This window comes from Panthera pardus, unplaced genomic scaffold (assembly GCF_024362965.1).
Source record: "Panthera pardus isolate Hobbes unplaced genomic scaffold, ASM2436296v1 HiC_scaffold_10, whole genome shotgun sequence".
NCBI lineage: Eukaryota > Metazoa > Chordata > Mammalia > Carnivora > Felidae > Panthera > Panthera pardus.
This window is the reverse complement of record NW_026526655.1, coordinates 10,318,295-10,390,383: the sequence shown is the minus strand read 5'-3', so window position 1 is coordinate 10,390,383 and position 72,089 is coordinate 10,318,295.

The following is a 72,089-nucleotide window of genomic DNA, read 5'->3' as shown; positions in this document are numbered from 1 at the left end:
TGAGAACAGGCCTCTTGCTTTTATACTTGAAGAAGGACAGCTTTGCTGGGTATAAAGTTCTGGGTTATATTCTCCTGGCTCCCCTCTAACCATCAGAGTTGTGTTTTTTTAATAAATATCAACTCATTCTTTTCCAGCAGTGAGTGTAGCTGTGGAGAATTCTGAAATCAAGCCAATATTTTTCTTGTTTTAAAATTTTTGTAGGTGACTGTTTTTTTCAACCTGCATGCCTGTATTATTCTTTCCTTTATTCTTGAATTTCAGGATATGCCTCCTTGTTGATCATTCCGTTTCAATTATTTGTCTCCCAGACAACTGTGCACTTTCAATCTGAATTTTAACAAATTTATTTTAGGAAAGTTTTCTCCTATTACATCTTTCAGCCTCTTTTTTTCAGGTTCATTGTGCTGTTTATATGTTGGATCCCTGGGTCATCTGTCCATACATTCTCCATAATGATTTGTATGTCTTTGTTCTTTTACTCATTTTGAAGCTTCATTGAGAGGCTGAGAGGAGAGGGTTTAGTCATTCTCGTTCTATTTTCTGTTGCTTCTAGTGAGCTTTTTCATCTCCCTAATATTTTTTTTTTGCTTTGTGCCTCTTGGCTCTTCTGTGCACAGCCAGCTTGTTTTTTGTCTCCTGGTGTTGTCCTGTAATCTCTTTTTTGAATCCTTGAATCTCTTCTTTGAGCTTTCCTTTAAAAAGAAAATAGAATAATAAATCATGTTGCCTGTGATTAGTTTGAGACTATGAAATGCCATTTGAAAATTTTTCTTTGGGTTTTTAAATGAGTAAGCCTCCTTTTTTATGTATATTCCAGCTTTTATTCTACTTTCTTATGTTTCTTTCATTTCTATTTTTACTCACACTATTTGTGCATATGTTGATTCCTTCCATACTATGGAGATGGGGATTAAACAGGAAGTCTGTATTCTTCCTGGACTTGGTTGTCCGAGACATCTCCAATCAGACAGTTTTATTATTTATTTATTTATTTATTTATTATTTATTTATGTATTCCCTCAGTTTTATTTCTTTGCTCTACTAGCACACGTTCCCTTAGCTTGGGGCATCTAAGTGCTAGCAACACCTTTGAAGTGACAGGCTCTTCCTTCTCTCTACTCTTGCCGTCTTCCCTGTCATTCTCCCTATGCTGTGTGGTTGGGTCATTGTCAAGTAGAAATAGCATCACTGGTGTTGCTCTTTCCTGCAATGTTGTGTTTTCTAGAAGGATACTTCTCAACTCTTCCAAAGGGTGACAATGCTCTAGAGTTCAGAGACCTAATCCAAGTCTCTGAGATAGGGCAATAATGACTGCTACACTTAAATCTGTTTCCTGCTCAAGACGGAGGATATTATCTATAGCCCCAAGTTTCTTTACCTGTTTTAGTGTAGAATTCTCATTATTTAGAAGGTAAGCTTCAAAGAGGGTAGGACTGGGTTACGGCCATTTCCTTATTTCATTGAGGATGGTGTTCTTCTACTTTCTATTATGTGTTATTTGGGATGTCTTAAAGGAGTGAATAAGCCTGCATTTACACCACCATCTTTCATTAGATATTGCTTTGATTTCTTGAGCAAGTTGATCATCAAGGCCCAAATGTGTGCAAATGGGTGTAAATGTGTGCAGAAGCCTTCATGCTAATTGCCAATTTTCTTTTGTTTTTCCTTCTAATCATATTTTTCCAGCTGTGCTTCCTATTCATCTATTTCCAGGACCACACCCCTACACACCCCAATACAGTCCTGACCCAAATAAGCCAAGAAACAAACAAACTAATACTATTCTCAGAAAGTCTTTCATCAGTAAGCCCTACTTTAATGTTACTAATTCAATATGATCCTGCCCCTGACATATTTATACTTGGAACTATTGTTCTAGTTCTATATGAAAGAGAGTTGTCATGTAGGAAAAAAAATCCTAGACATCAGGCAAAAGTAGACGATAATGCTGAACACAAGAGGAATTGTCTGGAAACCTAAAAATCACCCTCTGGCCTATATACAAAAACAGCATGACCTTTATTCTTCAGTTACAATATGTGCAAAATCAGCAAACAATCTGTAACATTTCCTGAGTCACAAGCACTGTATGAGAAAAATTAGTTGGGTTAGTGTTTTGGCAGAGTCTTCAGTATGTAAAATAAATGTATGGTAAACAATTGTATGCAAATGAGGATTATTCAGGATTTCAACAAGCTGAATATACTCCTCAAGAGCATCTTTATGAGTATGTTAACGTCTTCTGATAAGCTTGGGAATCCTATCATATTGCTCAGAAAATCCTTCTTTTATTAAAAATAAGACAAAAATAATCTTCTTGCTAATGTGAAAATAATTGGACTCTGAATTAATAAGATTGTATTATATCATAATTATTATTGTATTAGCAATATAACTTATTATGATTAAATTGAAAATTTCACAGTATGTCTCACTGCAAATATGCTAAATAGTAAATGTTTAATAAAACAAATTTTTGTTGTGATTTGCTTTATTATTTGTGGAACTAGCATCATTTTTCCAATTATTCAAGTAATGTGTGTCCCAGGTGAAAAAAAACATTATATTAAAAAAATGGTTTTTTTTAAATTTTTTTTTAACGTTTATTTATTTTTGAGACAGAGAGAGACAGAGTGTGAACAGGGGAGGGGTAGAGAGAGAGGGAGACACAGAATCTGAAACAGGCTCCAGGCTCTGAGCCATCAACCCAGATCCCGATGCGGGGCTCGAACTCACCGACCGTGAAATCATGACCTGAGCCGAAGTCGGACGCTTAACCGACTGAGCCACCCAGGCGCCCCTAAAAAAAATGTTTTTAATGTTCATTTATTTTTGAGAGAGAGACAGAGCACGAAGTGGGGAGAGGCAGAGAGAGAGGGAGACACAGAATCCGAAGCAGACTCCAGGCTCTGAGCTGTCAGCACAGAGCCTGACGCAGGGCTTGAACCCACGAACCACTAGATCATGACCTGAGCTGAAGTCAGACGCTTAACCGGCTGAGCCACCCAGGTGCTCCACAGGGTGAAAAAATATTAATGTCACATAAGAAAAGAGTTATAAGAAATGAAGTTAAAATAATTCTTAACCATGTAACCTACATTCAGTCTCCAACAAGATGTTGAAATACATAACCTTTGAGAATTTTCTCTATATTTTTGTTTTATCATTATTAAGAACATGAAAAAAAATGGAAAACATCAGGCCAGCTTCCTAAGAGTCGAATTATCATCAAACATGTATATTTGCTGATACTGACAACCAAATTCAAATTTTCAGAACATGTAGTCTTCCAGCCACAAGAAATGTGGTGAAATCCAGTTTCCAACAGTTTGGAGAGAAATCCACGGCATGACAATAGGAGGATTAAGATGTCACTGGCAAACTGTAAAAAATGTTTAAATATCATATAAAAGTGTGAACTTTGACTTGTTTTCAGGATTCAGATTATTGATTTATGCCTACAGTTAATCTTGCAACCTGTTGTTAAAAACATAGATAGCTTTCTCGTTTAGCATTTTACATAGATCTCTCACTCACTGACCAGTAAGATAGGTCCCTATGCAATTGTCACAGACTTGTGGCTCACGCGTCTTCCACAAAGTCACACGAAACCCTACGCTATATTACCTTGGACCACTTCACTCATCGCGATTCCACTCAGCTATCTCCTTGTTCAATTCCCCAATTATACATGTAAAAATTATAAATTGCAATGTTTGCTAAAATTGGAAACGTAAGCTGCTTCTACGAAACGCTAGAGCAGTTGTCCTGAGAACACTAATAAGGAACACTGGGAGGTCACTTGGAATCTTTCACACCAGACGTGTAGAATACATTAAAATCGACGTGAGAGAATACACCCCCTAATATCTGTGACCCATTAACTCATTCGTAACACATAGAATCAAACTCCACTGGGTCCTTCAGTCCTTGCTTCAGGAAGGGTAGGCACGTAGGAGGAACCTGGGTGCTCCGGGGACTTGAAGTCACAGTCTGGTCATCAGACGCCATCTGCTCATTCCAACCGCCTCTGGTTCCCCGCCTCCAATCTAAAGTGAACGCATGTTGGAGGCAGCAGGTTCATTACAGGACAGCGTGGTTTCTCCCGTTTTATAGAAGCTAATCATCATTAAATTGGTTATGAAACGTTCACCAAGCAGGTCTCTCTGTTTCTCAGCAAAAATGACTCAGTCAAGAGAGCTTTCCAGTAATCTAAGTATACCGTAAAGCTTCCTTTTGCTTTTTTTTTTGAATAAGCTTTTTTAATTTTCGAATAGTTTTAGATCTACAGGAAAAATTTGCAGAGTTTGTACAGAAAGTTCCTACATTTCACATACAAATGTGTTTGAACATCTTACACGCGCCACAGTTAATGAACCAATACGGATAGGTCGTTATTAGCTTCTTCAGCTTGCCGTAGTTTTTACTTTACATTCTTGTTCTGTTTCAGGATCCCGTTCAGAATGTCACATTACATTTAGTTGTCACGGATCCTTAGATTCCTCGTGACTGTGACAGTTTCTCACAGTCCTTGCATTTGATGACAGTACCTTTGTTTTGACAGTTTTGAGGAGTATACTATGTGTCGTGTGGAATGTCCTTCAACTGGGGTTTGTGTGATGTTGATTTCATGGCCAGAGCAAGGTTGCAGGTTTGGGGGAAGGGAGACCACAGAGGTAAAGTGACATCCTAATGCATCATGTCAAGAGTACATACTGTCGACATGACTTATCATTGTTGACATTGACCTTGATCACCTGGCTGAGGTAGTGTGAGTCAGGTTTCTCCACTGTAAAGTTACTTTTTTTTTCCTGCCCTTTCCATACTGTCCTCTTTGGAAAAAAGTCATTACGTGCAGCCCACACACGTGTGGGGAGATAGGGCCTCATATTCCCGAAGATGGGGTGTCCACACAGCTTGTTTGTGATTCATCTCCTAGGGAGACTGACTTTTGTTTTAATCTGGATCTCTCAAGGAATATTTAATATTTTTTAATGTTTATTTATTTATTTTGAGAGAGAGAGAAAGCAGGAGGGGCAGGTTGGGAGGGAGAGAGAGATTCCCAGGCAGGCTCCATGTGCTGTCAGTGTAGAACCCGACGCAGGGCTTGATCTCACAAAACCGTCAGACCATGACGTGAGCCAAAATCTAGAGTCAGACACTCAAGCAGCTGAGCCACTCAGGCATCCCTCTCAATTAATGTTTGAAATGGAAGTTGCTAATAACTTTAAAATGGAGTCACGGTACGTCTTTAACTACCATTTATTATCATTTGTGGTCCGGAATTGTTTAATTCCTTACATTCCTGGAATACTGAGGCCACAGCAATGTTCCTATGGATCCGAGTTGACTGTGACCTCATTGAACACCTTGGAGGAACGTGTTCTCTTTATGTAATCCTCTTTCCATTTGCTCTTCCTCGGGTGGTGAGTCAGTGAGGAGCTTGTCTTTGTTACAGTTTGCTTTCTATTTACAGAGCTTTTAATTTTCTACCGTTGAATGCAAAATGTGTTATCAGCCCATAGCCTGATTCAGATTGAAAAATGCACTTTTCATAGTTAGGCTATATATTTACTAAAGAAAGTCTATTAAGAAACTTTTTTTTTCCTCCCGTCTAAGTGGATGGAGAAAAGATTCTTGAGCTCTCTTGGCCTCAGTTTCTTCATTTTGAAATAGACTTAATAATAATAAATTATTATAGTATATTACATATATCTATACATACAGTGTTCTATGTATAGCAGTATGGGTGATTTATTTAAAGTGCTTGATTCTTACCAATAAATAGTACATATTACTATAAAACAATTTTTTATTGAAATACAGTTGACATACAATCTGATATGTGTTTCAGGGGTACAACACAGTAATTTGACAAGTCTATGTGTTACACAACGTTCACCACCATAGTGCAGTTACCGTCTGTCACCAAACAGTTATTACAGTATTACTGACTATACACCCTATGCTGTACTTTTCATTCCTGTGACTTATTTATTTTAAAACTGGAAATGTGTACCTCTTAACCCCCTTCACCTGTTTCACCCTTCCCCTCCTCCCCGCTCCCTCTGACAACCACCGATTTGCTCTCTGTAGTAATGAGTCTGCTTCTGGTGTTCGTTCGTTTGTTGGTTTTTCTATCCATTTGTTTCGTTTTGTAAATTCCACATATAAATGAAATCATACGGTATTTGTCTTTGCCTGACTTAATTCACTTCTCATGACACCCTCTAGGTCCATCCACGTTGCCACAAATGGCGAGATTTCCTTTTTTTTACGGCTGAGTAATATTCAATTGTATAGATACGCCACATATTCGTCATCTATTCTTCCGTCAGTAAACACAGGTTGCTTTCACGTCTTGGCCATTGCAAATAATGCTGCAATAAACATAGGGGCGCATATATCTTTCCCAATTAGTATTTTCATTTTCTTTGGGTAAATACTCAGAAGTGGAATTTAAAAAATTTCTTAAATGTATTTTTGGGGGGAATTAGGCAAAAATTAAATATCATGCTTTCAAGAAATATCGAGTGTTTCTGTGTGCCAAGTCTTGTGTTACAGTGGAGACATAAGGAGGAATAAACACAGCCTGTTCCCAAGGAACAGGCCTTATGGGAACCCGTTCAGGTGGTAGATGCTCCATCGACATAAATCCAACGCAATAATCTAGAAATGCTAACTAATTACACTTGCTTAAGCCCAGCAGTTCTGCACAATCATTTCTCTAAAGACAAAGAATGTAGAGGTAGAAATGAGTGTGTGTGCATAAAGCTTCTTTAAAAAAAAAAACAAAAACAAAAAGCAAGAACAAAAATTTCAACTCACAAGTAAATAGAACTTAATTTAGGGATAAAGAAAATCCTTTTTTTTTTTTTTTTTTGGTTTGTTTTTTGTTTGTTTCCTAGCAAAGGAAGCTTCCAGAGAATTTATGATGATGTTTAAGTGCTTCGAAATGTGAGCCGGCGGTGTAAGTGCTGAAGGAGGCTCCATTTCTGTGGCCTTTTCGGTATGAATTCAAACCAGCCTTTCCTCAGGCCTTTCATCAGTGTTTCAAAGTCCCCCAAGTCAGCCTCACGGCCCAATAATTCTTGCTAGAAGGTCTAAATGGTCAGCCTCAGAGGCAGACAGAGAAGCCCTGCGGCCCCATAAAATAAACACAGGCAGCCTGTGGACGAGAGGCTTTGAAGATCCTCCAGTCCCTCCTCCCTCCCTCCTTCCCTCCCACCTCCCTCCCTCCCTCCCTCCCCTCAGACCCGACCTGGATCTGGTGACATTTCAGCCCTGCTGCCTTCCTTCTCTCAGAGACACCTGATTGCCAACTCCCTGTTCATACACATCAGCCTCCCGGGATGCCACGCGGGCAGAGCCAGCGATATAATTTGCCGGGCACAGTGAAAAATGAAAATGCAGAATTCTTCCTGTGCCATTTTTAAGAACCTCGAGATGGTCTAGGGGCACCTGGGCGGCTCAGTTGCTTAAGTGCCCAGTGCAGTGCCCGACCCTTTCTTCCGGCTCAGGTCCTGATCTCGCGGTGCCGTGAGTTCAAGCTCTGCCTCAGGTTCTGTGCTGTCAGCGTGAAACCCACTTCAGGTCCCCTGTCTCCCTCTTTCTGTCTTTCTCCCACTGGCACGTGCACACACACCCTCTCTCTCTCTCTCTCAAAAATAAATAAATATTAAGAAAAACAAAAGGAATTTCAAGATGACGACGACAGAGTCTTAAGCCAGGTGCGAGGCCCTTCTGAGTGCCCGGCCCTGTGCACTTATGCATTTGCACCATCGCACATTCCTGAAGCCGCCCAGATGCACAAAGCATTACGTGGGAAAAGTTTATTCTAGAATTTCAAATGGGATTTCTTTTCTGAAACATCGTTGGAACCATGGAAGAACTACAATTGCCTGGTCGTGGTACCCACTGGGAAAGGCCATGAGCCCCATACTGAGAAGGAGAATGGGGAGCAGTGTGATGGGAGAGAGTCTGCATGGAAAAGCAAAGGAAGAAACCTCATGGCCCAGAGGTAGAGGTCTGGGGAAGCCCAGGGAAAGGATGACAGTGGAGAGAGTGGTTGTTGCTATTCTGGTTTCATCCAAGAGCCTGGGAAAGTTGAGACAGAAAGGAGATGGGGGAAAAGTTTATTATGCCCAAAGAATCAACTTTTTTGGCAACCCCCCGCCCCGAAATCATAAAGATTTGCATTGCTACAACTATAGGTATTATGCCACATTCTAGTTTCAATGAAAAAGTTTCTATAACAACACAGGGACACGCAGAGAGCCCTGGGTTTCATGTGAGTTATGTAATAAAAATGGTTAAATTCCTAATTCATTGCCATAAATTTATTTCCCTTAATCAAAGTTCATTTAATGGACTTAGAAATGCAAGTCACAAATTTAGTCTCATTAAGTCAAAGATTCACTCGAAAGGAGAGGATCCTCAGAACGTATCGGATTGCCAAATTCCCAGGATGCCATTCAGAACTTTATTCTTTTTTTTTTTTTACAAAAATATTTTTAATGCTTATTTATTTGAGAGAGAGAGAGAGAGAGGGAGAGCACAAGCAGGCAATGCCCCTGATAAAACTATTTTAACACAACAACGCTTGTCATTTACCAGGTATTATTTGTCATCTAATTTGGGTTATCATATCAGTAAGAGCACGAGGGGCCTGAGTTGTATCCCATGAGTTGTATCTGCACCAACAAGAATAAAGTTTTGGGGGCGCCTGGGTGGCTCAGTCGGTTAAGCGACCAACTTCAGTTCAGGTCATGATCTCGTGGTTCGTGGGATCGAGCCCCGCATCGGGCTCTGTGCTGACAGCTCAGAGCCTGGAGCCTGCTTTGGATTCTGTGTCCCCATCTCTCTCTGCCCCTCCCCTGCTCATGCTCTGTCTCTTTCTGTCTCTCAACGATAAATAAACGTTAAAATTTTTTTTTAGGTTTTATCAGCATCCTGATCTAACAGCAGGCTCTCTGTTGATGTTACTGAATCAGAGATTGATTTTCAGGAATCAAGAGAAAAAAGACGAAAACATATCCTTCAGAAAGTTTTTCTCAAATAAGATTCCTAGAACTGAGCTTTGAGAGTCAGGTCTCTGGGGTCTTAGACCAGGGCAAACTTTTGGAAAATCACAGGGCTAAGCCGTGGTTGGACTGCCTCTTATGGAAGCTGAGAAGCCGGACCGGAATATATACCTGAATAGGAGGCCGTGTGACCTTCACACAAAGCATCCCTACTTCATAAATGCCAAGAAAAAGACTGAAAGCTACCCCCACTGCCCCACGGTTTCACTTTTGTTGCTGAAATAAACCTTTCACAAAGAGGGAAACAGACAAAAGAATAGTCATCTCAGAAATTCTCTAATTCTTTCCTCTGTAGAACTGCTTTCACTAAATTGCCCTTTGGCCTTAGAGTACTGACATCATACACTGAGAACCAATAAAAATGACCCTTTGTACACTCTAAGAAAATTGTTGAAGACACCGCTGTTGAGAAAAGTTGTATCTCTGACATAGGCCCTCAGGTAAAATGTCCTTTTGTAACATATTCCTGAGCAACAGATAAGTAAGGGGCGCCTCGTTCTGCCTGAGATGAGATTCTCGAGAGGGCATCTCTTTTCCTATCGGGACTCTCTCTTTGATGGAGATAATGTTTCTTTCCTGCAGGTCTGGAAAGAGTGGCAACATTTAGAATTCAGAGAACAGATTCCTCTTTTCGGTTTCCTGTCGCTTGGATAGGGATCGTGGCAGTCAACCGCTGAAAGTGTTAGGGATCCCAAAAAAGAGAGTCCAGCCAGAAAACAAAAATCGCTTTGCGACACCATTAGCCCCCAACTCCTCAGCATCTTTCTAGTGGGGAAATATTTTTAAGGGTGAATGATCAAGACAACCTTGAAGAGGAAGTTAAGAAACAAACGTGCATTCTGGAAAATACAAGAAGAAAGGGAGAAAATTGCCACCCAATCAAAGATGAACGTATGTGAAAGTGTACAAATGAGTTGATTGTGTATGTGAGCTGGGTCCGTGTATACGTGCACAGAATTGCGCATTTTGTGTGTGGTGTGTATACACAGTTATATGCGCGTGTACACACATACATGTGACACACACACAATCAACCCATGAGCATACTTCCATGCACACTTGTATATGTATGATTGCTTATGTGCATACACACATATCATTGTATCCGCAGATATGTATGATCATGTATATGTTATATATAATTATATATGATTAAATGATTTTGTATGTGTTTACATTTTATATGTGATCGTATGTGTATACATATACGTGTTTATGTGCCACATGTTGGCACATACCTCTGATGGCACAAGTTCATACATGATTATATGCATGTGCATATATACTTTTTATGTTGCAGGGGTTTGCATATATAACAATTTTATGTTTCAATGCATGCACCAGCAGTCTCCCACCCTATTCCTGTACTTGGCTACTGCCTTGAGTTATCAACCAGTGTAGCAAAATGTAACCTTGTATCCAATGTAACCTTGAATCCCAGTATGAGCTCAGAGGGCCCCATGAGTCTCTGTGAGCTTTGAGACTTATCTGACCAGGGTCATGGGAAACTGGGTAAATGTTAACCCTGCTGGCTCCTGCCTCCTGCAGTACAGAACGTTACAGAAAGGAAAACAGTGCGGCGGGACGGGTCAAGGTGTCATGCATACTACTTGGAACAGTTTTCACTGCCTCTCCCGCTTCAGGATAAGGGTTCATTTGTTTCATATCACCTCAAGTCCAAGACAGAAAGAGTTTGGTGTCCTCCGTGGCTGGGGTTCATGGACAGTTTGTATCAGCCTCAGTGAGGATCTGTTGGGAATTCAGAGTCTCTGACCTCATGCCAGTCCTACTAAAGCAGAATTTGGGGGGACAGAACCCAGTAAACATGGTCTCCCGGTGATACACACCAGAAGTGGGGAAGCAAAGAGGCCTGAGAGGTACAAAGCTGGCGTGTTATTCTCCTGCGACTCTTCTGTCTTCCAAATTAGAGCAGGCTGTCAGAAAAATAATGCCATCTCCAAGGGAATAAAAGGAGGGGCTGATTTACCTTTGTTCTGGGAATTTGCGAATTAATAAATATGTATAGCCGAGGAAGAGAAACACTTTGCATCAGGAAATATGGTATTAAGATTCAGTAATTGCCAGAACATCTCAGGAAGTGATATGCTGCCAGAGGCAGGGCTTTTAGAGTGAAATGTTCTTAATATAGTTATTATTCCTGCTAGACACATTCGAAAACATGTCTGCTTTGGCTGGTTTTTAAGACAAGACTGATAAAAATTTGGCACTTGTGAGTCCGAAGAGGCCAAGCCTGAAGTTATTCATTAAGAAATGTTCAAAAGTGTCAACTCCTCCCTTTTGAGATCGTATTTTACCTGTGTTGCGTTTTCCCCAAACTCAACAGCCTTGTGTCATAAGCAGCTGAGCACACTTATCCTGAAATCGTAGGAAAGGACTGCCAAAGAGAGCCTCCCGCGGTGTTTTTTATCCTTGTTGTCATTGGTCACTTATGAATGACAACAAAAGACTACAAATTATTCTGAACACAGGTTTGGGAATCCATCTGGCCAATGCGCTCGAGCGCAAACGAATCACATGAGATACAAACTTGAAGAGGGATGGTGTGGGGGAGAAAGCGAGTCATGAGAAGCCACCAGCTTTGCTGTGCAGACAACCTAAAACGTTTGACCCATCACCCGTGTTTTCTCAACTCGTTTGCCATTGTCTTTAGAGGCTTAAACTTCTCTCCTAGTCCTCATCCTGTTAGCATTTCTGTAGCCCTTCTAAGCTATTAGGCCTTCCTTACCACGTTTCAGTGTGATGGTAAAAAGAATGGACAATCCTATTTTCCTGGTAAAGAATCCGAGTCCAGTGATGTGTTTCTGAAACAGACAGCCAGTGCCCAACAGTGTTGATTTGGGAGCTCTTAACTTCTTCGTGTCCCGTCTCCACTCCTGAAGCACAACACAGTTTGCACATAAAATCCTCGCCATCGATTCAGTCATGAAAAGAAAAAGTCTACATGCATCTTTAAAAAGCGAACCGTCGCTCATCTGCTTAGGTTACTTCAGAAGGCTTGAGATCAAAAAGCCAATTTCAGGTTGAACGCTTGAAACCAAAGGGGTAAGGTTGTCCCTTGCTATTTTTCCCATTGCCTATAGACCCCAATTCTCTCTCTGTAGGAATATTCATGAGAACTGCACGTAGCCAAGCCCACTCACGGCGAGTCAATTTCCCTTTGGTCTGGGTTTGGATAAGGGACCAAGTTCTGGCAAAGATGTAAGAGAAAGTGTGCTTGAGATTGCTAGGAAATGTTTTCCTCCTGATACAAAGGAAAACAAGAAGAGAAAAGGCCCCTCTTATTGCCACCCTCCTATCTGGCCTGGGACACTGTCCAAGAGAAGGTAATACTTGCCATCCTGAAGCCCTGAAGTTGATAAACCACTGAAGGTGCCAGAACAGGACGACAGGAGCCTGGTCACAGATGCCGCTGCCCAACCCTGGGAGGGCTGGCCTCCCAACAACCTGTTATGTGACACTAAATACCTGCTATTAAGCCACACTTGTCAGGTACTCTGCTACCCGCGGCCGAATGTATTTCATTGATGTTATAAATAAAGAATAATATTCACCGGCCATTACCAAAACTCCATGTGATAAATAAGAGAGAAAAAAATCTAAAGTTGTATAGATTTTACTATGAAAGATAGAATACATGGAAATTAAAGTTTCAGGTGGTTCATTTTAGCCCTCCCAAATCCCTGTTGGAGGTCAGATTAAGTACACAGTGAGACCGTGTGGCTGGGATGCTCACTTAGCGGAAAGAATAACGTCCTACACCACCATAATGGCACTGCCCACTGACTTAGGGAGCTGTGGGAAATAACGTCGACAAACGAAAAGCAGAGAAACAGGAGGGAATGTGATACGGATGACAAACACAGTCTAACTGAGTGCCAGATTCAGAGTCAAAATGTTGAAGAGCAAATAACAAAAGTATTTCTTCCTCTGAAGCAAAAATGGCAGCAGCTAAGACAGAGACTTCTTTTTCCACTTCTGGAGTAAATCGTGACTAATAATGCTTTTTTTTTTTCCTGCAAAAGGCACTAATACAATTCATTGTTTTTGTGGTCTTTATGAAAGAAGGTAGGAAATCACGAAGTATAATGAGTAACAGCATATCAAAGCTTCCAGAAGTACGTGCTGCCTGTAGGGATTCAGAGAAGGTAAAAAACATAATATTATTGGAGGTGGTTTTGCTGCTATTATCACAAAATGACAGCTACAGGAATCCTGGAGTGAGAGGGAAATAGTTCTTTGCAGAGACTCAAGATTGCCTTCAGTTGGTTTGTGCCCACATATAGGTCAAGATAATGTCCTATAGAAGGTAGATGGGATCAGTGACTGCGCACAGAACAGCCTGGAGAGGAGGGGTGTCTGAGGAATCAAGGATAAATGGAGAGATGTTTAGCTCTGCTGAAAAACCTTTCAGGCCCATGGGCTTTTGTTATAGGAATAATCATTCAACTCTTTGAACTTTTTTGAAAATTACTTTTTTATTTTTAATTCAGAGAGAGAGAGAGAGAGAGAGAGAGAATCCTAAGCAGACTCAGTGCAGAGCTCAGGACTCGACCCCACGACCATGAGATCATGACCTGAGCCGAAATCAAGAGTCAGACGCTCAACCAACTGAGCCACCCAGGCGGCCCAACTCTTTGACGTTTTATATGAGGACAGAACAGCTTGGAATCAAGACAATACTCGCCAGAGGGTGGGAAAACCGAGGCTCAGTCACTACATTGGCCGAATGACTTTGAGAAATTCATTTAACTTCCTGAGCCTCAGTTTCTTTGTAGAATAAGATGCTTAGAACAGAGGGACTGTGATGAGTCCAGATCTGACAGATCTAAGAGATGGAGGGAGCCTCGAAGGGAGCACAGGATCTCAGAACTGGCAGTGGATCTGGAGACCGGCTTTTCAAAGTTGCCCAATCAGCAGATGAAGGGGGGAGGCCCTGACAGACTGTGGCCCAGCCAGGAGGACCCACCCTCCCACTTTCCCAGGGATTGTGAGATTTCCCAGGACACGGGATTTTTAATGCTGGAGCCAAGAAAGTTCCAGGCAAGCCGGGATGCACTGGATACCTTAGGAGTCGGTCGCCTGGAGCTGCTTTTATGAGCCCTAAAAAACATGCTTCCAGGGTCACAACACTCTGGTGGCATACGGGCACTCCATAAATGACTGACTGAGTCCCATTCCGTTGTTGGTGACCTTTAGCGTTAGATCTTGCCCTTGAGTTCCCATTGACTACCTTCAGCTCAGTTCACTCAGAAGGAACACAGATTTTAGAGCAGAGATTCCTTCACAGCAAAGGTGTGGAGCGATACGACTTTGTGTCCGCTCAGAGCTGGTCGCTGCCTGTGAGATACAGTCTGAGGGGCACTGAGGAGCTCAGCGACCCCGTCAAAGCGTCAACTCCCTCGACCCCCCGGCTGTTAACTGTAGTGGGGCAGCAATAAAAGAAATGCGCATTTTTAAAAATGAAATCCGACTCTGCCCATAAAAATGGGGATAACAGTAAATAAATGCTGCCTACTAACTACCCAAAGTACAACCAACTTCTCCACAATTTACTGTTGGAATTGTAACTGCTGTCAAATTTGCAATTTGGCAAAACGTATCGAGATTTTCAAAAATGTTTGTACTTCTTGACTCAGTAATTGAAGTTCTGGGAATCTATCCTAAGGAAAGAAGTCCAACTTTAAAAAGCCATACGCCTGGCTATATCTAGTACACTGTTTTTCATAATAGCCAGAAAGTATAAACAACAAAAATGTTCAGCTATAAACAAATAGGTTAAATAAAATATTGATAAAAGACACCAACTCAAATAAATAGCCATTCTAATTGTAGTTATAAACATTAGTAATAACGTTAATATTTACCTTATCAGAGGAAATACAAACTATTAGATCAAACTTAAACACAGAATATAATTACAGCTATATAAAATGCCTACAGATATAAATTTGCAAGACAAAAGACTAAGAAGAAATATAGGATTTCTTCTCCATTTTTACAATTTTTCAAATTTTCTGAAATATGGAGATGCTACTTTTAGGACATAATTCTTTTCCTTGTAGTTAAATATTTTCATCATGAAATGATATATGCTTATTATGAGAAAAACATACAATCACAACATGTGCACCGATCAGCTCAGGCTCCATAATAAAATACCTCAGACGGGGTGACTTAAACAGCAGGAACTTTATTTTTTCACAGCTCTGTGGAATAGATGTCTCATCAAGGTCCAGCAGAGTCCATCTCTGGTGAGAGCTCTCTCCCTGGCTCACCGACAGCCACCTTTTCACTGTATCCTGATATGGTGGAGAGAAAATTCTGGCGTCTCTTCCTCTCCTTATAAGGCACCAACTCTATTGGGTTAAGTCTTCATCTTTATGATCTCATACAACCATTATCACCTCCTCACAGGACCTGTCTTCAAATACAGTCACACATGGGGGTTAAGAATTCAAAGTACGAATTTGGGAGAATTTCAATTCAGTCCTTACCAACATGCGTATAATAGAGTCAAAGTATGGTCTCCCGATCCCCCTCCCTACAGAACATCACCTGTAACAGTCTGGAGTGCATCCCTAGGGATGATTTTTCCTTGTTTGTGAAAATATTTGAAAAATAATTTAACTAATATATGAAAATACCTGTACAAATGTCAATAGATTGTAAGATTTCCATTGCAAAAGAGTAAAACTCTGCTTCTAATTTTCTTAAGCAACAGGAGGATCTTTAAAGTTTTAGTTATATCTCCTGCCATTTAACTATTTTTCCACACCATCCATTTACACGAATATTTTTTATTTAGTCAATTTAGATACTGTCTACCAACTTCCCATTATTATAAATGAACACCTACTTCCCTCATACAATTCCCTTCCCAAACTTTTTCTTCCTTAGCTAAGTAACTTAGCTAAGTAACCAGTTTACTTTGATATGATTTCTGAAATTTGTTCTCCCTTGCAGATTCCCATCATATGGAAGAGAGATCCAATAATGTTGTGTACTATTAATTTCTATAACCATAGGAAAATGCTATTGCTCCAAAATATGCAAGGATTTTTGGAATATTCTTGCCTACTAAGGCAAAGAAAACTCAAAGCCTGAATGCTATCCAATCAGTGTTGCTGGAATAAGTAAATATCCACATGAAAAAACAAATGAGCCTCGGTATCTACAACACAGCATATACAACATTAAAGTTAATTTAAATTCAAAATTTTGAGATAGCTCATAGACCTAACCATACAACTAAAGCTTCCAGAAGAAAGCATAGGCTAATATCTTTGCCACTTTAACTCGGACAGACTTCCTAAATGGGAAGAAAGAGAATATGATAGACCAGGCTGTGACAAGAGAGACAGTGAACGAAAAAATGGCTCTTAATGATAAATGTGACTTCCACGCACATTTTATTGATGCAAGCAAATCATATGGCCTTTTCTGAATTCAACAGGGTAGGAATGTTTAAACCTCCTGCAGAAAGGGTACTGCAAGGAGAGAAAAGGCAATATTTTGCCAAGAGAAATACAATCTTCTGCAGAGAAATCTGGAGTGACAAGACATAAGAATGTTTCTTTTTCTTAGCTTCTGCAAGCTATGGGCTCTGAAACAGGGTTAGTTGGGAAGCAGAGCAAAGGAGATTGGAAATAAAAATGGAAGCCCAAAAGGCACCATACTAATGAGACCGTCTTCATTAACAGTCTTAGCGATATTGAGAACTTAGAGAAAGTCAGCAGAGAGAAATCTCCAGAAAAAAAAAAAAACAACTATTATTAACTATTTTCTAAACAAGCAAACATTTTAACACCAAAAATGTAGGAAAGATGTAATATGAAAATAAAGGACAATTCTTTAAGTTGATTACATTTACTACTTTGAAAAACAAAACAAACCACGTTGGCTTTAACCCATTTCTCCCCAGAACACTGAAGGTGTCATTAGCACAAAGGTAGGATATGAGTACATTTGGAGACCGTGTCTTGAGAGATAATGAATAAATGCCACCTCTTGACAGAAGACAAAGACTTCTTTCATAAAAATTAATAGACTATGGAGTGAATGCCTGTCTGATTCCTAACTGCTTAGTGTAATAATTTGGTTAATCTAGTCAGAGCTGTTTTAGCGGAGGAATGCACTTACATTTTATAATCCTTTTCTTAGAATGATACCGTCTAAACTGTATTCAAGAAAAAAGCAACAACAACCAGATATCAGACATCATTGTAACTTGCTATAAACTGTTATAATACACACATGAAAAAGTGCAATACGCTTACTTATATATCTCTTATTTCTTCCGACATAATTAAGAAAATCATCTTTTCTTTTTCTTTCCTTTTATGTCAACCCACAGATTTCTCCAGATTCTCCTTGCTTTATGTAACAAAAATTTGTGTCATTGACAATGCGTGAGCAACAGCAACAACCTTCATGTTTCATGATAAGTTAGTGCTATCTGGCCCAATGGTAGCCCCATCCCACCATTCCATCTACCTCGTGGGCCTCGAGTGGCAGAATTATGTCTGATCACAGAAGTTTGTTTTGTTAGTCTGCCTTTTTAACTTCTCCCTTTAGAAATATGTCGAGAGGTGAATATTACAAGGGCATCATGATGATGAATACCAAAAGTGCGCAGCAAACTGGAAGGCATGGTTTTGTTCCAGAACATGGTCAAGATCAACAGGTTGTTGCAGGTAATAGTCCCCTGTATTTCTTTACAATAATATGTAAGCGATGCATTATTAAGTTAAATAGTTACGTCTTTACATTTGAATCAATATATAATATTAACATCAAAATGTTAATCATCCACTTATTTTTAATTAAACATTGAACATCTGACAAATCACATTTAAATAACGAAGTTTCACGATAATGGAAACTTACTAATTGTTACTGCAGGATGCATTTTTTTAACAAGGAAAACAGTGACCAAATATCAGCATTGATGACCTACAAGCGAAGACACTTAGCATTGATGAGCTGTGACTCCACAAACATTTCTATTAACACACAACTCTTACATTTCTCTGTTTTGAAGTGCTTCAGAAATACCATATTATAATACCATATGCTCCTAAGTCATAACATCGCTTTGTACAAAGATTACCTTTGGTACTATATCATTCCTCTGCTTTGGAGGCTCCCACACTTTCTTTCCCACTTGGTGTATTACAGTGACTTGGGCCCCAATTTTCTGTTCAGTCTCATCACCTGGTATTCTTCCCTCCCATCCTCTCTCCCACCACTCAGTTGCACTGGCTTCCACACTGTTCTTTGAATGCACTTGGTACACTCCTCCAGCTTCAAGGCCTTTGAACCTATCTCTCTTCTCCTTGGAATGCTCTTCCTCCAGATATAGCCATGTGGTTCACTACCTCTTCTTTCTGCCCTCTGATCAAACGCCACTGTACCTGAAAGTCACCCTCGATGCGTGTGTGTTTGCGTAGATGTTATAGACTGAAAGTTTGTGTGACTCCAGAATTCATAGGTTGAAGACCTAACCCCTACTATGATGGTATTTGGACATGGGGCTTTTGAAGTTAGATGAAGTCATGAAGATGGGGCTTTGGTCTGATGGGATTCATGTTCATTTAAGAAGGGATATCACAGAGCTCACTTGCTGTCTGTTCACCATGGGAGATCACAGCAAGACAGCGTCCATCTGCAAGCCCAGAAGAGAACTCGCAACAGGACGCAACCATGTTGGCACCTGATTTTGGACATACAACCTCCAGAACCCCAAGCCACCCAGTCTATGGTATTTTGTTATGCCGCGGCCCAAGCTGACTGATATAGTACACATACATACATATGTATATATATAAATATCACCCTTGCTTATATTGTTCTTTCACTCTGTCATTCTCTATCCATGTTACCCTTCAATTTTTTTTCATTCATAGTGATATCCCCACTATATATACCAGCTACTCCGTAATTTATGATCTCTTCTCCCCAACTAGAATGTAAACTCCATTAGAGTTCTGGTTCAAAATGGTGAACAAGGCAAGGTATTTAACTGACTACCTCCCAAATTCCCTGTAAATCTCTCATGCAGTGTATGCATGCATACACACACACACACACACACACACACGCATCCACACACATATTCATTCACACACAGATGCAGAAGTTTTACGTTATGGCTGGAAACTAGCAAAGAATGACTATCATAAACCTAAAATATGGACATTCTGGAACAGTTAGCTGCAAATAAGAAAAGAGTTCTAGTCGGCCAGATAGCCATGGTTTTTAGGAATCCAGTTAAAAATAAGTATCATGAGGGGCGCCTGGGTGGCTCAGTCAGTTAAGTGTCCGACTTCGGCTCGATCTCATGGTCTGAGAGTTTGAGCCCCACGTCGGGCTCTGTGCTGACAGCTCAGAGCCTGGAGCCTGCTTCGGATTCTGTGTCTCTCTCTCTCTGCTCCTCCCCCATTCATGCTTTGTCTCTCTCTGTCTCAAAAATAAAGAAACATTAAAAAAAAATAAGTATCATGAGCAAATTTTAAGAAAAATAAATGGAGATGAAGACTCTCCTTAACAAATTCTATGGCTTCGACGATAATCAGTTGGGCTCAACCAAAGTTTAGATAAAAATGACAATTTTCTAGGGAAATAGTGTGTTAAAATTGACCTCAGAGAAAACAGAAAAATCTACAGACACTAATTGCTAGGGTTAAAGTTGTGCAAAATAACTCCGATTCCTCTCCCAAAGAAAATACCAAGATGAGTCAGTTTCCCAGGTGAATTCCACCGAAACTTCAATGACATCAACACAATGCTGTTTAAGACCTCCCAGTTGTTGTGAGAAGTAGTTAAAATAGTCACACCAATACCTCACGACAGTATCAACAAAGAAAAATAGTCACGGACTGTTTCAATACACGAGACAGACTTGGTCACGTGCGGCAATAGTTAAAGTAAATGACGCTTCTTTTTTTCTCTCCCCTCTCTGTTCAAAACCATCTCCTTATAGCTCTACACCTCACACTCTTCTAGCTAGCTACAATTTCGGCTTACGACTATGGACAAGATGGTGAAGAGTGTCGTAAAACTGGAAGAATGCACTTGGAATCTAGCACAGATGCCTTAAGACTTCGAAGACAGAGAAAGAAAAAGGAAGGTGTCTTTCCTGGTGTTTATTGGAGCTTCTTAGATACCCTGCCTTGGGTGATCTAATGTCTCTCCTTACCCTGGCTGTCTCCCTCAACCTCTGTGTAATGTCAGTCACCTCTTTACCAGGTCACTTTGCATGTCCAGGCATCTCTCTCTTGAGAGGAATCGCTTCTAGGCTGGCTTCTTTGCTTCCTCCCATTGGAGGGATTCCACATCCTTGACCTACGGCCGGTGCCGCGTGCCGTCTGCTCACCTGCTGGCTTTATAATTTAGTCACATGCATGTGACTTCACTTCCAAGCCTTCATATTCATGCTTCAGGAGGCAGGGATCAAGTATGTTTCTCTTCCACTTACGAAGACTATATAACAAATTACCTAACACTTACAAGTGCAACATAACCATTGATTATGCTCAAGGATTCTATGAGTGGAAAGTTCAGACAGAGCATAATGATGTCTGGGGACTCAGCTCCAAGATTCAAATGCTAGGGGCAAGAATCTAAATGTAGCTCACTTGTGTGTCAGTGGCTAATGCGGACTGTTGGCTGGGGTCTCAGGTCCTCTCCAGGTAGCCCATCTATGTGGACTAAGTGGGGTTTCCTCACAGCTGCAGGGGCGGTGGGGGGTGGGCAGCTTTGCCCAGAATGGGAAACCCAAGGAAAAGGAGTCAGGAGGCAGTTCTACCATTTTATGATCTAGCCTTGGAAGTCACACGGCGATATTCTGTGCTCTGTTAGGGCAGTGACTTCCCACTCAGATTCAATGGAAGGCAGAGAGACTCCCTTTCCTGCAACCAGTCATGTTCTGCAAGAGCATATCACTCTGGCCTTTCTAAGAAAAGTCTTTCTCCCATCCCCAAATGCTAGGGACTGATGCCACAATACCCAAGCCCTTACTCAGCTTGAGGTAAAGAAAGGCACCTCCACCTTCTCCTCCATGTGGGGAGTAGAGAGAGCAAAACAAAACAAAACAAAACAAAACAAACAAACCTCCCACAAATCCCACCAACACTCTCTAAAGAAATCTCTTCTCTTTCACTTCCGATTTAGCCCTCTTCTACCTACAAGGTGGTGTTGGGCTAAGGAGGCAAAACAGGTCTCTGCTTTTTTTGCAAATGTTGTATAAGTGGCCTGGCACCTGGAAATTTGAGGATGCATCATTTTTCCACCCTTTTCCTGGGGGCAGACTGCAGAAATGGAAGACAGTCTCATATAAACATCTCATTCATTAGAAAGTAGAATCTCACATCACAAAGGAGGAATTCAACCATGTTCAAGGTAGTTTATTTTAGAAATGCAAGGATGGGTCGATATTTATAAATCTATTGACATAATATTTGTCACTTATAAAATATAGAGAGATTTTACAAAACAATAAAAAAAATACACAGAATCTCGGGAGAAACAGGCTAAGGACATAAAGCGACACACACATGCACAATTACCAATGACCAAATGGTAAATGTACAATCTCATTCGACAAATAAAGATTATGCAAATTAAAACAAGGACTATTTTTAACTTTTAAAAATAGTAGATGAGATAGAATATTACTACATAGGTTTTGTGGGTTTTTTAATGCTCTGTCAACATTCAACTAAATAATGCCATCACTTTATTAAAGCCTTCAATGATTCCTCCAAAGGGAAGGAATCCTAACCCCTCTCCCAAGCTCCCAAGCCAAATTTCCCCAACTGATACCATTGCGGTAGCATTTTCTACTATTTATCCTAGCTATATGCAGGTAGGTCTCACCTTTATTATTTTATTGTCTTGGAAGGCAAGAACCATGTTTTATTAATTTTTTGTATCCTTAACAGCACTTAGCTCAATACCTTGTACAGCATTTATTGAGTAACAAAGACAAAAATAATGCTAGTAATAAGCCTGATATTTATTGAATTTACTATGCAGGCTGCATTGTGGAAAACACTTGATAGAATCATTCAAGCCTCTCAACTCCTTGAGATAGAGACTATATTATTCGTCTAATTACAGACTAGGAATCAAAGGCATAAAGAAGATAAGTAATTTGCCTCTGCAAAAACAAAGCACTGCATTTGAACTGTGTTCTTTTCTCTAATGGACATATCAATGAATCCTGGAGGTTTCATAGTATCCTTTTGGCACATAATGATAGAGAAAGGGGGGCGCGGATGAGAAAAATCCCCAAAGAATAAAAATAGAGGCAATAAATTGTATATGCATGCAAAGGAGGAACGTTGGATTGCGTTGGAAAGTGATCTGACAGTAAGAATGAGAGACACAGAAGAATGTGAGGGTAGTAAATGCCTAATTGCTATGTAAAGATTATCATCTTAAGAAAGAAAACAATTGGTTATATGACTTGTAACACATATTCATTAAAATAATGGAAAAAAAGAAAAACACTAATTCACACATAGATGAAATGAATGCTAGAAAATTTTTTGTTTTCTGATTCTGTTTGCATGAGTGTTTAAGTGGAATTTATTGTTATTGATTACAGCTTGTTGTACCCCATACACATCCTCTTTTAAAAGCAATGTTAGTCTGATAAAAACTAGAATGTTGTGTAGTTTCCTAATTCACTTGGCATTTATTCAAACTCCACAGCCCTCGGACTTTGAGGATATTGAATTTGAGTCATTCAAAGGGCAAAGGGACATGTTTAAAGAGGTTAGTTGTGGCCTCCCAAACTTACTGGATACAGTGCTTCTGTTCCAGAACAACGGAAAAACTTGACTGTTTCTGCTTCGAAGTTCATGGACTCCGATAGCGCCAAACAATGTTAAGTATTCACCAGGCTCAAAGTGTGCTAAATCAAAGTGAAACGTTGGGTCACAATTGAATGCAAACCTAATCCTCTCTGAATATAAGCATCTAGGAGTGTATAATTCATGGCAGAAACTTGAATTTGCAAAAGAGGAATGTTAGAAGTAATGAAAACAAGAAGAAATGAAGTGAGAATCCCGGAGCCTTCCTTGCATGCCAGGATAAAGCAGACGTGTGTTACATTCTTTCCTTTTGTGGGTCCCTTCCACACCTGTTGTTGCTTTCCTGGGGAATTAGCCAAAAGTGCTCCAATTTCTAAGCCTTAGTGGGAGAAATTATTCTGTCCCAGGAACAGGAAGCCAAGGTTCATATTTTCCATCATCCTTTTTCTTTTTTCAAAATATCTTTGATAGAAGAATACTGATTTAGTATAGAGGCTCAGGGAAAGCAAAAGGCCACTATCATATGCAGGCAACAGAGGAAAGTTACTTAATATGTTAATAGATTGAATTAATGACGCATCACTTCTGACTCAGCGCTCGGTTTGGTGTTCGTTGGTTGGTCGGTTGGTTATTGGTTGACCGGTTCGTTGGACATTTTGTGTTGGAAAAGTGACCCCTGAGAGGTGAGTGAGCTTCTCCTTTGACGATTTCACACGTAGTTGAAAATGGCTTCTCCGCTGGACACGTGGTCCCCAGTCAAAGTGCAGGCTCATATTTTAATTAAAGTCAAAAATTCTCCTGCAGAAATCATAGCTTATTTGTTACAGGTCCACTGGGAGAATGTTTTATGCATATACTCCGTCAGTTCGGCTTTGAGCACTCATGTGGCCAACGCTGAGGTTTACTAAAAGATCGAAAAGACAATAATTATCCACAGGAAATCTCAAGGGCAGCATGGAAGACAAAACAATGATGGCAGTTATAGGTGGTCTGCTTGAGATCACCGTCACACGTTCTTGATAAAATATTGTATTACCAACAGAATCAGTATCACATATACATGTGTTTGTATTCAAGCAGAGTAGATGAATGATTTTTTTTCCCTTCTGCTGCAGTGATATTTGAAACCACGATCGTTCATTCATTCCCAGCATCCCGCTCAATACTACCACCTGCATCAAGTCACTTAACCACACCAAGCCCCAGTTTTCTGCGTGTCTAATACTACTACTTACTTCCTGGAGCTGGGGTGAGAAGCACCTGCCATAAAACATATCTCTCAAGAAATCATAATAGCACACGCAGTTTCTTTCAACTATGCAAGTAGATCTCTATTACTAAATCATACACATTGGCACAATACAAAATGCAATTCTAGCAGTCAGGGGTTTCCAAGATAGAATGAATGACACTGGGCAGTGGTGATTGCTGTCACTTCAGGATTTTAAGCTTATGATCGTTTGGATGGAATGTTGCGGAACAGAGCCAAGTGTCAGATGGGTGTTTGGACCAACTGACTTTCAAGATCTCTTTTTAAATTCTATTATTTTGGCCTGTTATTCATGTCTCCGACCCGCTCCCTGGATGAAGATTTTATTTCATCCCCCCCCCCCCCGGAATGAATAAAACATGGAAACAACAGCAACTTGTACTCTTTGCCCAAGTGCCTTAAAATGGTCATGAGCCAACCTTTTTGATAGGAACAGGCTTTGAATTTGGATGATCCAAAAGGATGCCGCTCTGGTCTCCTGCCAACCTAACTAAATTCATCAGAGATGGTCAGTTTTATGTGGCTGTCTTACTCTTGACAAGAAAATGCAAGTGCAAACCCCAAGTCTCTCCGACGCTGCCCCACTTTCCAGATGTATTTGTCCACTGCCATGCAAGACTGGCTAAGGTTCAGCAATGCAAATAAGATTTCTCAGCCTGTCAACTTAACTCTGAAAGTACATTCCAAGCAACATTTACCACAAACCTTGAGATCTCTACCTTTAAGAGGGAGCCAAGAAATGAAGTTAGAAGGGTTAGGAAGGAGGGGAAACTGACACCATAGGAAGTTTGATCCGCCTTGAAGAAATTTAATTCAGCTGGAGAAATTTCCTGGTCGAGAACTAGACATTTACTATAATTTATTTTTCTCAAGCCATGCTTTCAGTGGGCAATTCTAGATTTCCTTGGTATCTTGTCCAGTTCTATTTCTAGTTAAATAAAATATTACTGCTAAACTATCTCTGCCCCTTGCCTTCAATAGTTAGGTAAGGTCACGAAGCTAGCTTTGGACAATGAACTATGAGTAGAAGCCACATGTCGCTCGTTCAGGAACGCTTTGTATAATTGACAGAACTTGACTTCCCAACCTGTCTCTCCTATCACAAGGAATCTTTATTCTGTACGTGAGACTATGGTGCCATGAAATGGTGCGCAAGAAATAAATAGAGGAGAGCCTCCCACCTACCTGTGATGGATAGACACAGAACACAGACACAAAGCATAAGGGAAAAATAAGCATTTGTCATCTTAAGTGACTGAAATTTGGAGGTTGTGTGTTATCACGGCCAACCCGGTCTATCCTGACGGATACAATGCTCACATCCATCCCCTGGTTTAAGTACAACAGATCTGGTCAAAGCATTATAACAGACTGCAACAAACTTGTAATTTTATATCTATTTCTTTCTCCAAACCTGTAGCACAGGGTTGTGTTTTTCTATGAAATTTCTCAAGTTGCAAAATACAAGTAGAGAAAGCGAGACCAATTTATAACGTGCTCACGTGTTTCATGCCACAATGTAGCTATCTCTGTTAAAGCACTTTGTACTTAAATATGCATCAACCTATGAGTTTTTGCAAGACACAGAATGAGATTTCTTCTTTACAGGTGTCCAGGTGCCCATTAGAGAACTTTTAAAAAAATGTTTACTGAATAATTGCTATTAAAATTACTGTCCTAGGCTACTACTCCATGTGCAACATTCCTTCCATCAATGTTATCTTTACCTTAACTTTCTTTTTTTTTAATTTTTTTTAACATTTATTTATCTTTGAGACAGAGAGAGAGCGTGAACAGGGGAGGGTCAGAGAAAGAGGGAGACACAGAATCTGAAACAGGCTCCAGGCTCTGATCTGTCAGCACAGAGCCCGACGCGGGGCTCGAGTCCCCGGACCGTGAGATCATGAGAGTCCACGGACCGTGAGATCATGACACGAGCCGAAGTCAGACGCTTAACCGACTGAGCCACCCAGGCGCCCCTTAACTTTCTAATTTGATCTGATTTCAACCTAGAGTGTTCTGCGGATGCTGTTCTCCCCATTTGAATGGACTCTTTACTTTCCTCCGATGAATTTAAGACCACCTCCTTTAGAATCACTTCTTGGCATAATCTGGCCCAAGTGGTTCTCAAACTTTGTGGTCTCGGGACCACTTTCCACTCTTAAAAATCACTGAGAATCCGAAGAGCTTTCATTTCCATGGGTTATAGTTATTTACATTTATGGCTGAAGAAATTAAAAATGGAGAAAATTTTAAAATATGTATTTCTTTAAAATAGCAATAACAAATCCACTACATGTGAGTGTAAATAATATAATTTTTTTATTAAAGAAGACCTGTATTTTTCAAATCAGAAACATTTTTACTGAGAATGGCATTGTTTTACATTTTCACAAATCTCTTTCAAGTCTGGCTTAATAGAAGACAGCTGGATTTTCTTATCTGATTCTGCATTCAATTTGTTGCAATATCCCACATCGTATATCTCCAAAGATCTCCACTCTATACTTGTGAGGCTATAAGAGTAAAAACAGAAAGTGCCATCTTAGTGTTATTATGGAAATTGTTTTGAAGTTGTGCAGGCCTCAGGTTCACGAGGATTCTAGGGGTCCCTCTCTTTCTTCTCTGCAATGCTTTGGTGTAAGGAAATTCTACGGCAGAGTTTAACTTTTGATTATTCCCCAATTGTTTAATGCATATTAGATGTGGTTTCCAACCTAACTGCTAGGAGGGCAGAGACAACGAATGCTTGTAAAATACGGAAGAGTGCAAATCCTGCTATAAACACAACTATAGAACTATGACACCAGATTATCAAGTATTAAAGTTCCATTATTTTTTAAATCAATAAGGCATTCCAAAATAATCTAAACTTTTACATTTTAGGTCATTCAACTTCTTCCCTCAGAGACAACCCTTGGAGACAACCAGAAGAGTGACTGTAGACGTTTTTATAGTAAGTTTTTATACTTTTACACAAATACATATTCAGTATTGATTTGTCTGAGTTTTCTTTACATAAATATCGTTTTATGCATCTTACCCCTTAACTCAGAATCCTGCTTTTGAGATTTATCCACTTTGTTACTTATAATCCTAATAATGCCATTTTTTTTCATTTGTCCTTTTTATTTTCATTTCCTACTAGTAGATATTTAAATTGTCCCCAAATGGGGGCACCTGGGTGGCTCAGTCAGTTAACAGCGTTCGACTCTTGATTTTGGCTCAGGTCATGATCTCCTGGTCTGTGAGTTCTGACCCTGCATCGGGCTCTGTACTGGCAGCACAGAGCCTGCTTGGGATTCTCTCTCTCTGTCTCTCTCTCTCTCTCTCTCTCTCAAAATAAAGAAATAAACTAAAAAATAAATAAATAAACTGTTCCCAAATGGACACACATTCCAATGTGCCAAAACGAGTATCGTTGTCCATGTTTCCTCAGTTATTCGTATAATAAGTAATCTAGATTACACTCTTCAAAAATGGAATATTTGGGGGCGCCTGGGTGGCGCAGTCGGTTAAGCGTCCGACTTCAGCCAGGTCACGATCTCGCGGTCCGTGAGTTCGAGCCCCGCGTCAGGCTCTGGGCTGATGGCTCGGAGCCTGGAGCCTGTTTCCGATTCTGTGTCTCCCTCTCTCTCTGCCCCTCCCCCGTTCATGCTCTGTCTCTCTCTGTCCCAAAAATAAATAAAAAACGTTGAAAAAAAAAAAAAAAGGAATATTTGGCCTTTTCTACGTCGGCACATTTTTGTTGTGCCGGTTGTAGTCACTCTAAACGGTATATACTGGTATATCTTTATAACACCAGTGCATGGGAGTGTCATTTGCTTCATACTTTATATTGTCAAGTTTTATTTATATTTTATGGCATCCTTCTGAGCCTAGCACTGTGTTAGGGTGTAGTGGGTCTTAGCAAACACTTGTTACCTGAAGCAGCGCTAGCCTGAGGCCTGGGGATTTGGATGTGGACGTATTTTACAGGCATAGCACACTGCCTTTTTCTTTGCCCTACGAGATCCATGCAATGGACTAGTAGGCTATTTCTCAAATAGACTCAGCGGGGTATAAAACAAGCCCGGAAGCCTCTCTTTTTTTTTTTAACTGTATTTATTTATTTTGAGAGAGACAGAGACAGCACAAGCTGGGGAGGCAGAGAGAGAGAGGGAGAGTCCCAAGCAGGCTCTGCATTGCCAGCGCAGAGCCCGACATGGGGGGGCTCAGACTCACAAAATTGTGAGATCATGAGCTGAGCGGAAGCTGAGAGTCAGACACTTAAGTGACTGAGCCACCCAAGGCCCCAGCTTCTTTTGTGTTCCTCCGTTCCAAGAAGCACTTTGTGTTCTACATTCTTTAAGTACAGTAGTCGGTCTGTACTCTTTGCCCACATCCTTAGTCAAGCAGCCCTCCTGACTTTGAGGTCACCATTACTAAAGCATTGAGACAGTACAGCTGAAATGCTTCATCCTGGACAGAAGCTGCCAGAATCCTCTTCTGCAAAGGCAACTGCAGTAAGATGCATGGTTATGCAGTGAGAGGCCACTGTCTGCATTCAATTATACTGCCGCGGGGCTAATGTGATTGCTTCAAGATTCTACAAATTACCAGATGTCGACAACCAGCTCAGATGTGTTTCCCTGTCCCTATAAGCTGAGGGAAAATGTAAAAACTGAGGGGGAGGTTGGTATCTCCTCGACTGTGGTTATTTCCACTATGTATCTTCTCATTTGAGGGGTGCAGTGGATATGTGTCTGAGAAAGTCTGATGATAACATTGGTGGAGCCCAGCTTGGCTTAAATACCTGTGACAGACGAAGCTTGCAACCATGTGCACATTTTATGCACAAGAAGTACCTGCTGGAGATATCAGTGGGTCGTGCAGAGTGGCATTCACTAGCTATTCCTATGAATTAGGTAAAACCCTGAGTCCAAATACCCTGTGATTCTCTTGTAAAACAAAAGTAAAATCTGCAATGAGAAATCAAGCTACACAGCATGTAAGGCATTTGAAAATACGATTACAATCATTTAAAACATCATTAATGGTCATATTTGACATAACAGCTGAGATACGCAGCCTGGGAGTCACTTAACAAGGCAGCTCGCGGGGCGCCTGGGTGGCTCGGTCGGTTAAGCGTCCGACTTTGGCTCAGGTCATGATCTCATGGTCCGTGAGTTCGAGCCCCGCGTTGGGCTCTGTGCTGACAGCTCAGAGCCTGGAGCCTGTTTCAGATTCTGTGTCTCCCTCTCTCTGACCCTCCCCGTTCATGCTCTGTCTCTCTCTGTCTCAAAAATAAATAAACGTTAAAAAAAAAATTAAAAAAAAAAAAACAAGGCAGCTCACAACGAAGACCAGAAATGATTGGGTTGCCCCCGCCCAAGCGTAATCCTTGATGACTCCCCTACTTCCGTGTTTATGGACAGAAAGTTCTGGTGCGTCTTGCCACTGAACTTCCAGTCCCTTGACAATTTCCAAGAAAATTCAAAGTTCGCAGAATTTGTGATTTGACCTAATGACTTGCATACTGTGAGGAGCTTCTGCTATTATTAAATATTCATAGCTGTTTCCCCAGGATATTTAGTGAATGAAACAATCTCTGGACTTTTGGAATTTCTAAATTAGGTCATGATTTTTTTCAAATTGCATATTCTCTCTCCCCCATGCCAGAAATGAATATGTTTATTCAGATCCCCTTTTCAACAAACCTTGGGAGATGTCTACTAGGTTTTAAATACCAAGAATGTCCCTTTGAGCCCTGTCTACAATGACTTCCAAAGCTAAGGACTAATAACATGTGGTCTCATTATTATCTTAGAATGTCTACAAATAATTTACCATTCTTTCCCAAGAGAAAACAGCATCTTGCCAGGAATAAGCAAATCTGAGGTGACTCCCAATTTGAATTTCTTACTGTTATTACCTAAAAGCATTTTTGTGTTCTAAATATATAATTAATAAAATATTAAGAATGTTAGCTCACTGTTTAAAAATATACGTATCCTTTTGTAGCAACAATAAGAGAAAGTGTGAAGTTTGGGTTTATAACCTTCATGATTATTTTTTAATTTTGCAGTAGGCCTTGGTAAGAACACACCTTTTCTGGGGGCGCCGGGGTGGCTCAGTCAGCTAAGCGTCCGACTTCGACTCAGGTCATGATTTTGCGGTTTGTGAGTTCAAGCCCCATGTCGGGCTCTGTGCTGACAGCTCAGAGCCTGGAACCTGTTTCGGATTCTGTGTCTCCCTCTCTCTCTACCCCTCCCCTGCTCATGCTCTGTCTCCTTCTGTCGCAAAAACAGATAAAACATTAAAAAAAAAAAAAAGAACACACCTTTTCTCAAACATTTATCTCAAACCCAGATAATCTGGCTACATAGCATAAGAAAAATGCCAGAAATGGTAAACTTTTAGAATACAATAAATACATTTATTTAACAAAAGTAAGCAAGAAATGAAAAAGAGTCAATATATCCTCAAGCTGGGAAAAATCATTTTAAACTCTCAAATATTTATTTGATATTATCTTTCCAAGAACAATGGGGCAAAAATAATCACATTCCTTTTCCTTTACATACTTTTGTTCAGAGAAACCAGATGCAGAATGAAGCTTTGCTTCCCTGCCAAACTGTCAACTTTGTTTAATATTTAAGTTCCGTATAACATCAACAAAAGAAGCAAAATTCTTTCTAGTGCTGGGGGTTCTGAATTTGAATCATTTTTAGCTGATCACTAGATGTTCTGAAAATAGACATAAATCTCCATATTTCCCAGATCTTTTGAGTGTTCCTCACTGTCATTCCAGGGGTGATGAAAAGTGGATGGTTTTGTAAGTGTGGGTATGCATACATGCTTTATATATATTTCAAGTGGTATAGCTTTCCGCCACTGAAATTTATTCATGTTCTCTGACAGAATATGTCTTACAAACAAATATTTAAAGCTGCCCCCCACCCCCGAAGACTTTCTGGTTCATGGCAATCACGGTCACAGTCAAAATCATGAACACTGACACTTATTAATTGCTTCCTATGCACTCGGCACTGAACTAAGCATTTTACCTACATTATCGGATTGCTCTTCACAAGCACCCTTTAAAGTAAAGGCTCTTTTCATCCTCAATCTACATATGAAGAAACTGAGGCACAGAGAGATATGTTCACATATAATACGTTCACAATTGTTTATCCCTGCCCCATGATGGCCCTGCTTCCCTCTAGATGGTGTATGTTTAACCGCCCCGTTGACTTTGGGCTTGGCCACTTAATTGCCTTTGGCCAATGGAACATGAGTAAAAGTTTTAATGCCACATTCCAAACAGAGACTTTAAATGAGCTTATGTAGTTTGACAATGTCTCTCTTGTGTTTCTCTTCTCTGCTATAAGAACATGTCCCAGGTACAAGTTCCTCCTTCACCTTGGGTGCCACAATGAGAAGACATGGGAGCCTAAATGAACCTTCACTGTCAAGTAGAATATTGGCTGACTCAGAGCACTCACACAACCTAAGTGGGAAATAAATCTATGCTGCAAGCCACTGAGTTGATGTGGCTGGTGGTTACAGCAACAAAAGCTGACCAAAAAATCACAGTGGAGGAGGAAAGAAAACTATAAACCCCAAACAGAAAAAAGCACTAGAGAGAGGCCATCTGAAGATAAAAAAGACTCAAAACTTTCTGGAAGGTAGAAAGTTGTTGAGTGTTGCCTTGCACAGTTTCGGTGAAACGATACCTTACAAAAACATGCACGGATGCTCTAACCATGTTGGTAAGCAACCTGCCTTACAGAACCTGGCAGAAAAGTTGGACCCTGAGATGTTGAAGGTTGTCAAAGTCTATGAGCTACTAATCTCCCTTTCAGTACTCACACTAAGCTTAAGCTCAATTGGTTAAGCAGCCCCCTTTAGTACACAATGCGCAAAGTTAGCTATTGGCCATTCTGGGCTACCAAGAGGTACTACCAATTTTAGTAAAACCTGCAAAAGAAGCAAGAAAAAGACCAATGTTTTCATGGATAAGGCATAGCCGTGGAAGAAAGAGAGATTGGTCACATGCAGAAGAGAAATGTTCTCTAGTGTTCTCAGAGATATTTGAGGGAAGACTACATTTATGAAAAATAAAAGTAAATAAATAAAACAAAAAACAATGTCAAGAAAAAAGAAAAATCAGACAATAATAAAAAGATTTGGAAATCCAAAATATTGTTCCCAATATTGGTGATGCTAAGTTTATTTGATGAAGGTGGTGAACACTGGATATGTCTTCCCTGATGTAGTTAAGAAATAATCCATGGGGTGGTATTTTGGTATTATAAGCATCCTGTTTCACAATCACCTTCCATCCAGTGAGTGGTTTAGCATCCATTGACAATCCTTGACTGAGTCCATCATCATAGTGAGAGTAGCAAAATGCTTCCCTCAAGTTCTATCATTCCTTTTATGTTTATTGTCTGGCATTCTCTCTCTCTCTCTCTCTCTCTCTCTCTCTCTCTCTCTCTCTCTCCCTTTCTAGGTATCATTAAGGATTCATGGATGTTTATTACTTTTTAGTCAATACATTGTTATCCACTATTATTTTCTTTACTTAGATACTCATTAATTTGACCTCTAGGAGCCCTTACAAGCTGGCTCCTGTGAATCAGGTGCCTTTAGGTTAATAGAACATATGAAATGGCCAGAAAAATAAATGAAAAATACAGAAATCTACATACATTATTGTGAGAAAGAGCACCAAAAGAGTCTAAATGCTTCCAAAGTGAGAAAAATAAATAAATGAACAAGAAGCCAGATTTCCCATCAAATAATGGGAAATGGACACCTTATCAATAATTTTTGAGGAAATTTTTTGAGAGAAAAATATTTTTCAATCTTAAATTATTTAGCTGCCCAACTATGAATAAAGTGTAAAGGAAAAACAGTGAGATATTCAGCATTCCAAGACTCAGAACATTTTTCCTGAAAACACCCTCTTTCAAGAAGCTCAATGGGGTCATATTTCAGCAAAACTATAAAGGAAATTTCAAAGAAGGAAGACGGGATTTGGGAAATAATAACTCCAATGCAGAAGAGCAGAGACAAGAAATATCACCATGTCACCTGTGCCACCAGCATGAAGGACAATATGTCCGGCACGGAGGAGGGAGCTAGAAGCTTCCCATGGGCAGAAGTCTAGAGAAAGGGAATGTATTAGTCAGCTGGGACAGCCCTCACAAAACACCACAGACTTTGTTACTTACCATCAATGTATTTGCTCACATTCCAGAATCTAGACGTATTCGATCAAGCTGCCAGCAAATTGGGTTTCTGGTGAGGGCACTCTTGCTGACTTGTAGACGGCTGTTTTCTTACTGTAGACCCTACACGGCCTCTTCTTTCTGTGGGTGTGTGTAGAAAGAGAGAGATCCCTGGTATCTCTTCCTCTTCTTATAAGGAATTTTGGCCCCATGCTTAGGATATAATTTAATCTTTATAACTTTATAGGCCCTATCTCAGAATACAGTCACACGGGAGGTTCGGGCTTCCACATGAATTTGGGGGGACACAATTCAGCCCAGAACAGAGAGCTTTTAAAGATTTGATACTCTCACCAATTAAAACATATTAAAACAGTGTAGTTCGTGCCAGATACGGCACTCAACAGCTAGGTAAGTATTAACACATTCAATCCTATGAAGCCAGGGACCACTGTCATGGTTGTATTGATTTCACAAATAAATGAGAAATAAAAAGCTAAACAAGCAGCCCAAAGTTCCATGACGAGTATCCGGTAAAGCTGAGATTTTCACGCAGGCCGCTTGATCCCAGCGTACTCTTAACGATGCTATACTGAAAGATCTCTAGAACACATCAGAATGCAGTAAAGGCAGAAAATACAAAATCAATTGTAAAATTCCAAAAAAAAAAAAAAAAAAGGAATGTAAGCACAGTATGTTATCTACTTCCGCAGTGAATAACATGTATGTGATCATCATAATAAAAATACTGCTTATGGAATTTCAAATTTTAGAGTGAAGTTATAGACATAATATGGAAGGCTTATGGATGTTTATAAAACAAGGCATAAATCTGATCACGTTTGACAATTTAAAAGCAGAAGACAGAGCACAGATGGCGAGATGTGGAAGGTTTTGATGAATTTAAGAGATGGTCAGGGATGTTAATAGTGTCATCGTGGAGTGAAATGTCCAGAGAGGATTTCTGATCTTGACGGAATGGGAAATAAATGGGTAATAAAGATAAAGTTGAATTTTGTCTCCCTCCCCCACCCCGCCAAATGATATGTTGGAGTGCTAACCCTCAGGACCTTAGAATGTGACCTTCTTTGGTGGTAGGGTTTTTACAGAGGTAATTAAATTCAAATGAGATCATTAGGGTAGGCCCTAGCCCAATATGACCAGTGTCTTTATAAAAGGGGGTTATTTTGACACAAACATAATGTGAAAAAACATAGGGAAAGAGGGCCATCTTTAAGCCAGAAAGTCATGCCTGGAACAGACCCTTCCCTCGCAGCCCTCAGGAGGAACCAATCCTGCCGACATGTTGGTTTTGGACTTCTAGTTTCCAGAAGTCCAGACAATACATGCCTGTTGCTTAAGTCATCCAATTTGCAGTACTTTGTTATGGCAGCCGTAGCAAACTAAAGCAACCACGCTACTTAAAGTCGCACAATTATCCAATAGAGATTGTAGGGGTAGTTATACCACCTGCACTGGGAAAAGGAAAAAGAAGGAGAAAAACCTTTATATTCACCTGACCCTTTCTCTCAAAGCAAAAAGAGAAGAGAGAACTTCTAAAATTGATAAAGAAGCAGCATTAAACACGTATTTAGAGACGGGAGTGACTTTCCCAATTATTAGAAACAGACTGTATTAATTTCCTTTGGAGACAGAACTGGGGGTGGGAAAGAATGGGGCAGGGCATGGTTGCTTTTCATTAAAAGTCTTTCTGCATGAATATACTTTTAAATCATGGCATGTATTCCTTTAATTTTTAAAATGGATTGAAACCAATATTCACTTCAGGGTTCTGGGGAGGAATCATAGAGCTCTCTAAAATGGACAGTGAGTATTATAGTTACATGTTTTAGGTAGAATGAATCATGGCAAGACAGAACTGAACCCAAACCCACATCATGGTGGAGCTCTTAGGACAGAATGGAATAAAACCATCTTCAGAGACATGCATAGGCATTAGTTGTAGTATTGTATAAGGTAAGGTGACACGAGGAGTCAATTTCATTTTATCCCATTCTACAATTTAATCATACATAATTCAACTTCCCACCCCTAGTAAGAATGCAGCCTGAAGGATTAATGGGGTCAATGTTCAAAGATTAATGGAACCATGTCAAAAGGACACAGGCGCTGGCTTGCAGGGGCCCTTGCTGACCAAATGGGAAAATAGATGAGGACCAAACAGAATGACAGTGATGGATTACAACACACGTAATTTGTAAAAATCCATGAGTCCATTGTTATAATCAGAAAGAGGGAGGGTAGACAAAGAAAAGAAGAAGAATGTTTGCCTTTGCAGAAGAATATGAAAAGGCTTATTTGCTCTCACATAGGAAGTCTCAGCATGTGTAAAGATGCCAATTCTTCAGATCGTCATTATTTTAATTTATGAAAAGAATGCAATTCAATACAAATAGCCACGTGAATTCATAAAAGGTTTAAGAACACGAATTGAGGTTTACCTGGAAAACTAACCTGATAATAATGAAGAATTCTAAAAAGTGAGTAGGGGGGGACTTATTAAAATGAATTAGAAAGCCACAGAAATTAAAATTTAGATTCGTTGACAAGGATGGACATCGCAATCAACAAAACATAATTGAGTATAGAAGTATATCTGGGATTTTATGTTTAAATCTGCATTTAAAATCAGCGGAGAACAAATAGAATATTTGATAAGGCGAGCTGGGACAATGTCTAGCAGTTGAGGGGGAGGAGGAGGAGAGGAAGAAGGAGAAGAGGAAGGGTGGAAGAAGAGGAGGAGGAAGTGGAAGAAGAAGGAAGAGGGGTTGGGGGAGGAGGAGGGGGAGGAAGAGGAGGAAGAGGATGAAGAAAAACAGCAGCTGTAGCAGCTAAGTCCCCTACTTTATTTGTCATTTCCAAATAAACTCCAAATCATTCTAATATTTAAAAATTTAAGGGCCCCTGGGTGGCTCCGTCGGTTGGGCATCCGACTTCGGCTCAGGTCGTGATCTCGTGGTTTGTGAGTTCGAGCCCCCCGTCGGGCTCTGTGCTGACAGCTCAGAGCCTGGAGCCTGCTTTGGATCTGTCTCCCTCTCTCTCTGCCCGCCCCCCACCTCGCTCATGCTCTCTTTCTGTCTCTCAATAACAAATAAATGTTAAAAAAAATTTTTTTTAAATTAAAAAGTAAGCAGATAAACCAGAAAAATAAAGGTATTAAATATCTATACGTATCTTAAAAGACTGAGTGCAGAAATGTACTGGCCATTATTTGCAAGTAGTAGGAAATAACTGGCCACCGGAAGCAGTAAAAGAACCATAAGAAAACTCAGAATCACTGGATGAGCTAAAGTGGGTTTGGACAATGAGCAAGGGCAAAGGGAGAGCAGGCAGACAAAGCAGAGCCTCATTCGCTGTATACAAGCAGCCTGTGTGGTCGCCATCACCACCACCCTGAGCCCCCGGCGCTGCAGGCACTGACCATGGCCTTCCCCATAGGCACCACTGCCACCATGGCCCTGGGCTACACACGTTGCTACAGCTGCTGCTTCCCCATAGTTATGTGTTTTCTTCCCTGGCTGTTGATGCAAAATCCTGGACAAGAGTCCCAAATGGACCGAAACTAGATTAAGGTGGTGCCTTCAAGATAGTGACATGGGTGCTTTCCAACTTCAGCCCCCCACCCCACCCCTGAGAAGCCCAACTTGCAACCCCCCAGAGAGGAGACACCCTGGTGAAAATTCCCAAGCCTGGAGGTGAAGCTGAGCCCCCACCCTGCTGTGGGGACGGAGAAGGATGGCATTACAGGGGTAAGAGGATGGGTTTCCCGTAGGCTCCTCTGGGGATGAGAAATGGAAGCAATTCACCTTCTGAGGCCGCACTCACCCGGGAAGCTGAGAGGAGCCTGGCTGAGTGCCAGAAGGTCATCAACATGCCCCGTGCAAAGGTGTAAATCAAGTGCCTTCTGAGTCACGCAAGAGAAACCACAGTGCACACAGGCATCTCGGAAACACAAGCACAGGTCTGAGACAGCTGGCGGTGGAACAGTGGACTGATTCCAGAGTGGGAAACAGAGGATCTGGAAATTGAATCTGAACCAGAGATTAGGTCCCATACGTTTTTTTTTATTGCTGGGCTAGAATAAGTGTTGGTAAAACATTGAGATCTGTGAGCAAAACGAAAAACGTGTTACTCTACACTTCTGACTTGTGACTCCTGTGGTCCTGTGACTTCTCGTCCATTCCATTTGGCCCTTGCCATTACTGCTTCCCACTGGAGTCATTGTCACCTTACTGTCACGGTCACCTGTCCTGAAAACAAGGTGCTACCTTGTTTCACCTCGTGTATCTTTTGCAATGCCTTCCCTAGAGTCTGTTCTCAGGATGTATAGACTGAGCACCTGAGACCAAGATGACGTAACAAGACTATGGGGCGCCTGAGTGGCTCAGTGGGTTAAGCATCCAACTTCAGCTCAGGTCGTGATCTCGCAGCTCGTGGCTTTGAGCTCCGCTTCGGGCTTTGTGTTGACAGCTTGGAGTCTGGAGCCTGTTTCCGGTTCTGTGTCTCCCTCCCTCTCTGCCCCTCTCCACTTGTGCTCTCTCTCTCTTTTTCTCTCTCAAAAATAAATCAATATTAAAAAAAAGATGACATCACAAGACTAAAGGCCTTCTCCATGTACCCATGTTTGCAGAAGAATTGACTTCAAGGCTGGGGATCAAGGCTTCATTCACTATCAGAACTGATTTGAGGATAGAGCTGACCTGAGGGGATTTTCTCTCTCTTTCTCACTACACTGTATCCCAGAAAGCAGCATCTCGTTCGGGAAAAAAAAAAAAAAAAAAAAAAAAAAAAGACTTCTTCCCAGTTAAAGAAATGTTCTTCAGTCGAGGCTGTGAGTGAATTCATTCCCCTCCTAGAATCTCTAAAACCATTAGATCTTTGCAAACAAGTATAACTTGGAGTTAGGGTGAGTCTTTTACATTAAGTTTGGTTACATCAACACCTCATTAGTCGTTGCGAATTTTAACTTCATCAACGCGATTACGAAATACCAAAAGTGTTAGTTAGTTATAATGACCATAAATGGATGCTTTCTCTGTAATCTGTTGAATCAAAATCCTGTCCTCATGATTCACCCACCAGATGATGCCTGCTACAAGCCAAATTTTGCATTGGCCTTAATAAGAGGTAATTATGAGTTAGTAAAAACATCTGATAATTTAAACAAGCTGAACACCACCGGCAAACACACGAGACCCCGGTACACAGTCCTTTTTTCCAAAACATCAGATTAAGATTATGATAAATATGGAGCATACAATACAAAATACTTCATCATGGAGCCTGCAGATGCGTATCACAAAACCCACATGTACACACAGCCCACAGAAAACATTTTCTATGTCCTGCATCATGAAGAGAGCTTTCAAGAAATACTTGTAGAATACATTAGAAACAAAGGAATTCCAAACAAAGTCCAAATGTCAATATATTCCAGCTGCTTTTATTTTGATGGCTAATATATCAGCGGTAGTGAGATCCAGTGGTTACAGCAGGATTGAGAATTCGGATTTGGGTTGTATACCAAGTCTTTCCTTTGATTCGGAGTGTCATCTGGGACAAGCCACTCACTTCTCATGGGTTTCCTTATTATTTAAGGATTTCTAAAGTTCATTAGCATCTTGCCAACGTTAGAACTCCAGGGAAATCTTTCATGGCCCTGGAGGTGAGCCCTTCTCTTGCCTTGCTTATTGGCTCTGTCACCTATAACTTGTATTAGACATTATGTTTCATGAATGCTGGGTTGCTAGAATAGGAAGAGGTTTGGGGGATAAGAAAGCCCAGGACAACCATGTCACAGACTGCAGAATTCTCCCATTCAAAGGAAGAAGTAAAGTGGCAAGAACAAGTATTCCAGAGGCAGAGAGCCTAAAGAGTAAAGTAGGTTCCCTACGTCTTTCCAACACATCCCTGTGCATCTCTGAATTGGTGGAAAGTATATCCGAATTCTGGAGCAGGAGTATTAGGGGCTCCCTGCCTTTGTATGCCTGGTAGAGTGGTTGACTCAGACCCAATCGGTCAGTCCAGTGAGGTGAGATAAGACCTGTATCTACTACCCGGGAGTCCTGGGATCTTAGACAATCACTAAGGCTTACTGAACCTGAGTGTCTTCCTTTCGAAGATAGTTCTGACAGTGCTGAGTTCCCACAAATGTTGTGAAATGAGCTCACACGTATCAAAATACTGAAATATGATAGGAGGGGAGAAATCATTCCATTACTTTCTCTCTCTCTCGATAACTCATCACCTCTTCCTACCTCCAAACACTTTTCCCGATTTTTCTCAAAATCCTGTTGTCAGCAAGGCTCCAAACGGCTACACTGGCACACAATTGTCTTTCATGATTACCTCCACTCTGTCCTCATTAGTTCAATGGCGGTGGTCATTTAAAGTCAGCAGCTGAGCACAGAGGAAGTAAGGCCAATAAATGAGATAAATAGGTCCAAAAAGATCATGGAGCAGATGTGCATTAGGACCCAGAGGACACCCCAAAGATTCCTGGACAGATGGAATGATGAATTCAAGGTGCTGCAGGACAGCAGGGCTGATGTCTGAATCCCAGAGAAAGAGAGCTCATTGCCAAGTGTGGATGGCCTCCATTTAAAGGGGCAAGGTCAAAGCAGAGCAAGCTTAAAGACCTTTGAAGGTCAGAACTCTGTGTACCTTATTAACCTTGTCTACAGTACGTATTCACGAAGGTGAGCTGCACAGAATACAAAGACGACTTAATATACTAGATTCACAAGAACTCTGTTTCCTTTTTCCCTACCCCTTCATCCACTCCTTCAATAAACATTCATTATGATGTGCCAGCATATAATTTGAAGGACTAAAAATGATGTGGAAAAAAACACGAGGCAACAGAGATCCCTTTCTTCCTAGCCTTATTTTTAATGTATTTATTCCATGTCTGTTCCTAATCTTTTTATGCATGCCTTGGATTGTCAGAAAAGATGATCCTGTGGCTGCCCGTGGACTGAGTGGTAGGACCACTCAACTGAATGGTAGGACCTCCTCCCCGGCTCACTCAACCGCACATACCTCCCTCTGTAAAGCGAAGCTTCAGCTCCAATTCCTGAGGAAGTCTTTCTTCTGGGCCATTCTACTCTGTAGTGGCCCCACGCTCACCTCAATTCCCAGAGCACTTATTTCGTTTATGTCTCTAGGGGACAATGGCTAATACGTACTGTGTGCTGCTCGTTTTGTACCCCACGTGCCTTCACTTCTCTAATTCTCAAAACAACCCTAGGAAGCAGACGCCATTTTCACCCCCCACTTCGCAGATTAGGAGACCCCAGAGCCCCTGCTGTCACTAGGTGCAATGCTACGCGGCCTGTCTTTACAAGAAAATTTAAGAAAAACCCTAGTGACCTGCAGGGCAAATACTCACAGTCTTAATAACAATTGCTTTCCAGTTTGGGTATGTTTTTTCTTTGTTTCTTCTTTGTATACAGGCAGACCATGAAATTCCCTCACCCTACACTCAGCCGGCCAAAGAAAATGTAGTTTTGTTTACTTCACAGGACAGTCCTGATCTCTTCCAACCGTCCCCAGCCCACTGAATGATAAAAAAGTTAAGACTTGCCAGTGTGCAGTACCTCAGTGCCTTCCGGATAATCTGTGTCTCTATCTCTTTCGATAGACCCCCCCTGTGCTCTCCAGAGGGTGTCTGGCTGTGTGTGGGAGGTAGGGTTAAGGTTACCTGTGACTGGAGTGAAAGGTAGAAACAGATCTTGCTCCCGTTGGCCTTCTCTGGATCCTACTGTGAAGCTGCTGGTCTAGTTTGCTGCCTGGAATAGTGAATGCTGGGAGATAACTGGTCACGACTGGACTTGGAGATCTTTGTTGGCACCCACTAATGGATTCTGTGGTCCTGGCCAAATGATGGTCTACTTCCACATTCTCACAAGTGGAATCTTCTTTGACCTGAACCTGGGCTCCAATAGGTCTGCAATCTATAGCTCTCTGCACCTTCTCACCAGGGAGACAGTAAGTTTTAAGTTCCATGACTTCTCTGCATGGGCCACGAAGAAATCAGCAGCCCTGTTTCAGGCTGAGAGGCAACAATCCCCTGCCACCAACCTTGAATTAATGTTCCTGGGCACGGGCTTATGCGGGCTTCTTCTGGGCGCATTATTTTATTACTTGACTTTTCTGGCCCTACTTCTGTCCCTCTTCTTACAATGATGCCGTAGGGAAGGGGTGAGATTTCCCCACTTTGTCTCTTGTCTGACAGGGGCTTTTCCTAGTCTTAATCACAGACAGGGTAAAGAGAGAAAAAAGTACTAGGGAACATAAGTTGAGAGGCATTTTAAACGAAAAGTTGAAATCATACTATAGCACATACCATCCCCAACGCTCATTTGGCCTCTGTTACAATGGATTATGCTTCTTGGAATGCCCTGAGCACATAATCTGGACATGAATTTATTAGATGGGATTTGCCGAATGATGTTATTATTCGGAATTAAAGATAAAGGAGTTTCTGAGGCTTTTCATTTAGTTATTTCCTTTAACTCGATCACAAGAATTCCTATCAGCAACGTTAATTCTACGTGAAAAAATGAACCCGAGAGCTGATCATGACATTTAGACGTGATCCTTAATTTAAAACATAGACTTGGAGAGCTTTTAAAAAGAAGGTCAACAGGGAAGGGATAAAACAGCGATTGCCTATGACCCAAGTAAATATTCTCTGGCCAAAACATATATATATTTAATTTCCAAACAAGGCCTTGAGACAGTTATCTAGTCTGTGAAATAAGAGTGGCCAAAAGGAAGACATGAGTGGAAATAAGGGAAAATTCTGCTCCTCTCATGTAAGATTTGTGATGGAAAACACAAAGAACCCAACTGCTGTGATTTAGGGATGTCGCTACAAATAGGTTCAAGGCAGGCATAAGTGTCAGTGGTGATAGATAGCATCTGACCACCACCAACGAGATGTATTAAAGAATGGAAGGTTACCAAGGAAGTTTTCTGCCTCTGCAGGCCAATATAAAATTTGAACTTCACTAAACGCTCTTCTAAAAGCAAAGCCAAACATTCCGTAAGGGTCCTGCAGTGCACTCTCCAAGTTTTGGTCAGCCGTGAATATCAAACATGAGTTTTGCTCAAAAGAAATGTCTACCTCCCTGCCCTTAGTCTTAAGTGAAATGGTTCCACCTGTGATCTGCCAGGCCCTTCTCAGCCTCAGAACTGCCTTCTCTCTCAGCCTCCAATTTAGCTCCACTATTTGCTGAAGAGACACCTGCAGGTATTTGTGAAGCTCTAGTAAGTTGAAGGGCCCTTTGAAGGGACACTGAATAATGACTATGTAAATACTACATTCGGTGCCAATTGGTCGCTAGTAGCAATCGGCTATAAGCGAAAGTCATCGTTAGTTGAACTTCATCAGGGAAATTCACCGAAGCCTATTTTGCCTTAGAAGCTATCAGAAGAGGAAGAGGTTCAGAAAGCTAGAGAAACTTTACACCCTCTTATCGAAGCAAAAGAAGATTAAAAAGGGTCCAGGGAAACAGCAATCGAGGGATATGTTTTAAAGAGAACAAGGATTCGAATCAAAACCCGTCTATCGACCAACGCCTCATGGTTGTTCTCCATTCTTTTCCTTACTTCATGTTAAATTATTGGTTTAATCCAAGACAGGAATAAAAGGTTGACTTTGGTTGAACTAGACTGAAAATTGATATGGTTCATCCAACAATATTCCTTCTTTGCCTTCTCAGAAAAGTCCCCTCTAAGCAACCGTTCTTCTCGTTTCTTGTTTGTTTGGTTTTTTTTTTTTCATTTATAAATGGAATCACATGATAAATCAGGTGGAATAAATGCAACTTTGTTCTTTGTCTTTACAATGTCCTTGTCTATTCTATTTCTTAGCTATTTTCTAGTTTATATCCTTTGAAATAATACATAAGCTTTAAAAACAATATACCAATTTCTGCAGGGACTGCTGGGATATTTTATTGAAATGATGTTGAACCGAATTGACACTGCAGCAATATTTAGATCTTTATTAATTTTTCTCAGTAATATTTTATAGTTTTCAGTGTAGAAATGTAACATCTGGCAGTGTATTTTTCCTGGAATCGGATTTTGTTGTTGCTATTGTAAATGATAATGTTGTCAAACTTTCTTTTTCCAGTTGATTATTGATAATATACAGAAACACGTGTTTTCTGTTGAACTTGTAGCCTGGAACCTTGTGAAATTCACTTATTATAGTGTTTCGTTAGAGGATTACTTTGGACTACTTTATACATATACAACTGTGTGGTCTGAAAATAAATACAATTTATATCATCGTCTTTAACTTCTATGCCTATTATTTCTTTTACTCTCTTTATTAAACTGACTAGTACTAACAGCCCAGTTTTACCACTAGCGAAAGTAGACACGACTGACTCAAGATCTTAGGGAAAACATGTTCAGCATTTCCTCATTAAGTGTGACACTAATTGTAGGTTTTGTAGATACCCCTGTCCTGAGAGTTTTTCATCATAAATGGATATTGAAATTTGTCAAATATCTTTTTTATTTATTCAACTGAACATTTATTCTCATTTATTCTGGTGTATGTGGGTGTCGTGATTTGAACCAATTGATTTTGGAACGTTAAAAAGAAGGACTTACAAAAAAAAAAACAAAACAACAAAAAAATCTTTCATTGATAGACTAGGTTTCACTTGTTCACAAGACAGTACCCTTTTCACAAGTTCCTTGGATTCAATTTAAACTACAATTGAAGGAATTTTTGTATCTATGATCATTAGGATTTTGGCCTGTAATGTTCTTTTCTTGTCATATTCTACTGAGGTTTTAGTGTCAGGGTCCCACAGCTAGAAATTATTCCTACGTCTATCTCTGAAAATGTTTATTGATGATATTTTAGTTTATTTTTTCTTTACATGTGGGGTGGAGTCTTCACTAACAAAGTCACCTGGACCTGGAGGAGAGATTCAGTGAAGGATTTGTTCTTTCCAAGTGCAATTATCTTTATAACATACAGGACTATTCAAATTCTCCATTTCTTTTTGTGTTAGGTTTATAAGATGGATCCAGAGAATTTTCTCATTTCATATGGTCACTGAGTTTATTGTCATTAAGTTGTTCATAATTGCTCCTTGTTATCCTTTAAAAATCTGAACAATCTGTAGTCCTCCCTTTCCAGAAAATGGCATTTATGTTCTCTCTCTCTTCCCCTCGCTTTCTTGATCACTTCTGCTAGAGGTTTATCAATATTATTCATCTTTTCAAAGAATCAGCTTTGTTTGTGTTTTTGTTGTTTTCAACTTTCTCTACTGTTCGTTTCTGTTTTTATTTAATTATGTTTTGCTCTTCTTTATCTCACTTTCCTTATAGTTCTATGCATAGGTTTTCTTTTTTTTAAGGCATTATTTTATGTTATTTTTATTTAAATCCAAGTTAGTTAACATATAGTGTATTACTGGTTTCAGGAGTAGAATTTAGTGACTCATCATTTACATAGAACATCCAATGCTTTTGCTCTTACCATTTTCTTCTTTCTACTTACTTGCATTTAACTTGTTTTTTTTTCCCTAGACCCATGTAGTAGAAACTCAGATCATTGATTTTGGGTTTATATTCTTTTCTAATATATGTGCTTAAACCTATAAACTTTTCACTAAGCACTGATTTAACTATATCCAACAAGTTATAAAATGTGTTTTTCTTGCCGTCTGTTTAAATTTTTTTTTCTAATTTCTCTTAAGATTTCTTCTTTGACCCATGGATTACTTAGAAGTGTGGTTTTTAATTTCAAATATTTGGGGACTTTCTAGTTCCCTTTTTGTTACTGATTTTTTTATTGGATTTCATTGGTCCCAGAATAAATATCTGCATGTTTTCAATTCTTTGATATTTGAGATCTGCTTTATGGCCCAGCATAAGTTTACTTTGGTGACTGTTCCATGAATGAGTGAAAAGACTGGCTTCTGGATATCAAGTGTTCTACTGATGTCGGTTAGGTCATTTTGGCTAAAATGCTATTTGACTGGGGCGTCTAGGTGGCTCAGTCTGTTAAGCATCCGACTCTTGATTTCGGCTCAGGTCATGATCTCACGGTTCGTGAGCTCAAGCCCTGCTTTGGGCTCTGTGCTGACAGCTCAGAGCCTGGAGCCTGCTTTGGATTCTGTGTCTCCCTCTCTCTCTGCCCCTCCCCCAATTGTGCTTTGTCTTTCTCTCTCTCTCTCTAAAATAAATAAACATTATTTTTTTTAAAAAGGTGCTATTTGACCAAGATTTGTTGTCTGCCTATTATTGAGCTATGAGTGTTTCAAGTCAAATATTAACTTATGTTTTATAAATGAGTTATTAGATACACACATGTTTAGAATTTTTGTATTTTCTTGGTGTATTTCCCTTTTATCATTATGAAAGTTACTTTTTATGATAGTATTACTTATTCAAAGTCTATTTTGCCTGATATTAAAATAGCTTCAGCAGCTTTCTTATGATTACTGTTTCCATGATATATCTTTTTCCATAATTTTACCTTCAATGTCAGTGTCTTTATAGTTAAAATGTGCCTATTATACAGAACATAAATCCTGGTATTTTAAAATCCACCCCCTTAAAACTACACCTTCTAATTGGAGTGCTTGTTCATTTACATTTAACGTGTTCTTCAACTTACTATTTCTTTGTTCATTATCTTTCACACTTATTCCCAGTTCCTTTTTTGCTCCTTCCCCCTTTTATTAAAGATTAATCATGTATTTTCTTTTTTTTTTTTTTTTTTGTATTATTGGCTTTTTTAGCTTTACCAGGTTGTGCTAACTTTAATGTTTTTTTTCTACGGATTGCAGTCTACACCTTACGTTATCACATTCTACCTTAATTACAACATCTGCGTATTATTTAAGACGTTCAGAACAATATCTCTTCCTTGACTTCCTTCATTCTTTCTGGTATTACTGTCCTATATTTTACTTCTACATCTTTTTAAACCTTTAAACAATCAATGACCCATTTTATTTTACTTTTTGAAAAAAAATTGTAAATGTTTATTTGAGAGAGAGAGAGAGAGAGGGAGGGAGAGACAGAGCAAGGAGGGGCAGACAGAGGCAGGGACAGAGGATCTGAAGCGGGCTCCGTGCTGATAGCAGATACCCCGATGCTGGGCTCGAACTCACAAACCACGAGATCACGACCTGAGCAGAAGTTGGATGCTTAGCCGACTGAGCCACCCAGGGGCCCCTCAATGGCCTATTTTAAAAATTTAACTCTTTACCAACATATTCAGCATTTCTGGTGTTCTTTATTTCTTCCTGGAGATCCAGATTCTCTTCTGGCGCTGTTTACCTTTATTGTAGTGAGGTTCCTGTAGCACTTCTTGTACTGGACATCTGCTGGCAATAAATTGCCTTAGCCTTTGGTAGCCTCAAAATGTTTTTATTTTACCTCCTCTCGAGGGATTATGGGTTAACAAGGTTTTTTTCCTTTGTATTGTCTTCTGGCTTCCATTGGTTCCTGTCAGAAGCCAGCCGACCTTCTTCTCGTTGTTTATCTAAATATGATGTCACTTCTTGTAGGTCATTTTATGATTTTTCTCTTTGTCTCCAGTTTTCAGTAATTTCGCTTTAATGTGGCTAGTTGTCATCTATCTATACTTACTCTCACTTTCTGCTGACCTGAGTTTCTGGGTTTTTTCTTCTGCTGTCCAGAATCATATTAAATTCTACCCAATGCATTCTTCCTTTCAGATACTTTAATTTTCAGTTCTAGACTTTCTGTTTGGTTTAATATTGGAGTTTCCATTTCTCCTCTGAAATTCTCTCTATTCATCCGTGTTATCCATCTTTCCTGTAAATGTTTTAACTGCTTTGTACTAATTAGTTTAAAATTCCTTATCTGTTTATTCCAAAGTCAAGGTAATCCTCAAGCCAGCCTCAATTGATTGTCTTTTCTCTTGATTATTTTTAAATCTCATAATTTTCTTAATGTATGCCAAATATTTTGTATGAAGAAACAGTAGAGAGTAAAGTAGAAAACATATTTTTATCTTGTGTTGTTTTTCCCAGATAAGTCACACTTTTCTCTGCCAAGCATCAGTGGTACAGGTTGATCATCTAGAGGCCATCAAAGGCCAAAACTTTAATTCATTTCAGGTAATATCCAGTTTTAAATGAGATTATATATTTTTTCTCTTTGCCTTATAGCCCGACTTCTGATTTCTCCTCACTGTCTTCTGAGAGGCTCAGCACTTTAATCTTATCAGAATTTGAGCTAGGAGGAGGTGGGTTAGTCTCAGTCCACCTCTAGATTAAACGCCAGTCTTGCGTATGAAGCAAGATCTCCTTCTTTGTGTTCCCCAAAATGCGTATGTTGAAGTCGTGACCCCTGGTACCTCAGAACGTGACTGTATTCGGAGGGAAACTTTAAAGAGGTGGTTAAATTAAAAGGAGCTCTTCAGGGTGGGCCTTAATCCAGTCTGACTGGTGTCCTTAAAAGCAACGATTGGGACACACAGAGAGAAATACACCAGGAGTACATGCACAAAAATGAAAGGCCAAGTGAAGACACAGCAAGACAGTGATATCTGCAAGCCAAAGAGAGAAGCCTCAGAACAAATTGAACCTCCTGATACCTTGATCTTGGATTCTAGCCTTCCGAACTGTGAGAAACGAAATTTCTGGTGCTCAAGCCACTCAGTCTGTGGTATTTGTAACGGCAGCTCTAAATAACCTAGATAGTACACCAACCAAAAGTAAAAACTATCCTACCTCATTCCAATCCAAAACCATAGGAATTCTCTAATAAAAAGTTCAAGAGTATTTAAATAAATAAACACTGATATCCATAATTATCCTTTGACTTGGTAAGGAAACTAACGCCTATTTTTCTCCTGAAAAGATGAAATCTGTTGGTAATGGTAGAATGTTAATGAGAATGTCTCATGCTTTTAGCCCAGACAAGGTGGCCCCAAGGCTGGGCGAAATAGCCAAAATCATCTTTTAATCACAGGGAGCATGATTTATTCTGGCTTCAGAGCCAAGAACGTAAGAGCATAGTCCTCTTGGAAAAGAAAATACTAGTTACAGGCCAAGTGGGATCGAGTGTGGCTTTATGCTTTCTACCATTGTTTGCACAAACTAAGGACAAAATGTGTTTGTTCAGTATAAGTCGGAGATGTCCCACAGTTGCAATTCGCTCATTGAAATAAAATGATACATTTTCCAATGTGTGACCAGCCCAATTTTATAACGTCTGTTACAACCATAACTTGTTCTAAAAGGTTTGATTTTATCTATTTTTAAAACTACTTTCAAAGGCTGAAGGAAAGGAAGGCTATCTAGATTCTTCTGTAAGTAGTCAGGAGATAATTCTTAGATACTTCAATTCAATGACAGCATTGCTAAAAAACACCATCCAAAAAATTGTATTATTTAGCTTAAGAAGACCAAGGATTTTTAAAAAGACTTAAATTTTTTATCCTAAATAGGACTTTCAGGTCCAACTTTGGTTTACGTATCAAGAAATTCCGGGGCCCCTGAGTGGCTCAGTCACTTAAGCGGCTGACTTGGTTTCAGCTCAGGTCATGATCTCACAGTTTGTGAGTTCAAGCCCCACGTCAGGCTCTGTGCTGACAATGTAAAGCTGCTTCAAATTCTGTCTTCTCCCTCTCTCTCTCTGTGCCACCCCCACTCACTGTCTCTGTTTCTGTCTCAAAAATAAATGAATACACTTAAAAAAAAAAAAAGGGTGAAATTCCTTTCCTTACTGGGACTTATATCCCTTTTTGGTGCCCAGTGTTTTTAGGATGCAAGTAATACAGAACAACAATATAAACTTTAGAATATCAATATCAAGTTTATGAAGTTTAGAATAATATCTTTAATGTTTGTATTCTTGCATTTGAACACTTATCTTACTACAAAGAAGAAAAAGCAGTCTTCATTACATCACATTTCACCCATACCAAATAGTCAATTAAAACTCACTAATGTATTTGGTTAAGTGAATGTTTTTTGTTTTAATTGGTTAACTCTACTGTTTTCTCTCCAGTTTTAAAGGCTTTGGGTTCAGTTACATATCATATCTTTCCACTGTTGGGGAACATATCCCACTACCAGGTATTGTGTGGAAATTATACCACACGGTAACATTTCATTTCTCTCAGTCCAGGACGATTTCAAGGTATATTGGAAATAACACAAACTGGAGACTCATAGACCTTAATTTCAATTACCCCTTTATCCTGTATCAGCTAAAAAAGACCTTGAGTAGGGGCGCCTGGGTGGCTCAGTCAGTTAAACGTCCGACTTCGGCCCAGGTCACAATCTCATGCACGGCTCATGAGTTCGAGCCCTGCCTTGGGCTCTGTGCTGACAGCTTGGAGCCTGGAGCCTGGGTCAGATTCTGTGTCTCCCTCTCTCTTTGCTCCTCCCCCAACTGTGCTTTGTCTTTTTCTCTCTCTCTCTCTCAAATAAATAAACATTATTTTTTTTTTAAAAAAAGGTGCTATTTGACCAAGATTTTTTGTCTGCCTATTATTGAGTTATGAGTGTTTCAAGTCAAATATTGACTTATGTTTTATAAATGTGTTATTAGATTCATACATGTTCAGAATTTTTGTATTTTCTTGGCGTATTTCCCTTTTATCATTATGAAAGTTACTTTTTATGATAGTATTACTTATTCAAACTCTATTTTGCCTGATAGCTTCAGCAGCGAGCTCATGCTCACACTCTCTGTCAAAAATAAATAAATTTAAAAAAATTTTTTAAAAGACCTTAAGTAAGTTACTTAGTTTTTCTGAATTTGTTTCTTCACTTTTAAGATGGAGGTGATAATATTTACAAGGTCGTTTTGACAGTTTTGACATTATACATAGTGATCAGCACAGTTTTTACTCAATAAACATATTCTCTTCCTAATTCCTTGGATGTGAGATCAGCCAATTACATGTCTGTTGGCCTTTGTATATGGTCATAATTCATTCTCAAATTTCTTAGATTGAAACAACTCTGATAGATCTTTGAAAACCAAGTCAACATATACTTGCCAACTTAGACCTACACCTCCAGGTATAGAATACAATTTGCTAACAACAACAATAGCAACATGTTTTTTGTGTTTTTTGTTTGTTTTTTTTTTCCTGACATAAGTGTCTCTCTCATTTTGGGCCACTGTTTGCTCACTCTGCTTAATATAGAGAGCATTGGTTTTCACCATAAAAAGGTGAAATATCAGATCCTTGGAGAAATAAAGATGTATGATACTGTTTTAATAAGTCATCACCCATAAACTGATCTCAAAATAATATAGGACATGGTGTTACCATTCTGAAGATAACACTTCTTCTGACACTTTGAAGCCAGGAAACATATCAGGATGAGATTCTTCCAGAAAGAGAGAGATGTAATAAGGCAACATTAAGCTCCAAGATGTGGAAGACATGTAAAGTTTGGCAATTATACTCCCTGTTAATAAATTCACCTAGAACAACTGCAGATATCATTGTGTAAGAGATCTAATCAGCTTGGATTTCCAGATTTAAGATAATAAGTTAAATAAACATATACTTCTTTTTATTATTTCTGTTATCAATCAATATCAAACTTATAGAAAAAAATTAAATATAATGCAAAGATCTTTTTTTTCCCCTGAATTATTAGGAAATAAGTTGCTGACTTGATGTCAATCACTTTCAAATAGTTAAGTGTGTATTTCCTACAAGTTAGGACACTCTCCCACATAATAACAATAGCATCATCCAAATCAGGAAACGAACGTGAGTAAAATACTACTTAATCCTGATGATCTCTTCAAGTTTGACCCATTATCCTGGCAAAGCCACTCATACCAAATGGATCCAGTTGAGAAAAATATTTTTACATTTAGTTGCCACATATTTATAATAGTTCCCAGTTTTACCTTGATTTTCATGCTCTGGATACTTTTCAAGATTACAGTATAGTTATTTTATAGAACAGAGCTCAACTTGAGTTTATCTGATACTTTATCAATATTGGATTCAGGTTCTACATCTTTAGCCATAGTATTAGAGAAACGGTGAGGTGTTTTTTCTTATTGTATTCTGTTTCTGCTTGTCCCATTACTAATGATGGTCATGCAAATATTTTTCCTTCGCAAATTCTCACTACAACATAATGCCAAAAATCTTATGGCACAAGGGCAGGAGAACAGACTTGAGACAATCTGAGACCGGAAGCTGGGAACCAGTTTTGTATGTAGTATCTGATTTTGCAGACCCAAGGAGTGAGGAGCAGTGAGTGGAGATGGAATAATCCTTGAAACTGTGAAAGAAGCTGAAATTATGCATAGTGAAGAGACATAGCAAAAGTGTTTACAAACATATGCAGAGCAGTAAGAGAAGGTATTACATTCATGAGACAAGAATAAGATGCTATAAAATAAGACATCTAGAGAACTGTGAATAGTCCTTAGAAATTACCAACATGATAGGAGAAAATTTTTAAACCATCTATTAAACAATGAGCTACAAAATATATTGAGGAAATCTCCCAGAAAGCAGAGCGTGGAACGGGGAAAACAAAGTGGACATAGAATAGATAAAAAACATTAGAGGAGCAACCCAAGATACCAAATCTCTGAGGAATAGGTGCTCTAGAAAGTAAGAATCCAAAAAAATTAAGGAGCAGATATCCCAGCTAAGTATTTAAGAACATTTATCACAATGGGACTTGAAATGCCAGATGGAAATGAGACAGCACAATAGGATGAAATTTACCCACATAAAAAGAACACAGTTGTGAAATTTCAGATGGGCAGAGACAAAGACAATTCTACAATCTTCTAGAGGAAAATAAAAAATCAAATTCAAATGAAGAATCAGGAATTCAAAAGCCTTGGGATTCCTCACTAGTAACAAAGGAATAAGACAACGGAACAATGTTTTTGCAATGCCAAAGAAAAATTAACCCCAACTTAGTATTTTACCTTCAAACTATCTACCACCTGCAAGGGTAGAATAAAAGATATTTTCTTAGTTCAGGTTCTCAAAAATTTACTTCCAGTGCACCATTGCTAACGTGGCTACTGGTCCCTACCTTAAGGGGGAGCAGACCAAGAAACAGAGATGGCAAGGGATTGGTAACAGGGACGAAATGATGAGCGTCTTCAAGATAATGATGGAGGGAGATCTCAAGGAAACAACCATGCCCCCCACATAGACATCACGGGTGCAGGATGATGCAGGAAACAAGTATCTCAGCTCCCTGCCCTCTGCAAAGGTGCTGCCTTTCCTGATGAAACTCTGGAGGATGAGCTCCATTACAGGTTAGTGAACCAAAACACAGAAGGGCATGACATTTAGGAAAGAGACAATCTGGGGGTGCCTGGATGGCTCAGCAGGTTAAGCGTCCAACCTGCCTTTGGTTGGCTCAGGTCATGATCTTGAGGTTGGTGGGTTTGAGCTCCGCCCCACCCCCACCTCCCACCCCCTTGTGAGGCTCTGTGCTGACAGCTCAGAGCCTGGAGCCTGCTCCGGATTCTGTGTCTCCGTCTCTTTCTGTCCCTTCCCTGCCCGCACTCTCTTTCTGTTTCAAAAATAAATAAGCATCTAAAAATTAAAAGAAAAAGAAAAAGAAAACAGGCAATCTGACTGCAGATTAGTAAATTCCGAGGAAAACAGCTCAGAGAAGTGACCCTACAAAAGTGTACAGCAGATCCAGAGTAAAACCAGCCAACAAGGACAGTGAGGTGTCCAGGCTCTCCTGGGGATCCTGGGATTCACCAAGAAGGAAAAGTCTGGGTAGATTAGCTGATATTGTGGACTTTTGGGGAAATTGTCCTGTGTAACTATTTAGAAGGTTGGAAGAATTATCATTAGGTACATAGAGAGCCTAGCAAATGAAAAGCAAACAAAGTAACAATTTTAATTTCAAGACAAATGAAAGAGAGAAAGAAAGAAAGAAAGAAAGAAAGAAAGAAAGAAAGAAAGAGAAAGAAAGAAAGAAAGAAAGAAAGAAAGAAAGAAAGAAAGAAAGAAAAAGAAAGAAAGCAAGCATAACAATTCACTGCAATGTTCAACTGTGAATGATATTTGCAAAGGCACAAAAAAAAACACTGAATATTCATTTAACGAAAAATTATGGTATAACTCTAGTAGATAATCAGGGGGCTGGCAGTGGAAGAGAGCTAACTCCTCATCTAACATAAGAGGAAATCAATATGAGACCTATCTGTGTATATGATCTAAAAATAGGCATATTTGTACATTTCAGGAGCAGGAAATAAAAGAGAGGAACTTGAAGTGAGGAATGAGGAAAAGAATTGCTCCTGACATCCAGGAGCTGGCAGGTGTGGTGTCTCTTAAACATAACTTCCCAGAACATCAACGTCAGACAAGGCATTGGTGCCCATGGTAGATCTAGCCGAAAAACAAAAACAAAACACAAAACCAAAACAAAACAAAAAAACCTTCCATAATCATGTCTGAACATAGAACATGAGGGTTGTTCAAGCCACAAACAACATGGACCAAATGTCCTCCCTCCTGGAGGATACGGGCGGCTGCTGTTTCTTCATCCATTACAGCCTTAACCTCACAGTAGGTGTTCCCTCTTCTAGATAAAATTTACTGAGACAGCCAATTATAGAATTGCCCCTGCCTGCAGTAGCAGCCCATCCAGAGCAAAGACCCAACTTCCTTAAATTTATCCTCAAATCACCTAACACAAGCTCAAACCCAGTAGGTTTTACAAATCCCCTTTTACAGAGACTGCTCACAATACCCCATGGCGTGTGGTGCAAGAAATAATAAGCCATCTCCTTCAACCATAGGGGTGCTCCTGGTGGTCTCGGGATGGAAGGGATTTATTTGTAGGAAGTATGGGGAGGAAAAGCCCTGGTTTTGTTAAAACTGTCTTAGTTACTTATGGACGTGTTAATGTATATATACGTATCATTTTGATAAAATGCAAAGTAATTTTAAGATTCACGTTTAAAAAGCTTGTTGTATATTACCTACCATGGTGGTTTTTGTCATTGTTGTCTTAAGAGGTGTCATCTTAAGGAACAAGTCCAAAACGTTGCGGTGGATGCCGAAGATGAATGCAACAATAACCATTCCCCTGGTCCATGAAAGGCAACAGTTTCCAACGCTGGGTGTGGTCCGCAGCGACCCGCCCGGGTTAGCTTGCAGAACTGAAACTAAATCCCTTTCCGTTGCTTTACTGTGCAGAAGACCAAATATTAAGGGGAAAGAAAACAATGAGTATAGTTACTCCACAAAATTTGGATCCCTGCTCAAAATAAGCTTGCACATATTTATTGATTAGTGATTCATGGAAACTAAAGTACCCACTTTAAAAGCCTAATTTAAACTGTGAGGCATTGGATGCACAAAAATGGATACGTTTAAAAAATATCTAATATGTGGCAATTTTGGTTGATCTCTAAACCCACCTCCTTTCTAAAAATCCATCTACTTCTGTGGCTAATCCTAATGGTTTCTTTTAATTACAGTCCTGAATATAATTAAAATAGCCAATAACTTTTTAGCGGCCTTTAAACCCTGTCTTAAATTACGAAGGGGAAATGGAGCCACCCATCAACACAATCACTATCCAAATAATCCCTTAAAACGCTTTGCAGCACAGAGGCCCATGAGTCAAATAGAAAGTCACAATTTAAGGGTCTGTCAGGATGTCATAAACAGACTTTGGGGGGGGAGGATCTCAAACATCAGTTTCAGTCATCCAGTTTTAATAACTTTCAACACATTGTCAATCCTGTTTTATTTTTACTCCCACACACCTCCCTACCTCCCCAGAATATTTAGAAGCAATTTCCAGATACCATATCATTTCATCTGTAATCACTTAAAAAAAAACCTGTAAAAAGATAACACTTTTTTAGCATAAATACGGTATCATTTCTTTGCACCTGAAATTACTGCCAATACACCCATAACATCCTCAAATATGAATGTTCAAATTTCCCCCAAATATCTCATAAATATTGTCTCATAAATGTTTATACAGTTTGCATTTTTCAATTGAGATTCAAACAATTCCACATATGGCATTTGGTTTATGTGTCTCAGAAGTCTCTTCAGGTCTAATCAGTTTCTCCTCCTTTTTCCTGCTTTCAATGTATTATTTGAAGAAACCAGGTTTTTGTCTTGAATTACCATATTCTGCATTTCTGGATTTTACTGTTAGAATCCACGTGGTGTTGTGTTTTTCTCCCCAATGTCTTCCCCCGACCCCTCCACACTCAAACCTGTCTTAAATGTTAAGATTTATCAATGGGTTCAGCCTTTATTAGCATGATTCATCCATTATAAAGATTACCATCCCCTTCTTACCTAATGGTTTGGGCAGCCACTCACGATCATTACCTACATCCATTATTGCATTAGGGGGAGCAAAATGGCTGTATCCTAATTCCATTTTTCTGCAATTATCAGGTAGAACGATTCTTATAACCAAGACTCTTTCTCTTAATAGTTCCCCTGAGTTTTCTGTGCTCACATAGAAAAGAGGATAAATGCTTGATTTTATCCATTTACTTACCAGTTTTCAAATAGAGTGTGATTCCTCACTTTCTCCAAAGGTTGTATAGGAAGCACTTTTTTAATGTTATTATAAACTCATATACATTTTATTTATTTATTTTAAATATTTATTTTGAGAGAGAGTGCGTGCACATGCAAGTGGGGGAGGGGTAGAGAGAGAATTGCAAGTGGGGGAGGGACAGAGAGAGAATCTCTGTGCTGACAGCACAAAGCCCCACGTGGGACTCAAAATCATGACCTGAGCCCAAGTCAATGCTTAAGCGACCGAGCCACCCACGCATCCCAACTCATGTACATTTTAACCTAAGTATTGTATTTTAAACTCCTGAGGTTGCATTGATTTACTATTTATTTTTATTGAAGTATAATGACATATAATATTATATTAGCTTCAGGTGTTCAGCATAAGGAATCAGTATTTGTATATGCTGCAAAATGTTCATCACAATATGCCTAGTTAACACCCGCTTCCATACATGGTTACATTTATTTTCCTATAGTGAGAAGTTTGAAGATGCTGTCCTTGTTTATGACGCCCAGATAAGTCCTGTATTTTGGCAGGGGAAACTGTTTCAACTTGGCTCCCGGCTACTCCTGACACAACACAGAATCTTTAGCACTGTCCCTTTTACCTGATATGGAGAGACATTCCCGGTTCATCTTGTCCATTTCATGTCCTAGACTTGGAATCAGCCATTCTCCGAGGTGCTCTGATTTCCCATGGACAGACAAATGATATTTAAAGATCATACCCGATGATCTACAGGGTGTTTATTGCTACAGATTGACCATTGTTTCCATGCTTTTGTTAGTGGACAGAGATAAGGAAAAGAAATCATGAAAATACATAATAAATTCTTACGGTTATTTCTAATTCATATTTAGGATTAACTGGTTTTTATTTCATTTCTTTGATCTTATAGTATGTTTCTTTTCTCTTACACTGAAAATCTTGGTTCCTAATGATATTAATATATTTACTTATTTGCTTTATTGTGTGTGTGTGTGTGTGTGTGTATGTGTGTGCATGCGCGTGTGTGCATGTGTCTGCTTCAGATTGCATTCAGGGTAATTTATTTCAGAAATATTCATAATTACATATTTAACTATGTTTAAAGATGTGACAAACCATAACTGAAGTATATGCATATTCAAAAAAAAATCTCATTTTATAGAGATTCCAGATAAGGAAAAGAAACCTTATTTCACAGAAAAGCCATCAAATAGAAATTTCATCATTTCTATGAAAAAAATATGAAGAGAAAAATCTTAAACTAGGTAAAGAAACAGATGTGCCTGTCCAGATCTCAAGCTGGATGACCAGGACTGGTGACCTTTTCCAGATGAAAGCGAGAAAGACCAGAAGGTTAGAATACTTCACAGTGGAGTTGTTTCTGTTTTGTTTTGTTTATTCCCCATTCTTGAGAAAGAAGACACATGAGGTGGTGATGGACTGCTCTCAGTGATGTCTGAAATTTTCTGAATTAGAAGTAGTAGAATGAGTTAGCTGAATAGCGAGAAGCGGAAAGGAGCTACCTGACATTGGGATTGAGGGATGACGCGATAGCTAGGACATGACAGTGTTAACGCAGAGCCAAGGGATGGTGGATGGAGACGTTCTGAAGCAAAAGAGGTCAAGGCAAATGAGAATCTGGGTTTGGGTGGATCATCTGCGTTTGTCTCTAAGGTGGGACATGATTAACCTAGGAGCACCTTGAGAAGATATAGGAATACATTATTAGAATTTCTACTTATAGCAGTCAACATCCGGTAAACATTTTTTTTTCTAGTGCATGTGTTATACTGCACATTAGAGCGCATGGTACTCTTTGTGAAGGGACTGATTCACATGAACAAGTAGCCAAATTAAAGACTAGAATGAATTAGATTCTCAGCATCTTCTTTGTGGTGGCTAAATCATACTCAATGGCATGACTGCACTACCATGGTATATGGTCATAACCCATTCCTTCTTAACAGAATATTTGATTTGTTTTTAATCTCCACCATTATCAAAACTTTAAAATGAACACTCCTACATAAGTTTCTGTGTAGCTATTCAATTAGGATAAATTGTTAGAAATAGAGATGATGGGCCAGAAGTTTTGCATCTTGAAAGGCACATTAACTTAATTGGTACATATGATTGGAGAATTAATATTTATTGCCAAAATACCATTGAAAATGCTACTTGATTTTCTATATCAGGAAAGTGCTTATCAAGTCATAAATAAAAATGATTAATAGGATAAGGGCAGGGAAAAAAATTATCAGTATAAACACTGAGTCATCTGCTTTTAGGAAACCTAGAGAAATACATATTTTGTATTGTGGATTGTATTTTTTCAGGTTTGTGTGTGTGTGTGTTCTTAATAAGAATCCCACTTTCCTGATTTTTTTTAAATTTCTTTTTAACGTTTTTATTTATTTTTGAGACAGAGAGAGACAGAGCATGAATGGGGGAGGGGCAGGGAAAGAGGGAGACACAGAATCGGAAGCAGACCCCAGGCTCTGAGCCATCAGCCCAGAGCCCGACGCGGGGCTCGAACTCACGGACCATGAGATCGTGACCTGAGCCGAAGTCGGACGCCCAACCGACTGAGCCACCCAGGCGCCCCTCACTTTCCTGATTTTTAAAAATTTATCTATTTTGTTACATAGACTAGTTTTTCTGACTCTACTAAGTGGCCATTTTAGGTCTCCAGAATCTTGTAAATTCACTAAGCAACACAGGAACCAGCTTTTGGTCACCCTTTCTTTCTAGATAATGTAGGAAAAAAGATAATACAGGCATACTGTGTCAAGCTCACAGTCTCTGATTCTCAAAACAACAACGACAAAAAAGAAATCACAGAAAACCCTCAGTCTACTTTTTATTGTTTTTCCTATTTTACCTTTTTTTGGTTGTTACCATTTAATAGTAGTCAAATGTCCTTGAATTCAACTCATTGCTTCAGTTTCCAAATCTGGAAAAATCAAACAAGGTTTAACTGGAAAATCAATGACATTCAACTGTAATATCAAGTTGGTCTCTAACAAAATTATCAGAAATAGTGTTTCCAATAGAGGAGGAACCTTTCCACTCATCCATGCGGAAAGCATGAGAATTAACTTCTGTTTACATCTTTCTTTAAGCCTGTTCCCTTTTTCCAGACCAACAATGCACAAAAGAAAAGACAGAAATCTGATCGTGCACATGAGAACAGTAGAGTGCTTCTTAAAACATATTAACCAAGCCATGGAATTTCTGTGGTCAAAGGCAGAAATGGTCCCCAGGGAATCCATTGATAGTTGCCATTTTGACTGAATGGAGGTCTGAAGTCAATGTCAATGCATGCTGTTTCCGTTTTGGGTTTTTTTTTTATTTGCTTGTTTGTTTTGTTTGCTTTTAAACTCCTTAACCCGTTCACGGTTTTTGCTGCTGTCCAGGTGGCTTTGCCTTGTCCTGTGGAATTTTCTTGACTAGAGTCTCATTAGATGACATTTCTTCTAATTAGATTTCTTGGCTGTTAGAGATCAGTATGCTACAAAACCCACATTCCTTCCTCCCTCTCTCCTCTTCCGTTACTTCTATCCTGCTCTTGTGTTTTTATTTATGCAAGATGCAAGCCAGATGTTATATTAATAAGAGAACTGATTTTCCTCAAGGAGCCATTCATCAGCACAGAAGTTTTCTGTAGACCATGTTGCAATTTCTGGGAATTCTTTAAATTCTTTCCTTTTTTTTTTTTTCATTTTAAGTAATAAATTTTGGAAGTTACACTTAAAAGCAGTATAATTTAAGTATAGAATTACTTCCGTTTACTGTGAATGTTAATAGAGATTAGGAATTTTCACAACTAAAACTTAAATTTAAAGAAGGAATTAAAAACAGGGACTATATCTTACTATACATGTAGGCAGTTATCATAATTGATGCGTGTAAACATTTTGAAAACCTTGTTAAAATGGAGCAAAGACGTTTTATCAAAACAATGGAGTATCTCACACAGTGAAGTTCAGATTCTGTGTGGTTCAAGGTGTATACCTTAAAACATACGGCATGAGATGATATTTTCAATTCTGCCCCAAAAGCTATTTTATAAAATGAATGATATTCAACAAAGAAATAAAGAGCTTCTTATATTCTTCAGACAAATTCATCTTCTACAGCACAAGATAAAAAAAGAAAGAAAAACCACAGCGAAATTCATTATGATTCCAAAAATAATCTTGTAAAACAGACACAAGATCCTTAAACTACCAAACATCCCAGGAACACTCCATAAAAGCTTTGGAAGTATTTTTTAAATCCTCACAAAGCTTAGTTCTGAGCCTTCCCTCCTTGTTGGTTTTGGTTTTGGGGCTTAAATCAACTGAGCAGACAAAGGACACACCGTGAAGTCCATGGCCACTTGGGTAGAGTTCAACCTGGTGCGTAACACAGTGCTTTTCCCATTCAGCAGGTTGTCTGGCCATTCATAACCTGTGCGTAGTATTTATACGTTGAGGCACCCCTGTGGTTTTTATTTACAGTATGTTTTACAATCCAAATGTATGGGTGCCCCAGCAACCACTACCAGCTTCCTTAGCACTGTTTCTGGTAGAAGCTGGTAAGACCCATTCTTGATTTCACTGAGCCAACTCTAGCAGTAGCTACCTGCAACTACAAAACAGTCCAGGGGCTCCTGGGTGGCTCAGCTGGTTAAGCATCTGACTCTTGATTTTGGTTCAGGTCATGATGTCATGGTTCATGGGTTTGAGCCCCGCATCAGGCTCCATGCTGACAGTGGGGAGCCTGCTTGGGATTCTCTCTCTCCCACTCTCTCTGCCCCTCCCTGCTTGTGTTCATTCTCTCCCTCTCTCTCTCTCTCTCCCTTCTCTCTCTTCCTCAAAATAAATAAATAAACTTAAAAAAAGAAAAAGTCATCACTGTCTCAAGAGCTATGAGACTTTTCTTCTCATGTCTGGCTGGACTCACGGCCATACCGTTATCCTTCAGTCATCCTTAAAAACTCCAGCTTTGACCTCATGTCTAACCTCCTTAAATGCTTGTACTTTCCAAGACTCTACACTCTTTGCCATTCTTCCTAACCCACTGACTGCTCTACGTTGGTCTCCTCGGCTGATTGTTCTTCATCTGCCTGACCTCTTGTTATTGCAATCTTTCAGGGTTCAGGCCGTGGACATGTTTCCTAACTACTACTCTCCTTTCCCTCAGACCCATATGCTACCTTTATATCCTGACCCCAAATGATGATCTCCATCCCGTGCTTGTCTCCTGAGCTGCAGACTTGTATATCCAACTGGCCCCTCCACATCACTATGCCCATGTCTAGAGGCTTCTCGATAACATGCTCTACATACCACCCGATCGCTAACACTTCTCACCTCCTGATCCTTCCCGAGTCCAATCTATGAATATCTCCTTTGCCCCATTGCACTAGACTCCCAGTCGGTCCCCTTGAGGCCCCATTTTCCTCCTACAGTCTGTTCTTGACACGGTGGTCAAAGTGACCCCGATCAAAAATAAGATCAATCATGTGACTTCATAACTTACTGTCTCCCAATATCTTCCCAGCTTACGCAGAGTGAAGCCCAGTGTATTTACACTGACCAAGAAGACCTGACCCCATTCGCTGACCTCAGCCCCCACTACCTCAGCCCTCACCTCACTTCAGTCGCACTGGCCTCCCTGATGTTATCCGACATACTCCCTGCCACAGCCCCTCCCTCCCCAAGGCTTCTTCACCTGCTTCTTTCTCTGCCTGAAGTGTTCTTCCGCCAATGTCTATGTGGCTTGAGCCTCATCACCATCTTTTCTCCATCGTACGTGTTGCCATGTGTTACATCAGATGTTTTATTTATTTGCTTCGCTTACTGCCTACCACCCCCTGCTAAAATTGAAACCCCGTAAGGGCTAAAACAGCACCTGCCAACAGAGTGCTTACTCAATAAGTAATTGTTGAATGAGTGAATTTTAATAGCCCTGCAGTCATAGATATTACCATTCAGTCTATTGACAAACACATAATGACACCCTACAACACTCATGGCTGTGTATTCGGTGCTATGGTGGACAAAAAATCAGGAATGACTGCCTTCAAATAAATGATATTTTATTGGCACAGTTTGAGATGCATCCGTATGGAGCCCAAACAACCCAGTGCAACACAGAAAGATGACAAATGAAATAATACACCCAATTGCTTGGGTCACTGTCATGTTTGGAGACAGGACATGGAAATATATCACTCTGAAATCCATTTTTTTAAGCAAGTTCCAGGTCTATTTATTTCTCAGGAATAATTTCACACGTCAGTATACACGCTGACCTCACAATAAATATTCATCCAAATATTCATATATTTATTCGTTCAAACATTTATTCCAAAACCAGTTACTGTGAGCCTTTCACATACCAGACACACACCACCTGAAAGACATAGGCTCTAACTGAATGAGCAAGGCCGGATCTCTTGCATTCACGGAGCGAATCATGATTTACTTCAATTTTGACTTGACTGATGACGGAAAACAAGAAAGTTCCCCTTTTTCTTATGTATCACACAGGCATGCTTTCCCTTTTACCTGGAACTCCTTCAGAATCTACTTGCCAAATGTTATAAGTTAGATGTGGAAGAGAAATACAGGCACAGGGAAATTGGGCCATGAAAAGACGGCCTGTCTCGTTCAAAAAAAAATGTGAAAAAGGGGGCACCTGGGTGTCTCAGTCGGTTGTGTCCAACTCTCATGAGGTCATGATCTCATGGTTCGTGGATCGAGCCCCACCTTGGGCTCTGTGAGGTCAGGGCTGAGCCTACTTGGGATTCTCTCTCCCTGCCTGTCTCTCTCTCTATCCCAATGAAATAAAAACTAAACATTAAAAAAAAAGAAACTTGTAAGAAAAATAAAGATACATCAGACAACTTAGCAAAAAAAAAAATTTGGAAACTCACCCCTCCCCCCAAAAAAGCAGGTGAGTGAAGAACCTACTCTAGTGTTTGGAACATATTGGTGCAGAATGCCTCACTGTCATAAAAAAATATATATTTGTAAATAACAGTTAGCTCTTCGATAACATAGCAACATCATTTGTGAATTTCATCAAATTGATATAAAAGTTCTATGAGCTACGTTTTATTATTAATAGCCATGGCGGGGGGGAGGGTAGAAAACTTAGCCACATGTCCTCTATTCTCGGTTAGGACACTGAGGGAAGTCTTCGAGACGACCCAGCTGGCGGCACGCGGAACAGACTTCGGGGCATGCAGTCTGTCTCCAGATGCGTGTGTTTGTCTCCCACCACCCACCACAGTGGAGAAAGGAACTAAGGAATTCAGAGAAGAGAGACTTCACTGTGTGTTTGGCAGTCAGAGAAGTCTTTTAAAAAAAAAAAACCAAAACAGGATGTTCGCTGAGCTTTGAAAGGTAGGGAAGCTTTGGAAAAGGAGGAGAGTGGCAAGGCATCTCAGACAACGCTGACACTTGAAGGCTTTTGTGGGGCCCAGGAAGGTATGTGTCCAGTCTTTGCTGACGGTCTTTACCGGGTGAGTTAGATCAAGACCCACTGACATTTTACCTTATAAATGTTGCATGCAAGATATAAATAGCTGAATGAGTGGGGGAAAAGGACAAGGGGAGGTGGTTTCTCTCCTGCCAAAGGTCCCACGACAGGAAGGAAATGGAATACAGAACAAGAACTGACTGTTTAATGATTCATGAGGCAATCCTTTCATTTCATGTATTATATGACTGAGAAAAGGGAAAATGATGAAGCTCGGCTGCTCGCTGTGACAGGGAACAGGAAATACTGCTTTCGCGGAGTCATCTGCCAGTGTCGAAATTGGTGGCCAGAATTACTAATTAGTGACAAAAATATTCCTCTTGGGATTTCACCATGGCGGTAAAGATGATGTTGGCCAGACACCCAGAAGAACAAAAAAGCAGCACGTAGATTCATGTCTGAAGAAACCAAGAGACATCTGTCATCCCAGAGAGCAAGATACGAGGAAAAGACAGCCAGATGAGGGGAAGGTCACACACGGCTGATGGAAGAAGCCAGGGGGAATCAAATGCCGATCTTGCGAAAGCTTTGCAGCGCAAAAGCAACAACTGTCTGCTTGGAAGAATGGTGGTGGGAGAGCAGCCTTGTGGAGAAGTTTTCCTGAACCCAGACCGACCCCAAGAAGATGACTGGAAAATGGGCAATAGGACACACGACCAGAAACAAGCCCCTTGCAGGAAGCGGTGGGCCAGTGGGCATGGAGCCCGGCAAATGCTCCGCGTTTTCAGCATCACTTCTGCTGCCCCCTTCCTGGTCCGGAGAAAGACCGGTGGGTCAAGTTCATGCTCACATAAAACCACATGTCACAAAGAACTTCTGCTAGGCTAAAACATGTCTTTTGCCCTTCTTTCCACGAGCCTTCTGAAAACAGTAGGTCTAGGAGGACTTTCCCTGATTCGAATATGTGCAATGCTCACAATACTACCCACCTAAACGATATTCGTGCTCTTTATGCAAAGGAGAAGGAATAGGAAATAATTCTGTTTTACGTGGGAATGCAACAAATTAGAAGCATGATGATTCTATCACCATGAGCTATCAAACCTTATCAAAAAAATGTCGTGAACCAAATGCTGCCCTAAATAAAAATATGCCCACAAATGGTGATTTGTTTGGTATCTTTAATGAACAAACAAAGATCATAAAATACTTTCAAAAGATATCCGATGATCATATTCAAAAGCATGCTAAAAACTACCAAAATAAATCTGCATCTATGATTCAAATACGTGAAACACATTTTGGGGATACATCAAGGTTAAGCGATCAAGTTGCCACCACTAAGATGAAAACCATCACTGCAACTTGAAACTCCTCCAGAGCAACAGGAAAGCAGACCAGGCAGTGACTGGCCTTCACAAAGTCTTCAAAGAATTTTATGCCTGTTCAAGCCACCATGTAAGTATAAAAGCAACGAACCACAGGCTGCCTCAGAGGGATTGTAGTTTCCATTCCAGACCATGATAATAAAGTGAAGATCACAGTAAAATGAGTTAAATGATTTTTTTTTGTTTTCTCAGCACATGCATAATTGTGTTTACACTACGTTGTAGTCTACAAATAGTGCAATAGCAGTGGGTCTAAAAAACCAATGTAACTACCTTAATTAAAAAATACTTGGGGGGCACCTGGGTGGTTCAGTTGGTTAAGCATCCAACTTTGGCTCTGGTCATGATCTTGCAGTTGGTGAGTTCCAGCCCCATGTCGGGCACTGTGCTGACCGCTCAGAGCCTGGAGCCTGCTTCCGATTCTGTGTCTCCATCTCTCTGTCCCTCCCCTGCTCATGTGCTCTCTCACTCTCCCTCTCTCTCTCTCTCCCCAAAATTAATAAATGTTAAAAAAAATTGTTTTAAAAATTCTCGGGACGTCTGGGTGGCTCAGTCAGTTAAGCATCCAACTCTTGATTTGGGCTCAGATCACGATCTCACCATGTGTGGGATCAACCCCTGCGTCGGGCTCTGCACTGACAGCTCAGAGCCTGCTTGAGATTCTCTCTCTGCCTCTCTCTCTGCCCCTCCTCTGCTCACGCATTCCTGCAATGTGTGTGCTCTCTCTTTTATTCTCTCTGAAAATAATCAGTAAAAAAATACTTCATTGCTACAAAACGTTAGCCATCATCTCGGCTTTCAAAGAGTCCTAATCTTTTTTGCTGGCGGAGGGTCTTGCCTGGATGTCGATGGCCGATGACTGATGAGCACAGTGGTTGCTGAAGGCTGGGGTAAAACTAGCAGTTTCTTCAAATAAGACAATGAAGTTTGCCTCAGCGATTGACTCTTCCTTTCATGAATGATCTCTCTGCAGCAGGTGATAGCATTTCACCCACAGACCTGCTTTCAAAATTGGAGTCAGTCCTCACAAATACTGCTGTTGCTTCCTCCACTGCACATATGGCACATTCTCAGTGCTCTGTTGTCATTTCGACAGACTGCCCCGCACCTCTACCAGGAATATAGTCGATCCCAAGAAACCACTTCAGTGACAATTAATCCATCAGAGTGTTATCGTGAGATGGCAGCAATCCAGATATAACAGTAATGAAAAGTTGGAAATATTGCAAGAATTACCAAAATGTGAAACAAAGACACAAAGGGAGCCAAGGCTGTTGGAAAAATGGCGTCAATAGATTTGCTCAACGCAGGGTTGTCGTAGACCTTCCATGTGTAAAAAGCACAATAAAGCAAGGCGTGCCTGTACTATGTTTTCAGCATAGAACAAATGAAGAAATATTTCTATGGGTCTTTCAGAAAGACAATAAAGGACCACCTTCAACCACCTAAAAGATTAAAAACAACTTCTATGAATAAAACTAAAGTAAAATAAATGTAAATACTATGATTCATAGTAAAATAATGAAAAAAATAATATTTATGAAGTCTTTAATAAATACTATTCTCCAGCTTCATAAAATTTCTATAACATGGGAACTATTTACTATTATTATTATTATTATTATTATAGAGAGAATGAAAGTACAAGCAGGGAGAAGGGTGGGGGGTAGAGAATCTTAAGCAGGCTGCATGCCCAGCATGGCGCCCAACATGGGACTCAATCCCACAACCCTGGGATCATGACCCGAGCCAAAATCAAGAGTCAGATGCTCAACCAACTGAGCCACTCAGGCCCTACTGTATTATTTGTTATTATTCCCTATTATGTTACTTAACCTCTGTTTGTATATGTGTGTACACACACACACACACACACACACACACACACACACACATATATGTATGTGTGTGTGTGTGTGTGTGTACACAAACAAACAAGCATATATATGTATACATACAAACAGAGGTTAGGTAGCATTATATATATATATATATATATATATATATATATATATATATATCTGTATATACATATATATATATAATATGCATATGTATACATATAGACATTCAGAGCTTAAGCGAGGTAATAGAATACAGTCTTTTTTCTACTTAGATACTATAAAAATAATATATTTAAAAGACTTAGGGCAGACAGTGAAAGAAGTTGCTGATATCCTCATCTATAACTATAGGGGAAAGGCATGATTGTAAATTGATAAATAAACTGATATTATGATAGTAGTGACATGTGTACAAGAAATCACTAAAATAAATAATATAATCTACTAGAATCAGTCAGTTGAGGGAAAATGGGGAAGAATCAGACATAAAATTATTCTGATGATTATATAAAATAAAATAACATTGTATGAAATACCACTAAAGAGGAAAAATGGAATATAAAATGGTATTTTAAGAGAGTAATATATTGACTATAACTATATAAAATGCTTATATATGTATATATATATATATATATATTAGTAAAGATAGATCATTAAGAATAATAAAAATGGTTTAGCAATAAAAAATAAATACAATTATTCTAATGATTCACTATAACAAATGGTTACTTTTTTTTTAAGAGTAGATTTATGAGACTTATCACAAAAGCAAAAACTCAAACTCTCCAAATTATCAGAAGAAATACATGTACATAAACCATATCACAGACCACATACACCTCATGGTGATATAAGAACTAAAAATGCAATGAAACTGGACACAGAGAGTAAGATGTGTTTCTATGACAAAATAAATCTGTAATCTAACTGTAAGACAGTTAATCTCACATGTTTAAATAAATAAAACATCTGATTGAATCATGAAGTTAAACTATTTTATACATAACAACAAAGAATGAATGCTATATCCAGTACTATGTGGTATACAAGAAGTATACAAAATTATAAAACAAAACAAAATTGCAAAAAATATATTAAAGATAAGTATCTTTAAAGTAATTCCTGGAAATACAAGGCCAAAAAAACAAGAGTGGTAATCTTCGTATCAAACAAGGTTGAACTCGGGGGTGACTGAGTCAGTTAAGTGTCAGACTTTGGCTCAGGTCATGGACTCAGGTCATTATCTCATGGTTTGTGAGTTCATGCCCCCCAATTGGGCTCTCTGCTGGCAGCTCAGGGCCCGCTTCAGATCCTCTGTCTCCCTCTCTCTCTGCCGCTCTCTCTCTCTCTCTCTCTCTCTAAAAAATAAGCAAACTTAAAAAAAAAAAAAGGTTGAACTCCTGATAAAGGGGATTAATGAATTAAAGAATGCTTCAGAATCATAAAGGTTACATTTTGCAATATACTTCTAATCATCCTGATGTCTATTAACCAAATAACATATGCAATTGACATTTGAACATTTGAACAACATGAGGGTTGGGGAACTGATTCTCCATGCAGTAAAAAATCCACATATAACTTTTGACTCAAAAACTTAACTACTAATAGCCTACAGTTGACCAGAAGCCTTACCAATAAGATTGCTAGTCAATCAACATATATCTTGTATGTTACATACATTATATACTGTACCCTTACTGTAAATTAAGTTACAATAAAGTAAGAAATGAAAGTGTTATGACGAAAATCATAAGGAAGAGAAAATACATTCACGATACTGTATTTATCAAAAAAAACCCATGTATCAGTGGACCCACAAGGCTCAAACCTGTGCTATTCAATTTTGTAATCAAAATTCAGAAACAAGGATGACAGAAAATACAAAGAGTAATGCGAAGTTTTAATTCTCTCTTCTGTTTAATGAAAGACTGATCAGTGTAGATAAGCAAAGATCTAGAAGATGTAAATAACAAGTTAATTATGTACCTCAAGCTAATCTGCATATTAAAGACTCTATTATATTTCACAAATAGAGACTACATGTATTTTTTCCAAGTCCCTTGCAACATTAGAAATATAGAAATTTCATAAAGAAAACTTCAATGAATACTGAATTGTAAACATATTTTTAAAAGTTTTCTCATAAAGTCATAAAATTATAACTTCATACGAAGAGATAAACCATAACTGCAAAACCGTTAAAAAGAATACTTAATTCTTAGGTCAAAAACTCAAAACCAAATTTCAGAATATTTAGAAAATACCAAAAACCAAAATTAACCAGAGGGAAAGATAAAAGGCGCATTCAGATGTAAAGTATACGTAAACAAATAAAGTTTCAACTCAAGTTTTGACTCAGGTGGACCAATCCATACACAAACAGAAAGAAAATCAGACATGGGGAATGAATGATGAGCTGAGATGGTTCCACATGGAATCCTACCAAACCTTAATTAAACAATAATTACAGTGCTACTTAAATTATTTGAGAGCAGTGGTCTACAAAGGTTTTCTGTGGAGGGCCAGAGAATAGTATCTTTGGCTTTGTGGACTATGAATTCACTGTGGCATCTACCCAACTCTGTTGACAGAGTGAAAATAGCCATACACAATCTATATGAGTGTTGTTGGTTGTGTCCCAATAAAACTTTATAAAAACAGGCAGTTGGCAGTACTTTATCAACCACTCTGTAGAACATAAGGCAAAAAAATTTTCAAATAATTTCTTTAAGTTTTATCTGATTATTTTTAGAGAGGAGGGAAAGGCAGAGAGAGAGAGAATCCCAAGCAGACTCCATGCTGTCAGCTCAGAGTCCCACACAGGACGCGAACTCACAAACCATGAGATCATGACCTGAGCCAAGATCAAGAGTAGGATGCTCAGCCAACAGAGGCATCCAGGCACCCCTCAAATAATTTTTATGAAACTAATAGCACATTGTGGCACATGCATGACTCAGTTGGTTGAGCATCTGACTTTGGTTCAGGTCATGATCTCACGGTCCATAAGTTGGAGACCTGCATGGGGCTCTGTGCTGACAGCTCAGAGCCTGGAACCTGCTTCAGATTCTGTGTCTCCTTCTCTCTCTGCCCCTCCCCCGCTTGCACTCTGCCCCCCCCAAAGATAAATAAACGTTTAAAAAAGTAAAAAAAAAAAGGTAATAGAACATTGATAACAAAATGCAACAAACCATAACAATAATATTAGCTCTTTCTCATCAAGTCTGCAAAAATTTCAACAGAACATAAGCAAATGAGCTTCAGCAGCACATTAAGAGTATGATAATACACAATAATCTAGTGGTCTTTATTCAAATAGTGTATGACTTAGTGCTGAGAATATATTAACATAATTCACTCTATTAATAGTTCAAAACTTAAAATTTCAACATCCATTTTTTATGAGAAAAAAATTCTTAAACATAGTAATAGAAGGATAAGACTTTAATATAACCTTATCAAACAAAAGGCCTGAATTATATACCAAATGAGAAGCAATGGAAAATGTCCTCTTAAAAACTAGGGCAACCATTATCAATGGAAAAAGAAATGAGGTATAAAAGTTGGAGACGATGGGATACAAATATCATTATTTGCAGATGATAAGAGCATTTACTCAGAAAACTCAATTAAAAACCATTGCAAGTAATAAAAAAAAATCAGTAAAATGGCTGGGAACCTTCTATATCTGTATCCATGTATATGTAGCTGTATCTACATCATATATAAACAAGAACCAGTAGGCATAACGAAAGAAACAATTACAAAAGAGAAAGTAAGCTACAAAGACCAAATGTTATAAGCAATGTGCGAAATGAGGATGCCTGGCTGGCTCAGTTGGTAGAGCTTCTGACCCTTGATCTTGGGATTGTGATTTCGAGACCAATGTTGGGTATAGAGATTACTTTTAAAAATGTGCAAAATCCATAATAACAAGACCTTAAAACATTATTGAGGTACCCAAAAGGCTTAAATGAATAAATTACTTACCATAACCTTGGATAAGAAAACTCAATGTCATTAAACTACCAACCTCTCCTAATTTAACCTATAAATTTATAACCTTCCCAAGAAAATGGCCCTTAAAAAAATAGACAAGCCGATTCTAAAGTTGATATAGAAAAATCAACAAGTAAGAACATCCATGTCATATCTGCCTGAGGAGGTTAATGAGTTGAAACTGGTCGTATCATAAAACCTAACTAGTTACCTCACTGTCTTATTGTACACGAATAGACAGATCAAAGAAAGAGTATATAAATAGACCCAAATAACATAAAGAATTTTATATTAGGTTATTTCTGTCAGTAGAAACAATAGAGATTATTCAATAAATGGTGATGAGGCGATTGGTTGGCCATCTAACCAATATTGGATCACTCCATCCCTTCCCAACAAAATTCAGGTGGATCAAAAATTTAAGTGTAAAAAGTAAAACCATAAAATTACTGGTCTGTATACTAGTAGGAAAGGCATTTCTCAATCAGACAGGAAATCCAGGAACCATAAATGGAAAGGCTGACTTTTGGAATATATTAATCTCAAAATGTCACACGGCAAAAAATTATAAACAAAGACAATGCCCAAAATAAATAAACAAAACATAAAAAAGCAATAAACCGTGGTCCTTAATGTTTAAAGGACATTACAGTAAGTGCAATAAGTCAGACAGAGAAAGACAAATACCGTATGGCCTCACTTATATGTGAAATCCCAAACACAAACAAGCAAACAAACAAAAACCAAGTTCATAGATCCAGAGAACAGACTGGTAGCTGCCAGAGGCGGGGAGTAGAGGGTAGGGAAAATGGATGAAGGAGGTACAAAGGTACAAACTACCAGTTATAAAATAAATGAGTGATGGACATGTAACATACAACATGGTGACTGTAGTTAATGCCATATTGCATATTTGAAAGTTGCTAAGCTCTTTGTTATATTTGAAGTATTTGCCATATTTGAAAGCTGCTTAGATTTTGTGCTTAATTTTAGTGGTTAATTGAGGTCTTATAATACTCTTCCTAACCTTTTCCAGTCTATTTAGAGTTGATATCACAACATTTCACGAAAAAATGTATGTATTCTGTGACCGTACATTTCCATACATCCTGATCCTTTATGCCATATGTGATTGTTGGATGTATTACATTTATATGTGTTAAATATTCCAAATACAATCCAAAATTTTCTTTTAAACAGTCATTATATTTTAAAGAATTAAGAGAAAAATAGTTTAAAAAAAGCGTGCCCATATATTTGTCATTTCTGGTGCTCTGCACTCCTTCCTGAAGATATACGGTATCATTTCTTTCCAGCTGGAAGAACTTCCTTTAGCATTTCTTAGAAAGCAGGCAATAAATTCTACCTGAAAAATGTCTCTATTATGCCTTAATTCATGAAGGAC